Consider the following 67,079-nt stretch of genomic DNA (forward strand, 5'->3'; position numbering starts at 1 on the left):
TCGTTTACAACACCGTGATCAACGGCCTTTGCAAGAACGGAGAGGCTGATAAGGCTTTGGAGGTTTTAAGACTGATTGAGAAGAAAGGAATGAGAGGGGATTCTGTTCACTCTCGTTAATGCTCTTTGTAGCTCCGGTAGATGGAGCGAGGCGGCTCGGCTAGTGAGAGATATGATCAAGAGGAGGAAGATTGATCCTAATGTGATCTTTTACAGCGGGATGATCCATGTGTTTGTGAAAGAAGGGAATCTCTTTGAGGCTGTAAACTTGTACAAGGAGATGATCTTGAGATCTGTGGATCCTAACGTCTTCACTTACAATTCACTCATCAACGGGCTTTGCGTTGATGGTCGGTTAGGTGAGGCCAAGCGAATGTTTGATTCGATGCGCTGTTCTCCGGATTTGGTGACGTATAATACTCTCATAAAGGGGTTTTGCAAGTCTAAGAGAGTAGAGGATGGGATGAGACTCTTGTGTGAGATGGCTCGTGAAGGAATCGTTGGCGATGCTTTCACTTACAACACTCTTATCCACGGTTATTGCCAAGCGGGGAAACTCAGTGTTGCGCTGAAGGTTTTCGGTCGGATGGTTGATTGTGGTGTGGCTCCTGATGTTGTTACCTACAACGTTTTGTTGGATTGTCTGTGTAGTAAGGGGAAGGTAGAGAACGCGATGGTGATGGTGGAGGAGATGGAAAAGAGAGATATGTATGTTGATATTGTCACGTATAGTATCATCATACGAGGGATGTGTAGAAGTGGTAAGGTGAAAGAGGCTTGGTGTTTGTTTTGTAGCCTCGCTCTTAAAGGAGTGAAGCCTGATGCTATAGCGTATAGAACAATGATATCAGGATTGTCTAGGGAAGGCCGGCGGCGTGAAGCTGATAAGCTGTGTAGGAAAATGAAAGAAGATGGGATTATTATGCCAATTAAATGCATACATAATGATGAGACACTTAGAGATCACCACTACACAAGCTCATCATTGGCTGAACTCATTAAAGTTATCCATGAGTAAAAGTTAGAAACAAAATTAAGAATGCAACATCTGTTTTGTGTTGTACTTTTTTGTATGCAATTTTCTTATGTGGTAACGTTTGCCATCAAATTGTTTGTGTGCCAAGGCGTTGGCCAACTCTTGATTGTTGTAAAACTGAAACCAAATAAAGCAGAGTGTAAGTAAGTTGTCAAAAAATTTGAATAACTCACTTCTTTGCTCTCAGCTCAATGAAACACCGCTTGATGTATTATTTTGACACTTGAATCTATGATAAACTCTTTTTGGTGAATCTATGATGAACTTTAATTTGGTTTGTTAGTATTTGATTTCTTCTATGGATATGGAACTTGATGTTCTATTTTTTTTTTTTTTAGAACTTGATGTTCTAATAATCGTAATTTTATAACACCAACTAATAATGGAATCTTCCCATTAAGAAATGGTTTGATACATGTTGATATCGATATTGCAAGCGTCTTTGGCGAGATGCAATAAGCTTAAAATGCCCTCAGAAATAAGGGTTATCATCTCTGAAATCTCATAATCTAGGGAGGGGGGAGCCTTGGTACTTGCAATACGGCTACCCAGATAGAGGTGTCAACTGGGCGGGCTGACCATGGGCTAGCCCAGTCCAATTCATTTTGGGCGGGCTATGGACATGTCCAATTAATAAATGGTCCAACTGGACAAAAGACCAATTGGTATACGGTCCAATTGGGCGAAGACCAAATGGACAATGGGTGTCCATGGGCTTCTTAAAATATAATTTCATGAGTTTAATAAAAGAAAACATAACTTTACAATTTAACCAAAAAAAAAAAAAACAGTTTTATCGTTAAAATAAAAAATTAATGATTTTGACGGAAAACGTAATTCACAGTTTTGACGGAAAAATGTATTTCATAAATTTGGCGAGAAAATTTAATTTTTCGGTTTGGCGGAAAACACACACAATTTCTCGGTTTTGGCGGGAAAACGCAATTTCTCAGATTTTGGCGGAAAAACATAATTTCTCGGTTTTAGCGGGAAAATGCAAATTTGCGGTTTTAGCGAGAAACACACAATTTTTCGATTTTGGCGGAAAACGCAATTTCTTGGATTTTGACGGGAAAATACAATTTTTCGGTTTTGGCGGAAAAATGTAATTTCTCAGATTTTGGCGGGAAAATACAATTTCTCGGTTTTGGCGGGAAAACACAATTTCTCGGTTTTGGCGGGAAAACGCAATTTCTCGGTTTTGGCGAGAAAACGCAATTTTCCGGTTTTGGCGGAAAAAACACAATTTCTCGGTTTTGGCGAGAAAATGTAATTTCTCGGGTTTGGCAGGAAAACGTAATTTTTTTGATTTTGGCAGAAAAACGTAATTTCTCGGTTTTGACGGAAAAATAAAAAAATATTGGTTTTGGCAGAAAAACGCGATTTTTCGGTTTTTGCGGAAAAATGAAACTTTTTCGATTTTGAGAGGAAAACATAGTTTTACAGTTTTGATAAGAAAAAAATTACTTTTATAATTTTGGAAAGTAAACATAATTTCAAAATTTTAAAAATAAAATCTAAACTAATAATTAAAAAATAATTATAAATATTATTGGGTGTCCATGGGCATGCCCATTTGGACATGGTCTCTATTGGTCTTAGACATTTGTTGGACCATTGTCCAATATGGACCACCCATTACTGCCCAAAACTGAAATGGTCCAAATGGTCATGCCCAATTGGGCCATGGACGGACCATTTGACAGCTCTATACCCAGATCTATTCTGAAATTCAGGTTCCTAGACGATAACGGACCACCAGGGTAGAGAGAAGATGCATCACTGTAGAAAAGAATCAACCGAGTTCAAAAAATCTTTCATATCAAAACCAGAGAAGTTTGTGTCTGATTCACACAGATGGTGACAAACCTGAAACTGATGATAGTCAGCAGTTGGGAATTCAATATTTATGACGATTTCTTCTCGGTTAGACTCTCGAGGGTGGATCTTTATAGCTGTACAATAAAAGAGAAGAGGTTAATGTGTCAAAGATTGGAGCTGAGAGCAGGCGTAGAATGATACTGTAGCAATTTTATCCAATACCAGAGACTATAGCATCATTCAATACATCTATAAGAGGGATTCACTTTCTCAGGATCCTTAATAACTTGCTCCACATGAGTACCACTGCTGGCAGGCTTGGAATCTCAAGATGGTTCTGCCAATACAGAGGAAAGGAATCTCAGAAATTTGAAATTTAAGCTGAAAACAGATTTTGCTAACTGGAGAAGCTCATAAAGCAAACACACCGTAGGTTCATCAAGCAACAACAAATTCACATCCTCCGTCCTCTGTTTATAGATTTCTTCTGTGTTTCTGGAGTGAAACTGAGCCCCTGAAAATATCATAAAGACAACGTTTGCAAGTTAGATGTTGAAAGCAACAAAAGCACATGCAAAGATTTTAACAGAAGATAACATCCAAATCTAGCTTTTTATTGGCATTTTGTCATGATGGGTCACGACTTGTATCCAGATATGCACATCTTTCTTTATATCTATGCTATCATGAGAAACAAATATCCTAAGAGAGTAGCAGAATATGTTTAATGGTAAGGAGCTTCTTACAGCAAGGATGGATACTAACTGCCCGATCCTCAGCAGTATAAGCATCAATCGCATCAAGCCTTTTGTATATTTCTTCAAGCCTTTGTGACATCAGATCTCCTTCAGCTGTATCTTGGGTAGGCGTTTCATCCTAAGTTGTGGATTCTATCTCTCTTCAGATAACAAAAACAATAGTCAACATTACCACCAAAGTTTGATGAAACCGAAAAAAGAGGCACAAAACTAAAACGAGACAACGCTAATATCGGCACGCAATGACTCCAATTATTAGTAAGATCAGCTTGTAGTTAACCTGCTTGGCCGGTATTTGAGTTTCTTCTTCCAACAGCATGGCTGTTTCAATATCAGTGTTAAAAACACAATGTAAGGCTGTCGTGTTGCCATCAACTACTTCTTGCTTGACATGCAATACACTTGGACTTGTTTCTGCCTCTCCGACACACTTCCTTGGTTTCTTCACTGAAGGGAGGGCGAAAGAGGACCCAGTCTCAACCGAGCAACACCTACGTCTTCCTTGGATTCTGCATCTCTGCTCTTTATTGGTGTCCTCTTTCTGCGTGATCTACTAGAACCAAATTGTGTCATGTTCGTTTTATCTGCTGGTTCTGTCTTCCCTGTGTCCCTAACCTTACTACATGAGGGACGGCTACTGGGATCCAGACTTAACCAAGGACTGCTTGGAGAATCTCTGCCTAGTTCTTTGCCAGAACCGACATCTGTTGAAGCCACTTCTACTGCAGAGCTTCTGTTATCCTGCAGACGGAAAAGTTCATGCATCACCAAAACTATCCACAAGCCACATAACTACGCAACAAAAAGAACATCTACAAAACTACTGAAAATTAGGATCAATACATGCTTTAATCCTTTAGCTGACAAGGCCCTAAGTTATGGGAAACTAAATTACCAAACAAGAATGCTGCTCCCTGAGGCACACCGTAGATAACTGAATAAATAACTACAACTTACCTTATCTTGCATTTCAATGATTTCTTCGCACTCAGAGCCCTCTTCCCCTTCTGAGTCAGCCATCTCTTCACACTCAAACTCGACATGTTCTTCTTCCATCGTCTCTTCGTCAGAATCACTTAATTCCTCCTGTTCCATCACTATACCTAGATTAGATTGATCACCCATCTCGTCAATGCATCTATCACTAGTAGCAGTTGATCCAGGCATTTCAGAGCCATCTTCACGTTGAATCATAGAATTGTCTGGAAATTCTGAAATATTTGCTGCTGAGACACTACCACGATCTTTTACTTTAGAAGATCTCGGACTTAGATTGATATCTGAGTTCACATTTTTAGCATGCTTGTTAGAACTGACAGATTTCAGGCTGGCATCATTACGAGCAGCACCAGGGATACAAGTCTCCTCGACAGCACTAGAAGTATCCTGACATAATTTGCGTTTCTTGCCAATATTTGTGTCTAAGTTCCCACGCCCACTAGTAAGATAACTCGTTTCACACTCAGTTCTTTGAAGAAGAGGATGAAAACAGCTGTCCCCCAGTGCTCCCTCGTGATCATTTGATGATGCTTTTTTCTGAAACTGATCAGCTGAGTGATTGGTTTGCCTCGGACTGTTGAAAAGACTCAGCAGCTGAGGTCGATTGTCAGAAAAGAAACTAAAGGCACTAGAACCTCCTTTGTCTCTGTTTGAAGGGTAACATGAAATTTGTCCATGCTCAGGGGTCCGGAACAATAAAGGATGCATTTGAAGATCTGAGTCATTGTCCGTCTCGCCCATCCCAGAGGAGCTCTCTGCAGGCAAATCTTTCTCGCAAGGGGGGCCATTGCTATCTCCGTCAGCTGAGAGGCACGGAGGCTCCGTACCCAAAACTCCCTTCCCAGAATCACTAGACATGCCATCTTTAGTGGTACATATTTTGGAGGATGTTACAGACTGATTCTTCGCAAAAGCAGACTGTGAGATAACACGGACCGAAGATGGAAGGTTAAGTGGAGGTAAATCAGGGGCTAGTCTCACTACACTTCTGTTGCGTAGTTTACGAGCACGATGATATGAATGCATAATTATCGGTGCTCTTGAGGTACCGGGTGCCAGCATCCGCGTATCTGTGAGAATTTGCGCAGTTTTAGACCCTTCACCAGTACATATTTGTACTGGCTGATTGCGGGGAACATTCTTTGCATTGCCAAAGGAGTGCATAGATGTAGAACAAAAGAGAGTTGGCATGCCAGGCCTCCAGTCTGCTAAAAATCCTTCATGAAGGTATGTGTCACCTGAATTTTCCACCAATTCATGTCCAACATGATTTTCATTGGCCTTAGAAGCACCATGACGGTCCTGCCACATGTAGGCGAGAAAAGTGAGTTAAGGTAAACTACATTTTTTATGAGGGGTAGCCAAGAAATACATACCTCTTTTGTAGATGCCGGCTGCTCTCTGGACATTCTTTTCTTTGAATCAGATAATCGCCGCTTCTCCTTTTTGACATCGTCGAGCTTATACGACTTCTGGATTCCAAGGGCAGTGCGCCATTGCCTTGGCAGTGTGGATGGGTCTCGATAAGGCACAATGAATTTCCACACCGAGATCCAATCAAATTTGAAATACCTAAGTCCCTGAGCATTCAAATTTATACTCAGCATTGAAATTTTACGATTTCTAAAAGGGTGAGCTTGTCAAATTACCTCTTCTATACGTTCTATCTCTTGCGGGGTCAGGGGAGAGCTTTTCATCCTCAAAACTGCCTGTCAGTGGCAAAACAAACACACACACACCAGTAAGGACAAAATCCAGTATAACCTTGAAACTGAGGTTGGAACATAATCAACTACATATCATTATTAGGCATCCGTCTGGATCTGTCTTAAGCATGTAATGTTGATTTGCATAATGTATTTATATGTTATATGGTTTCACAGTGCTTACTTGTCGACAAACAAGTTCAGGCCACTGACTTTAGGGAACCGACATGCAGACAGATAAGAATACAAATAGAAAGGTGATAACCATATCAAGAGTATAACAGACCTTAATTGGATTATCTGGCGCTTTAGATGATCTCCGGTTTTTTTGCCTAATATGAATCTGAATCAAATAAAAGTGGAATGTATTAGAAGAGACAAGTCTTTCATTCCTTGATCACGTGCCTGGCTGATGAACACCCTATCAAACCACATGGACATGCAGATCATGAAGTACATCAAATTCAATACAGTTACGTTTAGACCCCCAAATTTTTTTTCCGAAATCTACAGAAACTCAGTGATGATTACCTGATGCTCGCCTTTACATGGAAGAAAGCGCTGCTTTATTGCCTTCCAGTCTGAGTTATATTCCATAATTCCAAGAGCCAACAATCTTCATACAAGCAGCAGCACAACGGATCAATTTTCAAACTAGATTAGAGCAAAGAGGAAAGGAAAAAGAACTCACTCATCCTCAGCGTCAGTGAAAAGGAAACGATTGCTAACAGCTGCAGCAGGTGGCTTGTGGGGATATAGTGATACTTTGAACAAAGGCAGAAACGTTTTAGCTAACTTGGCGATATCCTTATGGACCAAGGCAACAGATTCCTTTTTGGCCGATTCAACGATTGTAGCAGCTAACGTCTTCTTAGTCTGCTGCTGATGTGATAACGACATAGAAGGAGGACTGCTGATATGCTGGAGAGGGAGTGGAAATAATGGCACTCTTTGAGACAAAGCATCAAAACCGGATTCCACTTGACACCTTCGATAGTCTTGAACAGCTACAATGGTTCAATAACAAAGACAATTATATAGCAAAAAAAAAACATATAGAGATATAGCAGACCATCTTTCACCATACCGCTAGAAACATCAGTTAGATATCTGCCAGCTAGATTCACAGTATTCAGCACAGATGATGCGGAACCAGAGACAACAAGATGACTTCGACGTGAAACATATCCTTGGTGTTGTTGGATCATCTCAGAGATAAGTCCTTGAACCTGGGCACCAATCTGTTGGCGTGAATAATCAAGTGCACAAAGAGAGTAAACCTGGATGAGAAGCTGAAGGTGATCTTGGATCAAACAATGCAACTCTCCAATCTGGGACTGAGTGAAGCCAATTCCTTTGCTGTTAACAGCAAGCGATTCAGGAGCAGCAGGAAGCAACATCCTCACAGGCTGTACAACGGGCAAGATAGGGCGTAACAATCTCGCAGCCTGCTGCTCAGGAGAATCATCGATTCTAGAGATGGTTTGTTTTCTCTTCTGCCTAGTCACACGCCTTTGCTTGGTGACGTCATCAGTTGTGGCCTTTTCAGGTATAGGTTCGTCGTCGTCAGTCTCCAGCGCTTCCTCGAGCTCAATCTCGAAGTCTAGATCGTTATCCTCGTCATCATCGTGCACGGAGTGAACCTCGGGGGCGTCGCCGCCGTGTAAAACGGCGGCGAGAAACTTGCGGTACTCCTCCTGATCATCAACGTTTGGAATGTCGTCCTCGTCGTCAGTCTCCTGAAGGAAAGCCTCGAGATCGTCGAGAGTGAAACTCTCGAGGGAGTACCGAGCTCTAGTTCGCTTGCAGATTGCGTCATCTTCTTCTTCCTTCGATCCTTGCGGTGGAGAGACCTTGGGGGTTGTTGATTCGGCTTGCACCACCGCGATTTCCTCCTTAGCTTCTTCTTCCCTGACGCCGTTGCTTAAGCTTTGAGTAATGATGCTATTGACAGGCTCAGCGTCGAGAGTTTCGACGTCAGAGCTCAAACTGGAAGAAGCTTCACGGGAAGGGGTTTCTTTTAGAAGAGGATTGAAATCGACATCTTCTTCTTCCTCCTCCTCCTCTTCTGAAATTAGGGTTTCTTCTAATCGATCCATGAATTAGGGTTGGTTCCGCTATCGAAAGAACAAGTTTCGATTCGAGGCTTTATCAATTTAATTTACTTTGACACCAAACCAATCGAAACGAAGAATCCGAAAAGAAAGGGAGGAAAGAGAGATAGAGAGAAAGAAAAGCATAAAATTAAAATGTTTGTTGTTCAATCGTTTCTATCAAAACGTTTTATTGTGAAACGTTTTGATAGAAACGCTTAGACGCCAACTGGCGGTTGCACACAAAAGGAAAAAAAAAACACTAACTAACGAAATAAGCCTGAAACAGGCCCATTGGCCCATCTTCGTAATCCCGTTCAATTGAATGATTTCAATAGAAAATGCATTGTGTCCAATTTATATTTGTTTTCTTTAATTGACATATTTTTTTAATCCCGTTTAAGTGTTTAACCACTGTTTTAAAATTACGTTAAAATTCAATTTGCCAGTCATTTACAATAAAGAAAATAATAATTTTAATAATTTGTTAGTAGACAAAATATAACTAGAAAACATTACTATAAATTTACCTAAAGGTATATTTTGATTATGCATTTCAATTGCTCTGTATTATAGTTTTGTATTCCACAATATGAATTCAGAAAGTAAACAATAAGTCTAAGAATTCTATACGAGAACTGGAGAATTGAAGACAGCATAAACACACATTATTATTAGGTTTTTGGATACTATTAATAATTTCCTTTTAAAGTATAAACTGATTTCAAAATTCAATTTTTTGATTTTCAACAAAATCCACACGAGAAAAAGGCCAGCAAGGAATGAAACTGAGGTTTAGAGAGAAAAAACTTAAGAAGAAGATTGGAGAAGTTTCTTGTAGTCATGGAAGGTTCCATGGAATGGTGCAATCCTGCCGTCTGACACAACCCACAGCTCATCCACGCTTCCCGAAATCAGATGCTCGTCGTGACTCACCTATGCACCACAACCACACACACACACACACATTAGTTTTTTAATCTTGCCCCTAATAAGAAGACAAGGGACTTGATACACGAGTTATTGTTGTTGTTACCATGCAAATACCGCCTTGGAATAGGACAAGTCCTTGAATCAAAGCTTCCACAGCATCCAGATCCTGACACATTATTATTACATTAGTTTATAGCAAATCCTTTGCTTCTTATTTATTAACAAGAAGAATATGGCTTACAAGATGATTGGAGGGCTCATCAAGCAATAGCAAGTGCGGTTTCTTGAATGTGATCTTGGCAAATGCCACTCTGCTTTTCTGACCACCTGATAAAGTGTACATTGGCTGAAGTGCCAGATTTCCAGTGACCCCAAGAGAACCCAGATGACTTCTCAGCTTTTGTTCCGGTACTCCCTGCCCCCATTCAATCCACAAACCAGTTACTGACATATTCATAACCCAAGGTGTGTCTATATTTTGATTCAAACTAGATTTGTCCCCGTAAGAAGAAGACAAACAGTAACTATTGCTTATATATATATATATGAGTCCTTTGTAACTTGAATATGATGTCCTGCTAACTGAAACAAGTAAAGAAGAGGGATCTAACGGGTTTGTGAACTTACAGGGTAGCAGCGCATCATATATAGAAGAGGATTCGAAGAAAGGTCTAGCCCATCCACATGGTGCTGACTAAAGACTGCAACTCTAACCTGTCAAAAGGACATATCAATACATCATATTAGAGCCACCGACATGTTTAGCATTAACAGAGCAGAGAAACCAATCCAAATCCTTAAACATAGAAGAGGTCACCATAACTGGAGAATAAGAAAGGGTCATCCCAAATTTGTTGTTCAGATAAGAGAAAGAGAAGCCTTCTGCCATACCTTAGCAGAACGGAAAACTGTTCCAGAGCTTGGCTGCAGTTCCCCAGAAATAAGTTTGAGAATAGTTGATTTACCGATACCATTCGCTCCCACCACTGCAAAACGATGAGAAGAAAACCACATATAGAGCTTTAAATGCTAGTAAGAGCCTCGAAAATTAAGTTCAGAAGTTCTACACGTTCTTTAATGCTCAAAATAATGATATCCACACAACGACAGATGAAAGATTAATAATTATAAACATGTATCATCTGTGAGATCTCATAATTGAGGGAGGGGGGAGCTTTCTTACTTGCAATACGGCTATCCAGATCTATTCCGAAATTCAGGTTCCTAAACAACAACGGACCACCAGGGTAGCCAAATGATGCATCACTGTAAAAGAGAATAAACGAGTAAGAAAATCTATCATCTGGATCCTCCCCATACCACAATTAAAGAAGTTTGTGACAGATTCAAACCTGAAACTGATAATAGGGGGTCCAGGCTTATCGTCAGGAGTTGGGAATTCAAATTTGTAGCTGCACAAGGAAAACAAGAGGTTAATGTATATAAGATTGGAGCTGAGAGCAAGCATCGAATGCTACTGCAGCAATTTTATTCAATACGAGAGTATAGCATCATTCCAAATTTCAATATATCTATAAGAGGCGTTTCACTTACTCAGGATCATTAATAACTTGATCCACATGGGCCAGCCGGTCAATTGCCTGGGTAATAGAAACAATAATATTAGTGCACCACTGACAGGCCAACAACATATATAATCAAATAAATAGTTGTAGCTGTTGAGACCTTGATTCTTGACTGAACAAGTGACGCCCTCTTCGCATTAAAACGAAATTTATCAATGAACGCCTGCACAGAAAAAATAAATATTAAATTGATATCCCTACGCAGGAAGACTACTAAACATAGACGAGTTGAAAGCAGAATATATGATATCAATATCATTGAGAAGAAAAAGAAAAGAAACCTGCATATGTGCCCGTGAACGTTCACTTGATTCAAAAGCTTTTTGCTGATTCTTCACATTTTCGTCCCGTGTTCTTTCGAAAGTATCATAGTTTCCCTTATAGGTACTAAGTTTTTGGTTTTGCAAATGGATGATGTCCGTGACCACCTGCAGCCAAAAACAAGCATTACACGTATGTCCATTGTCCAGAGATATTGACTGCATGAAGATCAAGGGAGAGAGAGGAAAGTACCGTGTTCAAGAATTCCCTAGCATGTGAAACGACGATAAATGTTTTAGGCCACTTCGTTAGATATGTTTCCAACCACAAGACAGCATGGAGATCAAGATGGTTCTACCAAAACAGAGGATAGGAAATTCAGAAACTTGAATTAAAAAGAAATAGATTATGTTAATATGAGAAGCTCATAAAGAAAACACACCGTAGGTTCATCAAGCAACAACAAATCAGGCTCTATGAATAGAGCACGAGCAAGCGCAATTCGCATCCTCCAACCTCCTGAAAAGGTATTTGTAGATTTCTTCTGCATTTCTGGAGTGAAACTGAGCCCCTGAAAATATCATAGAGACAACGACTGCAAGTTAGATGTTGAGAGCAACAAAAGCACATGCAAAAACTGTTTAATGGTAATGGGAAACTTACAGCAAGGATACTAGCTGCCCGAGCCTCAGCAGTATAAGCATCAATTGCATCGAGCCGTTTGTATATTTCTTCAAGCCTTTGAGACATAAGATCTCCTTCAGCTGTATCTTTGGTAGGGACTCCATCCTTAGCTGTGGGTTCTTCCACCTCCAGGTCCCTCTTCAGATAACCAAAAGCATAGACAACATTACAACCAAAGACAGATGAAACCGGGGAAAAAGGACACAAACGAGTCAAAATGATAAAACCAAGAGGCAATGACTCCTCTACTAGTATAAGAAGCTTGTAGCTAACCTGCTTAGCGAGTATTTGAGTTTCTTCTTCCAACAGCTTGGCTCTTTCAATATCAGTGTTAAGAACACATTGCAAGGCTGTGGTGTTGTCACCAACAACTTCTTGCTCGACATGCAAAATCTGGCAGTTAGCAGGAATACCCGCGATGGCATGCATAGCCATATACCTCAAAAAGGTTGTTTTTCCGGTACCATTACGTCCAACAAGGCCTGTAAAGTAATAATCCAAAGAAAACAAGTACTCATTTGTAAGCACCCAGTACTTGGATTAAAACAGAACGTTAAAAGAAATAAAGAAGAAACCGACCATAGTGGCGTCCAAAAGAGAGGGTGATAGATCCGTCGACAATGAGATCACGGCCACCAACAGAGACATTGAAGTTATCCATATGAATATCTCTGACAGTAGAGCCACCACCAGTGTCATGATTAACACTAACAGTAGGCATCCCTGCTTTGACAGCTTCCATTTCAGCAACATGCTGCTGATATTGAACCTGTATAAACAAGAAACCAGTCGGTCAATCATCAAAGGAACATAACACACTAAAAGAAGCAAAAAGAAAAAAAAATAGAATCAAATAGTACTTCTCTTTGACGATCATCCTTCTTCTTCCTCCTCTCGATCTTAGCTTTGTCACGCTCAGAGAGCAAAGGACCATCAGTGGGCTCAGGCTTCTTCTTCTTAACAGGACCGTCGTCCATGCCATCGTTCATCCGCACAGGCATGGCGAGACTCCTAACAGTTGGAGTAGGCTTCACCAATCCATGCTTCCCAAACTTATCCGCAAGTTTGCTACAAACCTAAACAATCCCAATTCCCCCCACAGCATTTCAGATATGATTCAAAAGCAACGACCTACTAACTAATTCTGAAAACATTTCAACGAAGATCCTAAGGACACAAGCAAGGAAGATAAAAACGAATCTAGAATACGATAAGAGCAAAAATGAAGTATAGGCAGCACTGATTGCTTACCAATCGGCATTCGTCGAAGTCGGAAACGCATTCAGCAGCGACGAGGAGGTCACCGACGGCATCAACGGCACCCTCACCTTCCTCGCCGAAGTCGAAATCCTCGTCGGCCAGGACATTGATGATGTACTCCATGATTGGCTCGTCCACATCCTTCGCTCTGCTTCCCAGCACTTCATACACCACCGAGCTCGCAACTTCCGTCATCGCCGCACACTGTTTTCTTCTGATTTTGATTCTCGCTCTCAGATGAGAAATGAAGGGAAGGGCGAACCATCTTAGGGCTTGATGGGCCTATCTGGAACCTTAATGGGCCCTTCTAAACCAACTGGCTTAATCAGAGAGTTTATTATGGAACTTGGTTGTGTCCTTTATTTTCTTAAACCCAGTGCTGTAAATTTTATGGTCCAACCATAGCTATATATCAATAACTCGTTTTGTTGCCTAATATCCATTCTCTTCTTTTTAATTGATAAGATCGAATAAATTTTTAAGAATAAAATCACGGAGTATTTGCTCTAAGAAAATTGTAGCATATGCGATGAGTGCTGGGTGCCAGAAAAACGAATATTTATGGCTTTATGGGTTTGGTAAAGGTCTTGAAAGAGATATGAATCACTCAACTTTTATTTGGAATAATATATATGGTGCTCTTCTTCATTATTACATTATATATGACTGCCACCAGCATATATTTATACAAAAAGGTAAATACACTATACATTAATATTAGTCCATCTATATACATTACACAATTATATGTATAAAATATAGGGCAATTGTCAATAATAGCACCTTTGAAGTTTATGTCTCAAAAATAGCACTAGAAGGAGAAAGTCACAAAAATGACATTCATTAAAGGGTAAAATATCCCTAATACCCTTGGTTTAAAATTAAATAAACAAACAAAAATAAATAAAAATAAATAAAATAAAAATAAATAAAATGAAAAAAGAATTTTTTTTATAGTTTCAGATTATATGTTTTCAGATTCGAAATTTTTATAATTTTTTTTTATTTTTTTTTTATTTTTTTTTTCAAATTTTCTTTTTATAATTTAAAAATACTTTTTGAAACTGTTTTTAAAATTTTTATTTTTTATTTTAGTATTTTTTTTTATAAAATTTTAAACCATAATTCCAAAACCCCACCCTTTAACTCTAAACCCTAAGGTTTGGATTAATTAACCCAAGGGGTATAAGTGTATATTTACCTCTTTAATGAAACATATTTTGTGACTTTAAGCCTTGAGTGCTACTTTGGGAACATAAACTTGGTTTAGTGCTATTCTAGTCTTTTTCTCTAAAATATATGATCTATGTGGTGATATCATGGTTTTCAATATATACTAGAGTTTAAATCAAAGATTTTGTTTTGATAAAAATGTTAAGATATTATTACTAATTTTAAGTTTTTGACAGAAGTACAATGGCAACAAGAAGCAGATCAAATAAAAATAAAATCTAAACAACATCTCAATCTAAGCGAGCAGGGATAGACACAACCAACCGGACCACTTGCGAGAGACTTCAACCAATCCGCATTTACCGCTTGCCGCAAAAAGCTGAGCCACAGTTAAACCGAAAAACAGAACCCGGTAATTTTGGCCCTCCCCGATGATCTGCTCTTTAAGATTGGCCCAACCAAGAACAGTCTGAAGAAGACTTCCTGAGTATCCGCCATCACGAAGACAGCCAAGCCAGAGGCCTAGCACACCCACCAACACAAGATCAAGTTTTTTATTGGGACGGACAGCCACGACGCTGCTACACGCCAAAAACCTATACAAAATGGCTGAAAAGCAGCAGCAAACTCCACACACGCACACCCCATCCTCAGACAAGCCGGAAGAGCCGAACCACTAGGAGGCAGAACGAAGACGACTGACTCTAGTGCTGGGAAGTCGAGCTCAACCAAGGTAACCCGAGACTCCGCCTGAGCCGCAGACCCCACGGCAAGGAAAAGCTAGTCGGACTTAGACAGACCATGAGAACCAGGGTACTGACCGGCTTGCAAACCGGAACCAAAGTATAAGACAAAGAAGCGCAGCCGAGAGAGGGACTGAGGTGATACCGGAAGAAGCGCCGAGGCTAGAGGTGGACAAGGAGGAAGCACCACGATCACGGGTAGAGTTGAAGCCATTGACGACTCCGTCTTGAAACCTATGCCGCAGGCGCACACATCAAGCGAGAAGCGACCGGAGACGCCACACGACGAACCCGGCCAAGTCTCAGACGCGCCATTGAAGAAGACCTCGCCGTACCTACTGCAGTTTGAGCCGCGAGAAACCCTAACGTCAAGACGCTTCGCGCGCAGGAGAATCACGCGCCGCCGTGCCATTCCGCCGGGGAAACGTAGACAAGAAAACCCGGTAAAGAACAGATCCGAGACGGAGGAGCCACCAGTCGAAACCACGCGCCGCCAATCTAGGAGTTTCGTCGTAGATCTACAAAAGGAGAAAATCGAGACCAGACGAAACCCTACCCAAAAACCGACTCCAACCTCCCACCGTCGCCACATCCTCCTTGCAGTGTCACCAGAGGGACGAAGCACCCACCAGATTCGGCCTAGGCTCCTCCGCCAGCGAACGTTCATGCTTCAGAAACGACCACATATCGGAGGCGGGTGAGAGAGGAAAGTTAGAGCAAAATAAAAGGAGAAAAGAGATGAGAGGCCCTCCGACGGCGAATAGGGAAAGCGGCCGCCGGAGGCAAGATCGAAAAGAGATTCTGAGAGGGTGTTAGAGAGAGAGAGGGTTAGAGAGAGAGACTTTTTTTTAGAGCAACCACGTGAAACTCTATACTTTGTTTTCATACTTGGGATATTAAGTGGTTTCGGTTATATGATCTTTGATTTAAACTGATTTAAACATTAGTTTAAATCAAAGATCATATAACCGAAACCACTTAATACCCCAAGTATGAAAACAAAGTATAGAGTTTCACGTGGTTGCTCTCAAAAAAAAAGTTTCGCGTGTGACAAGAGTTTAGATAAACAAGAATTATATTTTTGAATTGATTGAACTATTAGTCATGAGATTTGGAGACAGATGTGAAGCAACGCTATGTCAATATGGATATCATGTATACACGCAAAATGAATAACATATGTTATGTGTACATCTATATACTTTCATATGTATTTTGTTAAGTTAGGAGAAAAGTAAACCAAACTGAGATATGATGAAGAGAGGTGACAAAAGAGGGTCCCTAGTGCATGTAGTTGACTTTGATAATATGTCTCATTCATTTTTGATAAAAGGGAATTTTAACATTTATATAATAAGATTAATAAATAATATTTATATATATTAAAGGTATACATAGCTTTTGATTATGTTTCCAAATTGAAAAACAACTTTCATCACTATGTCTCCACTCCCTTCTATATAACTCATCTCATTTGTCTCTATATGATCCCACACTTTGTCTTCAAAATCTCAAGTAGTTTAAGATCGAACAAAGACATCAATATGAGCTCTCATGCAAAGAGGTTAGCAGTTTTCATTGTTCTTATTTTGGCTATCACCTCCACTGATGTTTCAGACGCTACCCTTCGTCATATCATGAATCTCAGATCAAATACGGTAAAATTTATTTGGTTTTCCATTTTAAATTATACAATAATATGTCTCAAAATATTATATTATAGTATTATACTATGATTCGTGTATGCGGTTTATAAGTTGCTATTTGATTCATTTTAATATTTGATACAATAGGGTATTAAGGAGGGTAATGAAATAAAGGAGAGGGAACTTGTGGAGTTACACCTTGACTACGCAAGAACTGGAGCCAATCAAGATCACGAGCCAGGGAAAGGAAGACCTTAATCCAACTTAGTTATTCATAGCTAAAATAAGGAGCTTCATTAACTCTACTCTTCTTTCACAAAGTATCTATATATACATAATATGATGGAATATAATAGCCCAAGCTTTTGGGCAAGGTTCAAGTTGCATGTAAGAAAACATGTGTATCAGTGTATGCATGCATGCATATGAATCTAAGTTTTACTGTATGTGATATTATTTTTAAGTGCGAATGAAAGTACTATAAATTTGGGATGAAATTGTTTACTTTGACTTATTAGACAACTTATTTGTATTCATGCATTAAACTAGATAAGATTAAATCAACTCCATAAGACTTAAACTAGACAAGATTTTTTTTTTTATTCAGTTACAATTAAAGATACATGATTTATCTACACTAGAGATTTTGCCCGGGCTACGCCCGGGTTTATACAAATAGCATTGTATTTAATATTTATATTACAATATTATATCTATTTATAAAAATATAAATAGTAATTTAAATTAGAAATGAATAAAACTTGCAATTTATTGTTTTTATCATCTAAAATATGTATGGGATGATGAACACATGTGAAATGAATTAAAAATTGTTAAACTTTAGTTATCATCCAAAATATATATTTTTTACATATTTTGGTTAGTTTGAAAATATATTATTAATCTTAACATCACATTTTTTATACTTATTATTCAAATCATGTTTAATATTTTATTTCTGTATTATTTAATTTTTATAATATACTTTATTACTATATAATTTATTTTTACATTGTTTTCTATGTAAATAGGCAATAATTATTGTTATAGGCCAATGTAAAAAAACTTTTCTTATTTTAAAACAGAGTTTATTCGGATCTAAATTTACGTCTTCAATCACCAATGACAAATATTATGTTTTCTTCTTTTGTTACTTTGAATACATTATCCTTATTAATTTATTATATATCGAGCGATATTATATTATATTTAGGAAATTCTTAATAAAAACATGTTTCCTTCTTATATATTTGGAGATGATATTAAGATGGAGATGATACTAAGATTTTTTTTTGTTGGTCGATTCGAAGCAAAAAGCGGAGGTAAAAAGTTATGGTTGAACAAAATAAAATATAATTATACAAAACTAATCTTGGTCATCAAAAAAATTACACAAACTAATATGTACAGTCTCAAAATAAGTATACATGCATTTTGTCTCTAATATCTTACACACCAATCATAATTCATCAATCATAATTCATAGCATATTATGATGGTTCATATATTTCAGTTTACATCAGTTATAATACAAAATAGTCTATAAATGTTTTACAAAGCTAGTAATTATTATGAATTCCAATGATGCCAACAACTCAAGTCATTATCAAACTGAATGCAAATATCTAACAAAAGCAAAATTTTAAACAAAGAAAAAACAAAGTCTTCACTCAAACATGAAATAAAGAATACGACCACTCAGCATGCATGAAGTGAGTGGAGTAGTCTCTAATGAACCAAAGTCTGATATTTGAAACGAAAGAAAGCATAGTCTTTAGGTAAACGTAAAAACAGAAATTAAACGCAGCAATAACAATCACTGCATGAGAGAATAGTCTGAAGCTGATTTAGCCACTCTTGGGGCGCTTGGCTTCTCCTGACTCAAGACGCTCAGATGCTTTCCTAACCATATCACCCGCAGCATCTTCGAAGCCTTTTGAAGGATTAGCCTTTTCTTCCAAGTGTTCTATGGGCTGTGGAGCTTCTGGCGGGAGTATCTTGGTGACAGTCAGGGTTTGAGTCTTGCCTGTCAAGTTATGGTCGGAAACCTTCACAATGAATCTGCGCTTCTGCCCTATTGCATCAAGTAGAGCTTGCGGCACCGGCACACAATGGTCAGCATCCACACCAGCATTGGACTAACGTTAAAAAAAATCAAAATCAAATAGGTATTACTTCAAATATCACGCTATGAATAGTCAGGTATGAAATTACCTCAAAGTAACTGGCAACTAATTCTGACGCATGCTTCCCGGTCAACTCTTTGCCAGCATCACCAAGTACAACAAAAACTGCTTGCTCACTCTCATCATAAACAGAGATCTTTGTGAGGTACCTGCAATGAAAGAAGATTAACTATTAGTACTGACAAAACGAAAAAGAAAATTTGTATACAACACTTACTGAGGAACGCCTGTAACTTCCCTTTTCCCACATTTCTTGCTGTTACAAATCAGAGAGGTAGGCCCTTTTACTGCCTTACTATTACATCCTCCGCAAGAAACGTAATACCAGGCAGAACCCTGGACAACATCATCGATAGTTGCTGTGCATTCAAACCAAGCAACCTTCATGGTATAAAAAAAAACAATCTTCATCAATAATCAGGAGCATGGAAATGAATGTTTAAAAAAAAACAGAACAACTCTTATATACCTTAGAACCTTCCTGCTTGATGTAAGAGAATATCTCCCCTAGAGTCACTGTCTCAGGCTTGGTAACGACCTCAGCAGCAACCCTATTAGCAATGTCCGAGTTAGAGCTCAACCTGAGGAAAAAAGGAAGCCAAAATTATGTTAGAAATGAAATCGTGTAAAATGACAAAGCAAAATTTGCATGAAAATAACCGAGCTCTCAAATGAATACCATTCAAGATAATCTTTGCTAGGCTGGACATCAGCATCCATGAACACTCGAGATGATGACATTGTAGTGAGAGCGAGTGTTCCTGTTAAAAAGTATGAATAAAGATGACTATCCATAATATAATCTCTGTCTCAGCTAATAAAAATAAAAAGACCTAATACAGTTAAATTTGTGATACGACAGCTAAGTTATGGATATGAACATGATGTTTTATAAGTGATATTCTAACCTCCAAGGTGTTTGGGGTTCACAGTGGTGACTAACAGAACGCTTGGGGTGCCTCCATAAGATTTGAATTTCTGGCAGAAGTCGGATGCAGCCTTGTCCCATATGTAGAGCTTCATCACTGGTCCACTACATAAAATGAAACAATCCCGTATATATTAAGGACAACTCACAATGAAAACGTCTAACAAATGGACAAACTTACTCATGTGTCTGAACATGAACACATATATGCCGCTTCTCTGAGATGTCAACCTCGTCAAGAACAATATGGTCAGAGATAGTCTGCCCATTCACCAGCTTCATATGGCCAACATAATCTGTTATAAAATCAAAGAAATCCGCATACATCAAACTTCTAAATCAAACGTAACTATAAAGTGCTCATCAGTTGTTCAAATATTTCAATTAATGTACAACACTAATACTCGTTTGAGGTGATCAAATATATCTAAAGATTTAAGCAAAAAAACATCAGTAATCCAATAGACTTACCATAAAGGTCACCCTTAGAGTCGCAGTTGGCCCTAAACTCCTCATAGCCGTGGAACCTGAACCTATCCTCTGGAAATGGGACCGGAGGGTTATCAAGAACCGCTAAATCAGAATTCCAGGTGAATGAGACGGTGGCGATATGATCAGCAACTCGATATTGAACTTTGCTTCTGGACCCGAAGAAGTTTTTCAGCTTATACACGACCCCATCTGTCAGATCAAAGGTCCCGACCCGTCCGGCTGGAACAAAACCTTGAATAGCAGTCCCCTGTAGATAATATCAAAGCATCGATTAATATAGATACCATCTCAATCGAGCAATACTAAACCTATAGAAAAAATAAAAAAAATTTGAGACTGACCTCTTCATCGATAAGAAGCATTTCTTGTCCGATGAGTGTTTTCGTGAGTGGATTTCGAGCCTCCCAGAAGTGAATCAGACGAAACCTCAATTCCGCTTCGCGTGGGCCGAATGAGACATCTCGGAATAACATGACTTGGTCTGCATGCACGGAGGAGAGATCGGTAGCAACGTTTGGTTTCACCGGAACAGGAGATGAAACATCAGTCGTCGCAATCGCGGAGGAAGCGATGGACTTCCCATTTGGTTTCACAGTAGCAGAGGAGGCGACGATCTTCTTGCCGGTCTTGCGGTCACTGGAGTCGGAGGAGTTACCGGTGGGTTCCATCGGTTGAGTGTCTTGAGTTTTTTTTTCTGAGAGAATAATTTCAATGGAGACATAAGTTAAGAAAAGAGATATATAAATAGGAAAATTGAAAGGAAGGTGAAAAGAAGCCATTGAAAGAGTTGAAACAAAGTCTTGATTAGATCAATTAGTGATGAAGTAATTGTCTAAACGGATTTGCAGAGGAGGGGAAAGGAAGAGGTGGAAGTCGAAAGGTAGGGGAAGAAGGATTTGGGTTACGCCGTCTCTGCGTCTCCGTAACAACACAACACAGGTGGGCCAAAATAAACAAAAGCCCGAACTTAGTGGGTTGCAAAATACACCCGAAGCCCAACTTGAACCAAGTCGTTGCTGACATGGCTGAACGCTAATTTCTTACTGGATGAATTTCTAGTCCTACGTGGACCATCTCAGAAGGCTTAGTATTTGCCTTTTAGTATAGTTAGATGTTTAAAATCATTATCAATTTATTTATAAAAACAACATGATATCATTTGATTTTTATAATAGAATTGAACTCCATTTTAAGTGGATTCTAAATTGACATTTAATTTCATAGTTTAAAAACGAAATTTTATATCAACTGTAACTAAAATACCTTAAACACATAAACATATATATTATCATAAATAAATAGACAGTAAAATAGTATTTTATATAATTATTATGACAGTAAAAATGGAAATGATGTTATACCATGTGAATCAACAAGTCAGAAATTAAGGAGCACGTATGAATAATCAAAAGAAGAGATTACATTTGGAAAAAAAATTGAATTTGATACCAGAAAGTCTGGATTTGGTCCAAGAATGAAAATTATTTTCCTGTTTAAAAACAGGTTAGATGAAAGAAAAGTGAGAGTAGACGTTGCTTTTATTTTATACTAGGGATTAACCCGGGCTACGCCCGGGATTTTTATTTTTTTCTAATTTAAGTTGTTAAATTATTTATATTTAGGCTATGATTTATATTTATATAAATGTTAAAATGCATGTCATAATTAAAATTTATTTTTAAATTTTAACACGTTAAATTAACATATTTTTTACTATTTAAATATTTTTTTATAATTTTATTGGCTATTTAGTTATCATATTTAGCAAAACTATCTTTTGAGTGTTGGAATAAATGTTTTAGAGATTTTATTAAGCTGCAGAGTATTTTTGGATCGACCACATGCTCAACATTCGATTGATCCGTAAAAAGATGGTCGATCTCCTTGGCCAGGTAAGTACAATTTTAGCAAAAATATCTTTTATTTTCAAATATTAAGTATATAACTATTCTTTTTAATATTTTTTTAATTGTATTTTTGATTAAATTATTGTATTATAATGGTTATGTAAATATTTTTTGTGATGTTTGAATTTTTGTTGTTCGTATACTTAACCTAGATGATATTGATGTTTAACAATTTATTGTTTTCTGGGAATAGAAAATAATGATATATCAAAACGTATCTAATACTTGTTAAATGATAGTATAATGTAAATTACATCCATTATTTGAAAATAAACATTTGTTGTTTTTATTTTTATTTTAAATCAGAAATTATTTTTATTTAAAAACATTATTCATATATAATATAATAGTTTAAGTTTGGAAGATTAATCTATATATATAAATTATGTATATTTTTTAAAACATAATTTAAGATATTATATATTGAGTATCTGAATAAAAGCTGAATTTCTTATCTTGAAAATCAGATAGTTATATTTTTGTCTTCATGTTATACTCACCAATCCATCATTGATATTTATAACTCAGTATGTTTTTTAAAAAACTTAGTTTTAAGTAATAAACGAATTTAATAAATTAAATTCATCACCTATAATGTTTTGTAAACTATATTTGAAAACTCTCTAAAATTATATTTGAAGCATAATATTATTATTATTTAATTTAAGTTATTTTAAACATAATATATGCTAAACCAACTTAAATTATATTTACAATAAGACCATCCTAAACCGGTTAGTAAACCAAAAACAATACTAAACCAACATGAACCAATACCTGATTCGGCGAGGAAGGAAGTGTTTCGAGATAAACGCTTGAATGGTTATCAACTGAAATGGTTTGATCATGAAAGAGTTAGTATGAATATTAACAATAAAATTATAGATTAGATTAATTTAAATTTGTAAGAATACCTTTGAGTCTATGAAAATCAATTCAATTCCCATGAATAAGTTTGGCTTTTGGAAGTTGCGGGTTTCCCAACAATGAATCCACCTAACAAAAAGTTTGTTGTTATAAAAAAATATCATTCAATGTCATTAAAGGTTTCTGGGACGGCAAGAGTTGATAGTGAAACTATTTTTTTTCTCGAGTGCTTTGAAATTTTGCTTAATAGTGTGAGGTTGATGTGGATGGAATAATGAGTTTTATAGGGACTTTCTTAATGTAAAACTATACATTTTTTTTTGTTTAATGTGGTATTTCCATTTTTATATAATTTACTACCATTTAAAGATAGAAGTACATTTTAAGATAGATGCTTAAATCTTAATGTACTTTTTCCATTTTTTAATATGTTTATTTCCATTTCTTATATTTTTATTTACGTAATATCTAAATTTTATATTTTTAAATAGATATTTAAATATTAATGCACTTTTTCCATTTTTAAATTGTGTATTTACTTATATTATATATTTTACATTTTAAGATAGATGTTTAATGCTTGATGAACTTTTTCCATTTTTAAAAAAAAAAGTGTATTTACTTATTATTACATATATAATTCATATATTATATATTTACTTATTATTTATTTTCATGTATATGTATTTCCATTTCTTGTACTTTTAATTTACTTAATATCTATATTTTACATTTTTAGATAGATGTTTAAATCTTAATGTATGTTTTCCATTTTTAAAATTGTATATTTCTATTTGTTATACTTTCTATTTACGTAATATCTATATTTTAAATTTTAATATATATTTTTAAATCTTAATGTAATTTCCCATTTTTTAAATTTGGTATTCACTTATATTATATATTACTTATTATTTATTTTTCTTTATATTGTGTATTTCTATTTCTTATACTTTCTATTTACTAATAATTTTATATTTTAAGATTGATTTACATTTTAAGATAGATGTTTAAATACTAATGTATTTTTTCCATTTTTTTAAATTGTGTATTTTCTTTTCTAATACTTTCTATTTACTTAATATCTATATTTTACATTTTAAGATAGATGTTTAATATTTAATATACTCTTTTCATTTTTTAATAATTGTGCATTTACTTATTATTGTATATATAATTCGTATATTTATATATTTATAATATTTACTTATTATTTATTTTTCTATATATTGAGTATTTCTTTTTCTTATACTTTATATTTAGTTAATGTATATATTTTATATTTTAAGATAGATGTTTAAATCTTTACGTATTTTTCTATTTTTAATGTAAAACGGCAATGTTTAATAGAAGAACTTGGACATCATCCATGTACCTGGAAGCTACCTGGAAGATATCAAGCTTTTACGAAGAAGTTTCCTCAACTCAGACATCATCCATGTACCCCGAACAGAGAACCAAAGGGCGGATAGCTTGGCACGTAGTGCTAGGAAACAACCGTCTTTCGTCGTTCATATGGATGCGGAGTTACCGATTTGGTTTACAGAGTCAACATGAGTCTGTGAATGTCTTGCTGTAAAAAAAAAAAAAAAAAAACTTGGACAAATAGTCAAATAGTTATATTTATGTTTTTTTTTTTTTAATAAAATTCTAATGTTACATTATGAAGATAACCCGTTTTTTTAGTGAACAATGGTAATCTTACACATGTTTAATGTAGTTTTTCCATTTTTTTATGTTGTATGTTTACATATTATTGTTATTTTTAAATGTAAAATGGTAATTTTACATATGTTTAATGTAGTATTTCCATTTTTTATGTTGTATGTTTACATATTATTTATTATTTTCGAAATTATATATAATTTTTTTTTTTACAAAATAGTAATGTTACATTATGGAGATAAGCCGTCTTTTTTTTAGTGAAAAATGGTAATCTTACATATGTTTAATGTAGTTTTTTCATTTTTTATGTTGTATGTTTACATATTATTTTCTTAAAATAAAAATGTAAAATGGTAATCTTACATATGTTTAATGTAGTATTTCCATTTTTATGTTGTATGTTTTACATATATTTATTATTTTCAAAATTATATATAATGTTTTTTGTTTTCTTTATAAAACGGTAATGTTACATTATGGAGATAAGCCGTCTTTTTTTAAGTGAAAAATAGTAATCTTACATATGTTTAATGTAGTTTTTACATTTTTTTTATGCTGTATGTTTACATATTTTTTATAATTTTCGAAAATAAGTAATATTAAAATGTAAAACTATATTTTAATGCCATGTGTCATCTTTCGAGATTATATTATATATTTACTTATTATTTATTTTTCTTTATATTGTGTATTTTTATTTCTTATACTTTCTATTTACTAATAATTTTATATTTTAAGATTGATTTACATTTTAAGATAGATGTTTAAATACTAATGTACTTTTTCTATTTTTTTAAATTGTGTATTTCCTTTTCTTATACTTTCTATTTGCGTAATATCTATATTTTACATTTTAAGATAGATGTTTAAATCTTAATATACTTTTTCCATTGTTTTTAAGTTGTGTATTTCTTTTTCTTATATTTTCTATTTACTTAATATCTATATTTTACATTTTAAGATAGATGTTTAATATTTAATATACTCTTTCCATTTTTAAAAAATTGTGCATTTACTTATTATTGTATATATAATTCATATATTTATATATTTATAATATTTACTTATTATTTATTTTTTTATATATTGAGTATTTCTCTTTTTTATACTTTATATTTAGTTAATGTCTATATTTTATATTTTAAGATAGATGTTTAAATCTTTACGTATTTTTCTATTTTTAATGTAAAACGGCAATGTTTAATAGAAGAACTTGGACAAATAGTCAAACATATTTATGTTTAATATAGTATTTCCATTTTTATGTTGTATGTTTTACTTATATTTATTATTTTCGAAATTATATATAATGTTTTTTGTTTTTTTTATAAAACGGTAATGTTACATTATTGAGATAAGCCGTCTTTTTTTTAAGTGAAAAATAGTAATCTTACATATGTTTAATGTAGTTTTTCCATTTTTTAATGCTGTATGTTTACATATTTTTTACAATTTTTGAAAATAATTAATATTAAAATGTAAAACTATATTTTATGCCACGTGTCATCTTTCGGGATAAATTTTTTCCGCTGATGTGGACGCCCTATGGAGCCTCAAAAGCTCCCTTTTATTAGTAGAGATGAGTATTTCTCTTTTTTATACTTTATATTTAGTTAATGTCTATATTTTATATTTTAAGATAGATGTTTAAATCTTTACGTATTTTTCTATTTTTAATGTAAAACGGCAATGTCTAATAGAAGAACTTGGACAAATAGTTTCGGGATAAATTTTTTCCGCTGACTTGGACGCCCTATGGAGCCTCAAAAGCTCTCTTTTATTAGTAGAGATGAGTATTTCTCTTTTTTATACTTTATATTTAGTTAATGTCTATATTTTATATTTTAAGATAGATGTTTAAATCTTTACGTATTTTTCTATTTTTAATGTAAAACGGCAATGTCTAATAGAAGAACTTGGACAAATAGTCAAACATATTTATGTTTAATGTAGTATTTCCATTTTTATGTTGTATGTTTTACTTATATTTATTATTTTCGAAATTATATATAATGTTTTTTGTTTTTTTTTATAAAACGGTAATGTTACATTATGGAGATAAGCCGTCTTTTTTTTAAGTGAAAAATAGTAATCTTACATATGTTTAATGTAGTTTTTCCATTTTTTAATGCTGTATGTTTACATATTTTTTACAATTTTTGAAAATAATTAATATTAAAATGTAAAACTATATTTTATGCCACGTGTCATCTTTCGGGATAAATTTTTTCCGCTGATGTGGACGCCCTTGTAAAACTATATTTTATGCCACGTGTCATCTTTCGGGATAAATTTTTTTCGCTGATGTGGACGCCCTATGGAGCCTCAAAAGCTCCCTTTTATTAGTAGAGATTTTGTTTTCTTTTGTTATTTAGTTAGCCTGACGTTAAAATTTTATGTTAGATAAATTTTGGTTTTATAAAATCTGAAGGTAAAATGGAAGATTTGGATTGAGAGATTTTAAACATAAAAAGTAAAGTCCAAATTCATTCAAAATATTTCAAGTCATGTGAATTGTATAAATCTATAAAACATTAATAACACAAGATTTGAAATGTTGTATTCAAATATTTAGTTCAATAACAATGGAATTAAAATCCTATTGAAAAGATTTTGAATACAAGAACTAATAACACCAAACTTTAAAATCATTTAGTAGAGATATCGTAAATACAATAACCAATAACACTAAATTTGAAAACAAAAATTAAAATCAGTCATTGAATAACACTAGATTATAATATATATAGATTTAGTTTCAAATCCACTATCCAATAACACCCTTAGAGATTTTGATTTCTAGTTTGTAAATCACTTTGTTTAGGTTTTATTATTTACTTAATAGTTGTGTGGTTGGCGATTAATTCGGAAACACTTAGTTATATACAAACTATATAGTTGGAAAATGAGGATAATACAAAAATTTTACTATGAGAAAATCTGTTGACAAGTAACCTACATTGTTATTACAAACTATAAAAATGATATGTAGTGTAATATTCTCTTATTTTGATATCAGTTTCACTTACCTTCTCTCGGAGAGATTCACCCTTTGAGTCAATTATGCTAGATCAATTCTTTTGACCGTTGCCACCAGAGCCAAAAAATCAATCTTTCTCATGTGAGATCCCATGCGGCTTTCCTAGCATCTAAATAATAAAAAAATTATTTAAATTTTGAATAATTAAAGAAACAATTATCAAATTATGATTCAATAACAACGAAAACCCATATACGAGTTACCTAAAACAAACTTCGGAAACATCTGAAGAGGAGATAGAACCTATACATTCATATTATTATTTGTTAATTGGATAAAACGAAATCACGAATCATCTGAAAAACATTTGGAACCTACACACTAAAACATTATGCGTTAATGGATAAGATCAATGTATTGTAATCTTAAAAGGATATTATTCACTTACTTGATTATATATCTTTGCTTTTTCCACTATTTATATATCTACATATACAAATCCAAACTCAATCTACCATCAAAACAATGTTTTTAACAACTATGATTATCAACAAGTACATTATCTATATTTCCGCTAAAATCAGTTGTAAATATATCTTAATAACTACAAAATTAGGACAGTTTTTTGAATAAAACTATTGGTTGTATAAATTGAAATCAACTGCATTAGATTTAACACATATCAGATTTTTTTGTTGATTTCAAACTGATTCATTATTCATTTAAATCCAATTCTTAAATCTGCATCATTGTATTTACAAATTCAATATGCTTCTATTTGATTTCTACACTAGAGAATTAACTCAAAAGAAAATAATTAACAATTCTACCAGTTTTTTTCAAACTTCTATAGTATATTTGTAATATATTTATATTTAATTTTTTGGGCCAAATAAACAATTGTACACAATATAATCCCGTAAGATCTCATCATATTATATTTGATAATTTTTGTAACGATGACTTTTTCTGGAAGAAATTGACGATAACTTTACAATAGTATTGTTGATTTTATCATTAATAAGAAATTATTTTAAAATCTTAGGGAGCAAGGTTAGATTGTCAAGTAGTATAATTTAATCATCAAATTAGATTCAAATCCATTCTAACAATTTTCAAATCAAATAATTGTAAGAATCTATTATACACAAATAACACCAAATTTCAAATGTTGTAACAAGAGATTTTAAATTATTTTAATGAATAAATTGTAAATCTAAGAACTAATAACACTAGATTTCAAAATCTTTTAATTGAGACATTCTAAAATGTAATAACTCTAGATTTTTACTATAGAAGTTACAATCAACCATCTAATAAGAATAGATTATAAAATCTATGGAGTTTATTTTAAATCCACTATTGATTAACACCACCTTAGTTTTTTTTCTTTTCTTTTTAGAAAATAATAAGAGGAATAAAGTTTAATTATTTTATTCCAATCAACATCTATTGATGCGGAGAAGTGTTCTTTATACATTTTGAAAATTTGACACTAAAACTCCTGGAAAAACAAAAAAGCAAAACAAAACTCTCAGATCAAATCCATACAAGAAAGTTGGTGTACAAGTGAAGAGCATTGGTCACAAGCACATCATAGTTTCCTCTGAGCTTTCGCATGAGCTCCCAAAGTTCGGAGTGACATCATGAACTGATAGCCTCAGTGTGTTGGCCTTCGCTGCGGTAACAACAGATGACGTGTCGAGACACTCGCTGAGATCAGCATCGCAAGAGACCGAGACCCATTCTTTGTCGTCATCTAGATACTTGAGCTCAAACGCCCCAGTTTCGAGTTTCAGCCTCTTAGCCACTTGCTCCTTAAGTTCCGCGATGCTTATTGACTCTGGTGAGATCTTGAACCTGATGATGTCTTCCCTGTACGTTGCCTTTATACTCACCAACTTATTGTTGTGGAGTAGTGTTGTTGTGTCTTGAGAGGTCCAAAAATTAGCTATGTTTTTAGAGGTACTGTCTGACTCGTCGAAGGCCGTTTGTTTGAATGCTTCTTGGTTTTGTGTTAGAAGCCGGAAACGCGTTTCGCTAATAGGACTCACTGTGAAACAAGAGACAATGTTAATGGATCTTGAGATTCTACAAAGAAATGAATGATTATTTATACCTTTGCAAGAAGCACGCGAGGTTGAGGAACCTGCACTGTCTTCTGCATCTCGGTTTTCAAGTTTGATATAATTTGTTGGCGATCCAGTGGTTGGCGGTGGTGGTGGTTGAGAGACTTGCCATGGGCGAGGGGAGAGGGATGTTAAGTTGATAGATCCATCAGCGCCTTGAACAGAGTCTATAACATGTTTAAGCCTCGTGAGAGATCGATTCACCTTGTTGATTTTACGAGATGGCCACCTTGAGATCCCGTGTTGCCGGCAAATCCGTTTCATTGTTGTTGGACAAACTGATAAACAACAATCACAAGTTTTAGCTTGGCTTTGTCTTCAATTAATAGACAAAAGTTAAAAAGAACATAAAAAGTCAGTTGTACTCTAGAAGTTCGAGTGACAGAAACTAATATTACATGTTGTGGTCTTAAAAAAAAAGAAAAGAAAAGAAAAGAAAAGAAGAACATACCACCGAGGCTCTTGGCTGCATCTTTTAGACTACCAGCAAAATATTGTTGAAGTACTTCTAGACTGATCGTTTTCTCTGTTTTCCCTCGCTTTCTTTCTGTTTTCTTCTCAGTTTTAGCCTCCTCCGGTGAAGGATTAGCCGTTTGGAACCGCTCAAACCCATTAGCAACTTCGTTGTTCCCCACATGATCAGGGTTTAAGCTCAGCTTCTCTTCAGGTGCATTGAGCTCGAGATAATCCTTAGAGATCGATATTTGGATTGGTTCACGTTTTGAGTAAACCATTCCGTCCTCTGAAGCTTCCACCACTTCAATAGACATTTCATTTTCAAAGAGTTCAGTTCCGGAGACAACCTTGAGACTCGAGTAGTGCTGCTTCATTGTCTGAAACAGAGAACCCAACAGAGAATCTTGCTCGCCCTCGTCAGTGACGCCTGGTGGAAGAAAGAACTCAAGAACGTACTCGTCGTCTCCGGTATACGTGCTCTTCAAGCAAACCGCGAAGCAGCTAGTGAGCTTGAACATGCGTGCATAGTGAACTAACGGGTAGTCAGTTTTGCAGAAGCGAGTAACGTCTCTAGAGAAACAGAGGTTTCCAGAGAGAAAAGCCCTTCCAGCAACACCTTGTCCCTTCTGGAGATGGTGCTCAGCGCAAGCGTCTCTGAAACCCCAAACATGAGCGTCCACAACATAAACCGCTAAATCACTAGTGGACATGCATACTTTCCCCATACAGCTTCCATCGAAGCTGGAACAGCTTTTCTTGAAACCACCACCAAAGGCTAGGACACTACGGTGCCTGCAAGGGACCCATGTCTGAGCTAAAGGCAGTTTGTAAGTCTCGCACACCACAGTCAGTATCTCCAATATCTCAGCCAATGCATTTTGACGACCCTCGTTGCAAATCTGGTAAGGAAATTGAGATTAAAAAAGAGAAGAAACAGCTCTAAAACAAACTCATCAAGACAGTAATTAAGAATGTTGGAGATTTTGACATTGAAGTAACCACTAAGACCATTTCAAATAGATCACGCTAATTTTTCAAAAAAAAATAGAGTAACTCCATAATTGAATTGGGTTCTATTCCAGTAATACTTTACTCTATTTTGTGAAAAATAAAGTGATGAACAAAAAATAAATAAATTATTCTATTTATAGAGTAATCGGACTTTTAACTCTACTATATAATAAAAAAAAAAGGTTAGAGCACTTGTACTCCAAACTCTAAAGTGAAAAATGGAATGGTATTGATGATGCTCTAACCTGAGTAGACTCGGGGTTGAGTATTTCGGAAGTCTTCAAATTCACGGCCTGTAACATAACAGAGAAGATTAACCTCACAAAGATCAAAACCCAAAAAAAAAGAGAGAGATAAACAAAAAAAAGAAGCAAACCTCAAGGGCTTTACAAACTTTTTCAACCTCAGGTGCATAGTTAATCTTTGGAGAAGTCATAATAAGCTCAACAACCCCAACACAAAGCTGCCTAGAAGGCTCAAAAACAGGCAAAGCCAAAGTACCCTGAACATTATAGTTCAGAGCGTGACCAAGGCGGGAGAACTCTTTGCTGGAGTAATACTGAACATTAGGGGTCCATTCAGGTAACTTTTTCCTGAAAACGCGGCCGGGGAGCCCAAGCTCCCCGTCGCGTTCACTATCAAGAGAAAACATGTATGTGAGGGAGACCATCCTGTACTGGTTAAGGCCGTTACTATTGGGACCAAGAAAGAAAGGCTGTCCTGAAGTGGTGAGAAGGTATCGCCCGTTTCGGTTTTTCACAGGCGCCCAAACTTGGGCGAGAAGGTGTTGTTGGCCGGTTGATTCTTTGAAGAATCGAAGCGCTTGAGTCATCTTGGCTTTGATGGCACAGTAAGTGTCTGGATTCTCCAACGGCATTTGAACACCCCATGAGGGAGAAGGAAGGAGATGATTGTCCTTGGTGGCTGTCTCAGATTCCGAACCTGTGAATGGATGCAAACTTGGTGAAGAGATCAACAAAAAAAAAAAGAAGAAAAACAAATCCGATCTGTTTGATTCCTTCCTAGGAGAATATCCACTGGCATTATTCGAATCTAAAGAGAGAGAGGATGGAGAGTTTACTTGCAAGTAAGAGGGAATAATCAGTCAAGAGAGTGGGAGCAGAGCAAAGTTCAGCGCCACCATCTGCGGAGGAGAAAGACCAGAGAGGGGAGAAAGGCTGGTCGGAGGAAGGGAACCTGAAATTAGAAGAAGCAAAAGAGATCTGATCCAACGGCCATGAACTGCCGAGATCCAAATCGTCCAGTTCCATAAACAGCAGTTTTGCTACGGTTAGACGAGATTGAGATAAAAACAAATCTCGTCTAAGTGAAGTATTTATGAATGTTTCGCCGTGCTTCTTCCTTGTAGTCTCCGATGGAAGAACAAAGCAATAAGGTCCCCTTTTTCTTCAGCTTCAAGCTCTTAACACAGAAAGATGAAGCACATAATAAGAGGAGGAGGACAAGTTGTGAATATTTTAAATTTTCTAAAAAATTATTATTATACCATACGACATTTGATTCCACGCTGTACCATTTTACCCCAACCACTAGAATATCTTCCCCATTCATGCTATTTCTATATAGCCATTTCTGAATATATTTTTGTCACATTTGTAGTATTTTTACTCAAAAGAACTTAAAATGGAGCATTGTCCAAACCAATTATCTTATTCTCTACAAAGGTTTATTTTATTACTCTTCTAGTTCTAAATACTATTTATTGACTATTGTGCAAGTTTCTAAAACTATAATGATTGACCATCTCTCGAATTGGGCTTTGACAAAATTCTATACACACAAGGTCAGGATTATTACTATTAATAATCCAGGATTATTATATTACTATTAATAATCCATTCATTTTAGATGCTAACACACGCAACTAAAAAAAAACACAACATGCAATTGTTCATAATTCGAACCTTTGCATCACATTTTCAGAAAGTAATTTATTGGTAATATGGTTTAAAAGTTTCTTACATGTCCACCACCCATAAGTTGTCATATCATAGCATTTTTTAAGAGTCTTAAAAAGATTACAAAACAATATTAAACTAAGACGACGCAATTAGGCACTAAGTGCTTGTTGCTGGTGAGTAGAATAACAACGACTCACATAATAATGATGTTCTTAGCAATTAATTATAATAAACAAACCAATAATTGACCAATAAAAATCAAGGAAATCAATGACACTTGAAACTTGGATGGACAAACAACATTTAAATGGAATCATCGATAGTAAAAAGATAGAAACCACTCAGCCACTTTCAACTGCTTACCCAAAGTGTTTCATTACTTTAAGCCTCTTTTTGCAGTACACGATTAGTCAATAAAAAATATTCTAATTATTACTAGTATTTTATTTCCCCTGTGTAGTGGGGAGGAGGGTTTACTAAATCTCATATTATTTTAAAGAGGAAGATATGGAATCGCGAGTTTTTCTTTCCTCTTCTAATTATAAAATTATTAACTTGTTAATCAATTGTTAACCCCAAAACAGAAGAAATGCTTGCAACGTAACCTCCACTTGTTTCCAGTTGTGTCACCAAGTTGGTCACCAAGTTGACGAGTGTTTGGCAATGGACAATCCTTTGACCTTGTACTGGGCAACTCTCTCCCCTCCCTACTCTCTTATATGCGCAATCTTAGGCTTAAACCAAATAAGAGCATCAGAGAGAGGTGGAGCCGTCGAGAAAGAACCAAAAATGATAAGGAGTGAACATTGAACAACCGAATAACGTAAAGAGCCAATCTCATTTGCCAAATCCAATTATCCGAAAAATCACTTTTTTGAGAAATACTGAGTCATTACATGATAACAAAGTTTTATGACCTGAAGATTGTCTTTCCAGAAACAAAAGGGAAGTGACGAGGATCTTACACGATACGCTCGAGCTCTCTGGCGTAGCTTAGAGTCTGGTTGATGAGCTGAAGAGACGGAATCTCTTTGCAGGGTGCGGTTTCTTTGGCTTTCTGGAACACAACAAACCCGTCCTTCACTTCCCACTCAGGGTGCTCCTATAACATACCAAATCACATCAAGGGTTCATGAAAGAAATTAAAAAAGAGATTCCAAAATGTTTGTTATGATTACCTCATTGACATAGGTCAAGAGTTCTTGATCAGAAGAGAAGAGCAACATCTGCCGGGCATCGCTGATAGAGACATAATCATAAGCTTTCTCGCTGCATCCAGCTATCTCATCTCTGATAACGATGAAAAAGGATGAGTATAACACGCTAGATGAGACTGAACTAATAACTCAGAGAAGGACGGACTATACCTAATGGTCTTTGCCAAGAGGTCCATGAAATAAACGTAGGTCGCATCAGGTGCGGTCTGTCTAGCACTGAGGACACGGTTATAGGCACCTTCCATGAAGGACTGCTCAAGCTCAACGGCATGCTTGATGCAAGGATTCTCCAGAGTAGCAGAGGAGAGCAACTCGAGTTCGGTGTGGAATTCAGCAATTCTGTTTTGCACAAGCAGCCTGAGGAGGTTGAGACCAAGGATAAGATTCTCCTGTGGAGATGGTGGAAGACGGTTCCTAGCATCGACATAGTAGGGTTTGAGCTGGAAGAAATCTCTCTCAAAAGCATCTTGATCCTCAGTTTTAACGCTCAGAACAACAGCGTGCTCATAAATGTCCCCTAAAGTTTTACAATCATCAATTTTTCTTTAGAAGCTAATAATCCGCTAGTTACTCAATCCAAACTATTTCAGAAAGGAAAAAAAAAACATGCATAACTCCACTTGAAGTTGTCTTAGAGACGTATCTAGATGGACAGTCAGAGAAACTAAAGAAAAGAAAGAAAAAAACTAACACAATCCCTCAGGTTTTGTGACACCTTGAGAGGTATAATAAACCAGCAAAACTAACTAAATAAGGCCGTGTGGTGTGGTCATGAAAAGAGACGAATTCAAAACAATAGAAAATGATATACTTGACTTGCAATAGATATCGGAGGAGCTAATAAGGGAAAAGAGAGAAGAAACATACTAGCAATAGTGAGCTCCTGAGCTGCATTAGGTGTGTTCTCGAACAACGGAGGAAGACTTGTGAATTTCGTCAGAAGAACCTGAATCATAACATAACAAAGATTCAAAGAGCCATCACCAGAAAAAAATTCGATCTAAACTGGGCAGCAATTTGGTCGTCTAAAAGATCCTGATAACATAAATTATCTCTTCAATAAGACGAAACTCTCATAGATCGCGACATTATCCATCAAACAATAAATGCAAAGTGAAATCAAATCGAATCGAATTAGGGTTGAAAGAGTAGTACATACCTTAAGTCGAGACAGTAGGTCACTGCAGGTATTGTAATCTTTCCTCACAAACGCCGCTTTGAATCTCTCCAACTGCTGCGATACTTCCGTTAGCTGCGGATCCATTAGAGAGCTTTCTTCTTTTCTTTTCCGGCGACGATTCTTTTCTCGCGAACTGGCTTGTCTGCAAAGAAAGAGAGAGATGGGACACAGTAATATTAATCGGCTTTACAAACTATGGGCCTTTAACGGGCCGAATTGATCTGAAAAAGGCCCACGGTTTACGTTAGCAACTCCGACTAGCGTGTACTGAATCAGCATCATCTCTTATCCAATTAACCCCCTCATCGACTCCGCTTTGCTTTCTCTGACAAGCTCTCATCTCATATTAACAACAACAATGGTGTCGTCTTCGCTGTGTCTATTGAACTCTCCTGTTTGCCCTCACTCTCTTCCTAACGTCTCGTCGCAGCCACTCCTCTCTTTCTCCCGTTCCCTCAGGCCATTCCTTTCCAAGTCCAAACCTTTGGCCTCGCAGAAGAAGAAGAGAGACAACTCTGGCCTACTCGTGGTGAAATCACAAGCTCTTGATTTCTCAGGCACTTTCTTTGAAGGCGGATTCGGCTCCGACGATGACCCCACTTCTCCTTCCGTCTCTACTGCCCTTGAGGACAAACCTGAACCTCAATGCCCTCCTGGTCTCCGACAGTACGAGACTATGGCCGTCTTGAGACCCGACATGTCTGAAGATGAGCGCCTTGGTCTCACCCAGAAGTACGAAGAGGTAAGAATTCACCAAATCTTTATCGTAGGGAAAGTAGAAAGAGGATGAGGAGCTGGGATTCAGTGACTGTTTGATCGTATATGCAGTTTTCCAGAATCAAATGTGGAAACTTTGTTTAACAGTATCCTCTGTGTGTTCTAGCACATTCATTACAATACACACTTCTCGTTCGTGTAGGCTATTACATCACATTATAAATCAGATCACGGTTCCTAAATGTATGTGTAGCCTTGGAGATATTAGTTTGATATATAGCTGGTTTTGTTATGGCAGTTGCTTGTAGCTGGAGGTGGAATGTATGTGGAAGTTTTTAACAGAGGAGTGATTCCATTGGCTTACAGCATCCGAAAGAAGAACAAAGCTGGAGAGACCAACACTTACTTGGATGGCATCTACCTTCTTTTCACTTACTTCACCAAACCTGAATCCATCACTCCCCTCGAGTCCGTTCTCATTGCCGATGATGACGTTATCCGATCTTCTTCCTTCAAGATCAAGAAGAGGAAGTACAACTAAAACGAGACCATCAACATTGTGTGTTTGTATGTGGCCAAGTTAGATTATTTTCTACCCTCTATGTTTCTTTTGACCAAAACTAAATCTACCCATCTTTATATGGTTGAGTGTTATATTTTTTTTTTGTGAAATGCTCTGTGTTCTTTGTGTTATAGAGTGAGAAACTCTGATGCAAACATTGAGAAACATGCATAATATATATATGCTTTTGCAGAAACAAATTATAAACTCTATAACACCATATAACTTAATTATAGTATAATCCAAAGCATTTTGATGGGAGCTGCGAAAAATAATTGTGTGTTTCTTTTTTTTGTTGGGTTAAGAGATCAATTTGATGACTAGACTTGGATAGTTGTCGATAAGGAGTGGCACCTTGATGTAGTGATGATGTTAACCACAAACATAAGCATATATATAAACAAATGTGAGACCTTGCAAGCTACCACTCGAATGGTTCTCATCTCATGCGTGCATCGTATAGCATAGGTTCACTATAAGAAATCATCAAGCGTGACACATTACAAAATAGGACTGTATTTTATTAATCGTGTTGTTGTGTGTTCGTCCATCTTCTTAATTAAATTCCCTCCTTAATTAACAAAACAAACAGGACAACGTATCAATCCATTCTCATTACACTTGACACACCTCCCCCATCCTTCTCCCTTCGCCGCCACGCCCACCGCCGCAACCTTACAGCTCCCCCCGCACTCCAAACAAGGAACCCACCTTGCTCCTCCACACCCTTCGCACGTGTGCCTCCCTTCCTCCCCTACTCTCTCCACACGTGCCCACCTCAACACTCTCCCCAACTTCCCGTTCTCGTTCATCGCCGTCACCTCCGCCGCTCCTCCCAAATACCTCCCTTTCACGAACACCCTCGGCGGCGCCACCGTCGCTTCGTCTTGGAGAAGCTCCTTGAGCTCACTCAGCACTCCGGCGTCTAGAGACACGTCCCTCTCGTCCACCACCACTCCTTGCTGCTCCATGATGGCTCTCACGCGCATGCAGTCCTCGTAAGTCCGACGCACTCCCTGCAGCGACGTCGTGTACACCACCAACCCGTCGCCTCCTCCGGGCGGACACTTCTCCGGAAACTCCCTGAGTGGGTCCCAGTTCATCACCGGTTTCTTGTTCCCTTCTTTCTCCCTCCGCTCCCTGTCTCTCAGCACGAATATGTTCTCCTTCACCGACCGGGGCCCCGAGTTGTACTGAGTCGACTCGTTCCGATTGAACTCCGGTCTTAGCTCCGACATCGACTCTGTTTTTTTAAGCTTGACAGTCGTCGCCGGGTTCTGCGCGGCGATTTGCTTCCTCGCCTTCGTTTCTAGCTCGTCCAGCGTGTGGAACGATGCGCTCTTACGAGGAAGCCGTCGCGGAGGAGTCGCCGGAGGCTCGACGGAGACCACTTCAGCCGGTTTAGCAGCGGCTGGTTTATTAAGGTGGGTCTCTAGAGACTTGCTGACCTCGTCCCATGTTTTGGGAGCGTCGTCATCACCTTCCTCCACGGCGATTGGCACGGCGGCGCTTGCGGGTTTTTCGTCATCATCGTGGTCGAATTTTAGCCACGGCTCCTCGATGGAGTTGATGTTAAACACGGCGAAGCTAGACGGCGGTGGTTTGTAAACGTCGGAGACGACGTTGGCTTTCACCTGCTTAGACGATGCACAACCCATTTCAGTAGATTTTGTATTTTCTTTGAATGAGTGTGTGTGTTTGTTGATTATATGGAGAAAACAAGAAACATGATGGGGGTAGAATTTTATGTGGTGTGAGACCTTTCTCCCTTATCCAATTAGTTAGTTATGCATAGATTTATAACAACTCATATTAAGTAATTTGTAGATTTATTTGGGTCCATGAATGAATAATGAGACTCTCTACTAGTGACCACAAAGCGTTTATGTGGTTCCAGTGTAATCAACGTGGTGAGTCCATCACATTCTTCACATCTTCCAGTTGTCTCTCATACATGCAAAAATGCAAAAATGTCTTAATCATTTGAAGCATATACTGTCATAAAAACCTAACACTGGAAAATAGACGAATAATAATATAATTAATAAGCTTTTAAAAAGGCTCGACTTGAGTTACAATGAACAGCCTTCATCGTTGGAATCAAACAAAAGACACAAATTAAAAACACTAAAAAAAACCATATGAAAGTGTCGGAATCTAAGCAGCCGAGTCTTCCTTCTTGGTCTTGTTCTTCTTCTTCTTCTTCTTAGTCGATTTCTCGCTTCCTCCTTCGACGTCTTGCACAATCTGAGCATGGTGCTTTCCCACCTCACTCTCGATCGTCATCACCGCCTTCTCGACGAACCTCTCCACGGCCTCTCTCACGATGAGTTTGTACGGATCTTTGGAAAGATCGAGATCCAGCTCAGAGGAAGCTTCTTCTCGCGCCTTGACCTCTGTTATCTGATACAAACTCGATCGTTTCAAGATCTTATTCACCGTGTCCTTTATCTTCTTCTTCAGATCTTTGTCGATCACCACCACTTCTCTCGCTTCTTCCTCCATTGATTTGGTGGCGGAGCTAGCTTCCAGACGGCTCTCGTTAGGGTTTTGGTGTCTCTCAACTCTCAAGCCTTCTCAATTTCATAAACCCTCTCTAACGAATCTTTTAAATGTGCCAATTAATTTATAGGATGGGCCGCAAATGTTCAAGCCCAAATGTTTTCTCTCTTAAATTATGCGGATAACATCACTTTTTTTTTTTTTCCATCTGATGAAATTCATTCCAAATAAAGTTCACATTTTAATACAACAACTGGCGGATAAAAGGTAGTCCCCAGACACTAGAGCCCACATGATGGCGGCGACTTAAACCCACTCCGGGGTACCTTACTGCAATACAACAACTGAGTAAAACCAGAAGAAAAACTAGATACTCAACTTTCAACTACCTAAAGGACGTAACAAGTTGACTTAGCAAAATTTAGAACTAAGAATAGGTCAGTGAACGAGAATTGTTTATCGCTGCTGCCAATAGCCCGCCACACGAGAAACTCCACTTCCTACACCCCAACACCACGACTTACCGCTGCTGCTCATGCCTGCCATACGATAACGTCCAAGATACCAAGACTCTACGACTTCATAATCCGACAGAACGAACCTCTACCCGGTTCACACAATCTTCGGATACGGATGTGACGCTTTAAGCGGATAACATCACTTACGTAATTGAAATATATATAAAAAAAATTGTCTTAAATTCCACATCTAACATGCATCTAACATTTCATATTACTTACACTTACACTATATCAATTTATATCTTTCAAACATAAACTTTTAAAGAGAAATTCTCCATGATAGCTCTTTTTAGTTTATTTTCACAAAAATAATCCTTAAATAAGAAAATGATCAAAAGAAACTTTATTAAAAGGTAAATATACATTTATATTCTAGAGTTAACTAAACTATACTTAGAATTTAGAGTTAACGGTGGGATATTGTTTCTTTTACTTTTCTTCTCTTTTCCACTTTTTTTATTTACTCTCATCTTCATTTTTTATATTTCACCATTTTACTCCAAATATTACCAATCACACTCTAGGTTATAACTATAGCTGACTATGTCTCCACACAATGTTAGCCTATATGACTATTTCTACGCAAGGATACATGACTACCCCCACACCAAATTGGCCATTATGATTTAAGACTATATCTCATGCACGCAATGTTAGCCTATAGTGGTATTATTTGGTAAGATATTAATATTTATACCATTTTTTTATTTTTTTGCAATGTTGCAAGTAACTTATTATACAGAGCAGAAATAAGAACAACACAGCTCAAGACAACAAAAGAACCCGCTCAAGGCCGTCGATACGAATCAAAGTAGAGCTGGAGCGGCCACTTATTTCAGCCTATATTTCCACAAAAAGTTAGCATATATGATTTTTGAGACAAGCTATTTGATAACTTATTCAAAATAGCATATCTGACTTCTTTTTAGAAATTTGTGTAAGTAGTTTATGTGAATAAAGATTAAGCTGCTTGAGAGTTTCCTTTTTAACGGTCGACAAATAAAAGAAAACTAAGTAGGATTTATATGCATGATGATGCATGAACTGGACATCGGATTTATTTGGAAAGAAATGACAAATCTTTAGTGTTTCGTGTTATCGCCCCATGACACACTTTCCTTCGGACCTTCCTTCGCGATACACGGTACAACACCTCGGGCCCTCAGAAGAAACGTTCACATGATTGTAGTTTATAAATTTTAACCCAAAAAAAGAAATTGTAGTTTATATATAAATATTAGTCGGAAAGTAAGTCTAAACTCGAAAGAAGCATTGCGTTTTTGTCAAAACCAGCCAGATCAGCCATTAAAACATAGTATAATGTAGCAATATAAAAATTGTAGTCTAATTGTGTTTTGATAAAGCAATTTTCACTAAGAAACTGATCCAAAATTAGAAAATTGTCATACTGATTGTTATGTTAATATATATAGTTAAATTTGTATAAGATTGCACTTATTTCATTACATATTAGCTAATTGGGTTGCCTGATTTTTATTTTCTTGTAACTTATGGGTTGCCTGATTTGGTGGCAACGCAACCATGGAAAATTGGATTAAAGTGGTGAGAGCTGCGGCCAATTTGGATCATAACCACAACTTCAAGGTTCAATATCTAATGCTCATAAGTTTTACCTATAAAATGTTTATCTAAATGCTCATTTCTCTTTACCGTTTTTAGTCGTCCGTCAAAATATAATTTTTTGATCCACTATATAACTTTATAAAAACATATTATTAAAATATTTATATTTTGAATATAGTTAAAAAAAGTTAAAACCAGCTTATTTCCGTAAATAATTTGAGTGAGTAGTGTTAAGTTCTATGAAGGTTTTTTAAACACCAAATTCTATGAAGGTTGCTAATGTGTGTGTAACACTTTTTAACACACGAAGCTCACAGTCACACTACACTATTCTGACGTAAACACCCATTCAGTTAATCAAACCAATGCTACGTATATAACCTATACTCCCTCTGTTCCTAAAAATAGGATTTTCTAGAGTTATTTTTTGTTCCAAAATAATAGATTTTCTAGAATTTTAAGATATTTTTAGTAGTTAATGTTGATAAATTGTATGCTTTTAAGAAAAACTAATTGAAAATATTTGAATTGATTAAATACTATTTGTTAATGGTTATTGGAAAATGTATAATGAAATAAATAATTAATTTAATTATAAATATTGATTATATTTTTAATATGCGTGAATACTCTATAATACACAAGGGAAGGGGGTGTAACACTTAACCTCACATTTGAGATATATATATACATTGTTAATTGGTTAGTAGTGTATTATTATTATTAAATAAGTCAAACGGAATTAAAAGAACCTTGTCATAAGCTACATTAACATAGGGAGATGATTCTACGAACCTGCATAATTCATCATTATTCATCATGTATTTTATATATACTTCGTATACGCTTTATTTTAAAATATAGTACAATGATGGTTGAGGCTTTTGAGATATGTTTTTTTGGGTTAAGTGGAAAGAGGACCCCCCAATCCATGTGCAACGGCAATATTCTCGGTTTAATAAGACTTGTTCAAGTTTCAGAAAAAGTTAAATGCTCCAGTCATTAGGTTCGTGTAACCTCCTCATCTCTAAATAAAATAATTATCACTTCAATTAAAGTTTACTGTATTTCTTAGAAGAGAATCACACGTGGCGAGATATCATTGTACGTATGACTCAGAATACCGTGGTTGGCCGGCAAGACAAAAGCCACGTTATTGTTTCCGTTAGTCGGATGACGGTAAGATGATTAACACGTTAATACACCGCAAGGGCTAATTTTTAAATGAGAAAATAAAATCAAATGAATGTCCTATTAGAAAGGTTATCAACTCCACGTAAGAAACTTGGAAGGTAAATTAAATGCTATTAATAAATCTTTTGTTTAATAGGGGAACAAACGGTCGTGGGGATGTAAGACTAACGGCGTTAAATTAGAAAAGGAAGCCAATCCGGAAAAGGCTAAGGAGCGGGCGTCTATTAAAAGAAACAACGGCTTCCATCTTCCCCTTCTTTGGTAGACACAAAAAAAGTTAACAATCTCCGAAGATCACTTCTTTAAATTCATGGTTTACAACTCCATCGATTCTCCATTTTTTTATATTCGTTGGCTTTTCAAGAAAGCGATCCATCATGAATCTGTAGGCTTTTGTCCTTGTTTAAGTCTCTGTTAGTTTCTTTTTTTTGGTTAGTTGGGGGTTTGGATCGTACGATTGATTCACATGGAGGGGTGTCTCTCATCGATGCCCGTTCGAGAAAGATCCTTACGTTTAGATTAGAGAGCTAGCTTTTTCTTTTAGGAAATGTCTGTTGCTGATGTTGCATTAACCCCAATTCAAAGAGGATTAGGGTTTTCGTTTGCTCACTACTCAGTCAAATCGATTTTGGTGTTCCTTCGCGTTGTTTCCGATTCTACTACCACCATGCCTATGCTCATCCTCGACTCCGATTCAATCGCCGATCTTAAACTCAAGATCCAGACCGTGTGCAATGAGTTTCGCGTAACAAGGCAGAGACTCGTCTTCTGCGGTAGAGAGCTCGCTAGAAACGCGTCTCGCGCCAGGGACTACGGCGTCACGGATAATAGCGTCGTGCATTTGGTGCTTAAGAAGCTCTGTGATCCTCTCCTCGTCACTGTCGTCACTGCCTGCGGGAAAGTCTTTGACTTTCATGTGGATCGGCGTAGAGACGTTGGGTATCTCAAGAAACGGATCTCTAAAGAAGGTAGTAAAGGGTTTCTTGATGTTGATGAACAAGAGATTTTTTTTAGAGGGGAGAGGCTTGATGATAACAGAGTCTTAGGTGGGATTTGTGGAGATGGAAACTCTGTTATCCACTTGCTGCTTAAGAAGACGGTGAAAGACTTCTTGTTAGAACCTCTGCTTCTCAATCCGGTTGTGAGATTATTACCTCAGGTTATTGAGGATATGATTGGCCGCACGGTTGATGGGTTAAAGAAAGGTAATCCACCTGTGAGATCAGCTGAAGGAACGGGAGGGACATACTTGATGCAAGATTCTTCAGGGCTCAAGTACGTGTCTGTCTTCAAGCCTATGGACGAGGAACCCATGGCTGTGAACAATCCTCAGCAGCTTCCTTTGTCATCTGACGGTCAGGGACTGAAGAGAGGTACTAGAGTGGGAGAAGGGGCTATTAGAGAAGTTGCAGCTTACTTGTTAGATCATCCTAAAAGCGGATCTAAATCACAAGTTATGGGGTTTGCTGGTGTGCCACCAACAGCTATGGTCAGAAGCTTTCACAAAGTGTATAATAACCCAAAGGGAGTCGACAGTTGTTGTACAAAAGATGCCAAAGTTGGTTCTTTGCAAATGTTCATGAAGAACAATGGGAGCTGCGAAGACATTGGCCCTGGAGCTTTTCCTGTGGAACAAGTGCACAAGTTAAGCGTCTTTGACATCAGAATGGCAAACGCTGACCGACATGCCGGAAACATATTGACCGGAAAAGACGATGACGGCAGAACCGTTCTAATCCCAATTGATCATGGCTACTGCTTGCCAGAGAATGTAAGTAATCTTTTCATCACTGACCTTCCAAGTATTTTAGAAGTGAAACTAAAGTTATATTGAAATGGGTCTCTGCAGTTTGAAGATTGCACATTCGAGTGGCTTTACTGGCCGCAAGCAAAAGTCCCCTTTTCTGAAGACACTATTGACTACATAGACTCGCTAGACGCTGAAAAAGACATTGCGCTTTTGCAACTCAACGGTTGGGACGTCCCTGAAGCTGTCGCACGCACGCTGCGTATCTCCACGATGCTTCTTAAGAAAGGCGTTGGGAGAAACCTAACGCCGTATCAAATTGGAAGCATGATGTGCAGAGAAACGGTGAGCAAAGACTCTGCCATTGAAGAGATAGTGAGAGAAGCTCATAAAAACTTGGTGTTACCTGCTTCAAGCGACGCTACGTTCCTTGAAGCGGTTTCAATGGCCATGGAACGTCGTCTGGACGAGTTGACTAAGTAAACTTTGTAAAGTACTACTACATAGTAGTAAAGTATGGTGTTCTTGTATGTAATCTGTGTATGTTATGGTTGAGAAAAACGTTGATAGGCTCGTCATGGACAATTTTTTTCTTCCATGAAAGAAGCCTTTAAGCTTTTTATGATAGCCAACACAAAAGCTTAATAAATAAAACCGTTGAATGTATTATTATTGTTCTGTAAAGGATACCAAATAAGTGAAATGAAAATGGAATCAAATCATATTCAAAAGACTCCAAACCGTATTGAAAATGTAGATGCAAACAATGGGCTATTTTGTTCTATGGGCCTGGACAAGATTAGGGACCCAGTAACTAGTATTAGGGGCTTTTCTATCATTTCTTTTTAAAGGTAATTATTTTTGCTAGCTGGATGCAACTGAACTACTAAAGTAACGTAATTTCACCGAGTGTGCTTTATTGATGACAAAGGAAAAACACAAAATTACACAAGTGGTGAACCAGAAAATCAAATCTCACTGAAAATTTAATTTTAGAGCGTCTCTCACCCACTCCAACGTGGAAAAAAAATACAAACAAGAAAAGATCATGTGACTTCGGAATCTTTGTATATCATAAAATTTAAAACATTCTTGATTAGTGTAATAAGCGAAATGAAAATATGTAAATGAAGTCTTAAATGTGTGTTGTTTGTTGTCTTAAATGCATATGATGATAATAAAAAGTCCATAGCTTTTAGTTCGCACTGCATTAATAATAACAAACCCTCCTCACTCTCACTCTCTATCTTCATCTCCAAACACTCTCCAATCTCGAGCAATGGCCAAGCCTCACGGTGGTCATCGTCGTCCTTCAAACCGCACAAATCTAGCTTCTTGCGCCGTCGCCACCGTCTTCCTGCTATTCCTACTCGCCGTCTTCCTCATCGTTTACTTCACCGTCTTCAAGCCAAAAGACCCCAAGATCTCCGTCAACGCCGTCCAGCTCCCGTCATTCGCTGTCTCTAACAACACAGCTAACTTCACATTCACTCAGTACGTCGCCATTAGAAACCCAAACCGCGCGGCTTTCTCTCACTACGACAGCTCCATTCAGCTCCTTTACTCGGGTAACCGAGTCGGGTTTATGTTTATCCCCGCCGGTAAAATTGAGTCTGGGAGGACTCAGTACATGGCCGCCACTTTCACCGTTCAGTCTTTCCCCATTTCTCCTTCTTCCTCCTCCTCCTCCTCCGCCATAGCCACCGTCTCCGCTGCCGTGGTTCCGGATTCTCCCGCAATGCCCGGTCCTCCGGATTTCACTGTATCTCCGGGTTCTCCGAGGATACCAGATTCGCCGGACTTTCCCGGAGATCCAGAAACGCCGGAGTTTCCGGGGAATCCGGGTCCTCCGAGGAAGCCTAGTTCTCCGGATTTCCCCAGAGACCCAGGATCTCCGATTACGCCGAGAAATCCAGGCTCGCCGGAGTTTCCAGGGAATCCTCCGATAGATCCAGGCTCTCCGGTGGTTCCAGGGAATCCCGGGTCGGGTTTTCCGAGGAATATGGGTCCACCGGGTTTTCCAGGAGTCGGAGCTCCTCCGGGATTTCCAGGGATCGGAGCTCCTCCGGGATTTCCGGGAACCGGAGCTCCGCCAGGTACGCCGGTGGGATTCGGGGGAGTGACGGGGCCAACAGTGGGGGATGGATATGCGAATCCAGGTTACGGGTATGCGAGTCGGGTCGGACCAACGATGGAGATAGAGTCGAGGATGGAGTTAGCGGGTCGGGTCAAAGTACTGAACGTGCTTACACATCACGTGGTTGCTAAATCAGATTGTCGGGTTACCGTCTCTATAGTCGATGGTTCCGTCTTGGGCTTCCATTGCTGATTAATTTCCTTATTATTATTTTTCTTTATTTTGTTTTCTCTTTTTTAGTTTTTTTTGTCCCTAATTTGGTTTCTGCTACGTTTGAGAAAATTAATTAGAAATTGTAAAAAACGTAATTTTCCTATTAAACGAGTAAGTTCATAGTGTATTAGTATTGTTCATGCAAAGATGGTAAGATTTTAATCTCCTTGTAATGAGCCCAAAAAGCTGGGCATTCTGGGAGCAAGGCTGGATTTCTTTTTAATTTGATGTATGTTCGAGGGTGAGTGGGTGCAGTGGGTTCTGCACATAACTTTGAATATTTGAAAAAGTGAAATTTCATTTTGCATATCTTCTCATCTAAGAATGTTTAGTGTTCATAAAGCAGGAGAATATACCAAAAATTAAGTAACCAACTTTTGAATTTGTATTGTTCTTTATAGTGTTGTCTTTTTTTTTATTTGAATAGATCTTTTGATTTTGAATTTGTAATATCAAGAAGTCAAAGAAAGGATAAAGAAATAAAGAGAAAAGTCATTTGAACAGTGAAGTCACATCATTGTAGAGCTCCCACTATCCTTGAGATTTGTGTAATTTTTTCAATATATCTTTTTGTACTGTTTTCATAAATTTTCTTCATTTTAATAGAGCTTCCACAATTCATTCAAAATAAAAAGACAATTTGTGGGCCTCATTTGGTCACTGTCCTCTCTTTATAGCATTTATTGTATGAAGGAAGAAAATGACAAAGTCAAGAGATTCTGTATACATAATACAAAACAAACGAAACCCATAATCGAATAAAAATACTTAATCCAGTTCCTGTTTAATACAAATAATAATCCCACAAATAACACGAAAACAAATAATTTCCTAAGGAAGATGATACAAATCCAATAAAAAAAAAAAGAATCCACTTAAGTTAAGCCTAAGCGTGCGAATGTAAATATATAAAAATTACAAGAGGAGAAAGCAAAGCATACATAAATAGACAAGTAAGCAGCTTACTCACTGTGTTTTTGCCTATAAAAGCTTAATAAACCTGAGCATTGAATATGGATCCGAGCGGTGTGTAACATAAATACCCAAGAAAAAGAATGGAGTGTGTGTTGGATTTAGCATTTTCAGTTAACTTGTGTCTTAAGAACCGTAACCGAGAGGATTATTGCTTGCCCAGTTCCATTGGTCCCTACACATTTCGTCTATTCCATACTTTGGCCTGTCCAAACAAACATTTTTAGTTTCTTCCCGTAACAAGAGGTCTTTTCCAAAAAGAAATTAAAAAACATATTCTCAGGTCTTTTACTTACTTCCAGTTTAGTTCACGTTCAGCTTTTTCGGTTGATGCGTACACCGTCTCTGCATCACCTGGTCTTCTTCCAACCTTCACCACTGGGATTTTCTGTACCACATGATTTCAGACTATTAAGTCCAAGCGATGTAATAGATCAAATCACTCCTAAACTTCTGTGTGTGTAGACAGAGAGAAGGGGACAAAGTAATGTTACCATTCCCGAAGCTTTTTCAAATGCATCAACCATCTCCAACACCGTTGTTCCTTTTCCGGTTCCTAGGTTGTATACCTCGCAACCTACCACAAGATTCAAGTCAAACAGCCGAACTTATATATATATATATAAGCAGAGATATGTATTGGTGGTCGAGACATTGAGCTACTTTGAAAAAACTTTACCTATATCAGAATCTTCTAGCTTTTGAAGCGCAGATATATGGCCATCTGCTAGATCAACAACATGAATATAGTCTCGTACCTGAAGTTGGAAACAAAGATTATTACATCACAAAGATATTAGTCAAAGTGAAGTGTACGGTCAATTCTCATATTATGTACTGAAGCAAAGACAATGATGAAGCTTAATAGTCTAGTGACGACCCAACTCATCTAGTGCCACCATTATATACTACCAATATGTCTTGGATTCTCAATCAGTGGATAAAAAATTCAAAATTACATGATCCATGTGAGAGAGCCATAAGGTCTAATATATAATAAGAGTGATGCACGGATTTAAAAGAAATGTTAATTGTAAAAGGGTGTAAAAGCCTTACACCGGTGCCATCTTTAGTGGTATAGTCGGTTCCATAAATCTTGAGGTTAGGAAGCCTGCCAACAACGACTTGCTGGACATAAGGCATGAGGTTATTAGGAGTGCCACAAGGATCCTCACCAATGCGACCGCTAGGGTGAGCACCGACAGGGTTAAAGTATCTGAGCATAATGATTCTCCATTCAGGATCACCACGTTGTACATCACGGCATATGTCCTCAATGAAGAGCTTAGAGAAAAGTGAAAGAAACATTTCAGATATTAAACACCAACAAAATAAAATCAATTCATAAGAAAAGTACCTTAGTTCTAGCGTAAGGACTCATTCCGGAGAGGGGGGACTCTTCAGTACAAGGAACCTCCTTTGGCCAGCCATACACAGTAGCCGACGATGAAAATACAAGCTGATACAAAGTAAGATGTTATAGAGTTGTTACATCCAATGTTTCACATCACAGGATTAACACAAGTCCACAAAAAAAGGGGCATACTTTTTTACAACCGTGTGCGGCCATGACTTCCAAGAGAGTAATAGTGCCAATCAAGTTGTTGTTATAATAGAGAAGCGGTTTGGCTACGCTCTCCCCGACTGCTTTCAATCCAGCAAAATGCATCACTGCATCAAACCTACATTACACGCACAATGAGCCATGAATCATCATTCGATGTAGATCAGATCTGTGATCTGGCAATGAAAGTCTTTCTTTCTCAACTTTTCCGATCAAACTTAAGGATCCATAAGATTTCAAGATTTGATTGCGTGGAAATGGTATAAGAACTCACTTGGATTGGGAGAAAAGTCTCTCAAGCGCGGGTTTATCGCAAAGGTCCACCTGCAGATGCCAAAATTTCTCAGATTACCGTTACCACATTTTCAATCAATCAATTCAAACCGGAATCTAAAGCAAATCGAGATACGAAGAAACTCTCTCGGTCATGATCACACCCAAATTCAATCATCAAGAGGGATAAATGGACAAACCTGGTGGAATGTGAGATTATCTCCACGATCTCCCGCGAGCTCCTTGACGCGTTGGATCGAAACGAGAGATGAATTGTCCAGGTTGTCGATTACGACAGCGGTGTATCCCCGGAGAAGAAGCTGAAGCACCGCGTGACTTCCGATGTAACCAGCACCGCCGGTAACCAGAATGTTCTTCACCATCGAGCTCCGAGAGGCGATGAAGAAAGAGAGAGAGAGAATAGAGAGAATCAAAAGAGAAGCTTCTCTACAAAACTCTTTTGTTTCTGTATAAAAAGACGACTTGAGAGAAGAGATGCCACGTGGCTTTTTCCTTTTCCCTTTTAATAGGAAACATATTTTAATGAAATGTCACAATTTCTTGAGAAAGTCGCGCTTTGCGTGCTTGGCAACTAATTAGTTACCCAGAAAGCTTTGCATAAACATAAACATAAAAAAAAGAGCACAAGGGAAAAAAAATAATTCGGTGATTATTAAACTATACAGTATATTTATTACATAACACATCTATAATTAGCAAAGAGAAATTAACTTGTAGCGACCGACACAAGAAACTTTTTAACTTTTAGCGATGCTCCAGAAGTTTTGACCTGTATCATCCATGTGATGCTCAAACATTAAATATTAAACATTTTTTATGGTGAAAATATTCCAATTATTAACATTTTGTAATTGAAAGTGTACATTGCCACAACATTCGTCCACATTTACATATCATTGACGAATCTACGACATTATTGGTGTCATATTGTCATACATATGCCGCCGAAAGATGATTACTTTCCATGAGGATGAGGTATGTTGTGATGATTGATGATTATCATATGAAGATGATCATGATGATTATAATGATTTACTCACCCGTTTTGCTTATTGATACATAGAGGTTTTAAGGTTGAGAGCTGAGAAGTCTTTCTGCTTCATCGTTTGCCTCCGCCTGTAATTTCCATTTCTGCATTTTAAAACATATATACACCAAAGTTAACACATTAAACAACCAAGTCAAGTATTCTCTGTTTTGTCCCGAATGAAACTGGAGCAGTTAACTTATATAAGTTGATTCCGATGTAAAGTGACTTTGGAACTATGTATCTACCTCTTCAAGGTTTTCGAGTTCCATGATCTGCTCTATCTGTTGAGCAATGTTTTCCTGTGCAAAATAATGGAGCCTTTACTTAAGCCTCCAGATTCTATCACAATCACCATATTCACAGTTAACTGAAAGATGTAACTCACAGTATTGTTCACCGCCTCCGCTGCAAGAACATCACTGTCCATTTCCACCTCAATCTCAATCATTGATGATATCTGAAGATGATCGAAAATGATAACAATTCTTTTAATCAACCAGAACATGAACATACATTTTAAAGACTACTGCTTCGTTTACTTACTCTAGCATAGCTATCGATCAGCTCAATCCTTCCCTTTATGGAGTTTTCCAGACTTTCTCGTACCTTCTTTACTCTTGCTCTTCGAGTTCTAAATTCCAGTATGATAACACATGTTATGCTACGTATGTTTCTTAGTTTCACAATTCTCAGATGATGAGCTTAGAATGATCTGAGATGGGCCTTACCGGTACGCTGGCTCTCCCACTGCTAATATTTTGTTTTCTAGCTGGCACATTCGAGCCAACATCCACACCTAAAATGGACACGCACAAGTTTCGTTATATATATATATATTTTTAGTTACATACTGTGTGGGTTTCAAAAGGTTGACAAGTCTGTCTCATGAACTAAATACCTCTTTCTTAGTTGCTTCTTTTAGATCTCCAATGCGACGCTGAAGCACATCATATTGAGATAAAAGTTGCTGCTTGATACCGACCACATCCACTGTCCTTTCAGGGAGCTGAAACCGTGAAACGGAGCATGAAAATTCATTCCCAAGTCGCCAACACACATGTTCTCTTAACGCAAGCCATGCAATTAGCGAACAAATACCTGATTTAGCTGAGGAAGGACAAAAGAATTAACGGTTGCTCCTACTGCCAGTGACGTAACAGCAGCAACTGAGAGTAACTGAGGCAAACTGGGATCAATCATCCCAGAAGCAGCATCTCCGGTAGCCAAAACAGCAAGAAGAGGAATAAGAAACGCAGGCTGCAAGGATTTATCTCCTTCTTTACTGGGAGGTCTTAGCAAAAGCGATTCTCGCCCGTCCTTGTGGTTTGTGAGGCTCATGGGTTCTCCAGGGTAAAGGTTTGGAGATTTGGGGGTAAACTTGAAAGGTCCCACTTGTCTGTAAACATCTGATGGAGCAGCAGATGCAATTGTCACTCTTTCTCCTTCTTGCGCAGGGAGTTCGGCTGTCTCAGTGGCAAACCTGTGCGTTCGTGCTGTACCTGAAGGAGTTTGTACCTGAAAATCCAATGCAACGGTTACATTATCTGCTGTATTACCAATTTTTTTTATTCTTTTGAAATACAAACTGATGGGGATTTTACCACGATAGAGTGCACAGAAGATGTGATTTTGTTCTTCCTTATCTGGATGAGTCTGAGCCCCTTTTCCCACAGAGGAATGTCTTTGCTGCGTTCGGCAGATTGAGCTCCTTAGAAAAAGTGAATATCTCAGCATCAACACCACACACATTTCAATCTTTTTTCCGGTCACAAGTCACAACCCGCTCTCTATAACCAAAACAAGCCCTAGAGCTATGTAACAGAAAACAGAAAACGTATTGAAAGAGAACTAACCCGAGCTCTTCTGATTCTATGCTGGTAATGTCACCAGAGAAAAGCTCGTATTGGTATCGGCATTTAGCACAGGAGACAATCTAGAAACATAATCAGAGAAAAACGCGTATTATTATTATTATTCTTAAAAAGATAGGTTAAACACTGAGGAATTGATCAGATAGAGATCAATGATCACCTGAACTCCATGCTGGGGTTGTGCAACAGCAATGGCAATCAAACAGCTTGGACATCTCACAACTTTACCAAAGGGAACCTATATCAATACCAATGTATATTCGATTATATCATGCTTAAAAACATAATCCATTAACCCCTACCTAATGGAATCATAACTATTGCAGAAACTAGAGTACGTTACCTCCTCAGCAGGGGAGATTCCAACGCGGCAAATATCTCTAATGATCTTTAGAGAATCAGAAACCCTCAAGGAAGCAGCAAGTCCATTGACCAACATCGTGTAGACCTCTACATCAGGCCTTGACCATCTCCATCGATCAACTTCACTCCCACCTGCCAAACACATACTATCACACTCCTAAACTTTCTTACTCAATCAATCACAGAAACTCCTTACCTAAATCGAAACTTGCTCGCATGGCGTAGAAAATCGACAACGCAAGCTCGACATTGCCGCGGCTCACAGCAGCCGAGATTATCGAGCGGCAATCTTCGATTTCAACTACTCCGCCGCGATTTGGTCCGAACCGATTGCTAATCACCTCGAGCGCTTCGTCCGCATCCCTAACGGCGGATACACTGCTCACTAGCTCGTCGTCGAGAAGAGACGACGAAGGCGTTTCCGAAACATCCGCCGCGGCGCCGACTCTGTATCTGTTCCGATATCCACAGGAAGAATGCAGAATCGGTCGTCGACGATCAATACAGGCCGGTTTGTTCCCGTGGATGAAGAGAATTGAGCGGAGGAGAGAATGAGTCTCGTGACGGTTAGGTATGCGATGTATTACGGAGAATACGGAAGAAACTAACTGACTGCTCATTGTTTTAATCGGGAATTAAAGGGAAGAGAAAGTCACCGGCGGAGGAGCATCGGCGGTGCTCTTCTACAGGTAGATGAGGAACGAGAGGCTGAGAAAGAGGGAAGGAGAGATACCAACGGTCTCATATGATTTTTTTTATTTTGTATCTCTATCTGTTTCTTCGTTTGATTCTACGCCGTTGATTTTTCGATAAAGGCAATAGAGAAGAATCCGACGGTTGAGCTTTTGTTAAATCAAAAATTAATTAACCAATTAAAAAGTTGGAGGTGCGGGGAATCGAACCCCGTACCTCTCGCATGCGAAGCGAGCGCTCTACCATATGAGCTACACCCCCAATGTTCGTTTAATATCCAAACGTAAGTTCTCTAACGAAGTACTGAAAGTAACCAAATTAATTTTATATTTCTTGATAGATTAAAGATCTTATTATATATGGTACGATATCGACCTCGAGTCTAGTCTAACAAAAAATATCTATCTAAAAGACATAGAGTGATGCAAAAATGTTAATTATATAATTTCCGATCACCGTGATTTAACACAATGCAATTTAGATCATCATAGCGTCCTCATCTATCCATCTCTTGAGCTTCGGGGCACTCGATGATGCTCTCTAAAGATGGTTCCCACGCCATCGATGATGGTGATGATGATAAAGATGGTGTTGGTTTTATGATCCTCTTCTCTAGCTCTACCATAACATCCTTTGTCATCATCAAGTTTCCTTCATGATTCCTATTCATCTGAAGCAAAAACATATCCAATTCATGTCTTGTAAGCACTATCTTCACCTTCGTTCCACCTTGACCTCCATCTTGGTCATCATCATCACCATCAAGTTTGAATGACTCTTTTGCCTTTGCTCTTGCCTCTATCTCTCCTTCTTCTCCTTCTCCTTGCATCCACCTCTCCATGCAGTTCCCCATTATTACCAAATAAAAAAAAGAGACAAATCTCAAGGTCATAAACAAACGGACTTATTTCTCTTTTTCTTTGACAATAAGTGATTGCCTTGAGTGTGAAAACACCTGTTATATATAGGGGGTCAAATAATTTAATACCATCAAATCTTCTTACTGATTTGTCTTTAAAAAGCCTTTAAAATTTTCCCAACAACTCTCATTATTACTCTTAGCGGCAATGACATATTAAAGAATTCAAAACTTAAAATATATAATCAAGAACACGTACATTTTAAAAACTCAGTTATTTATATCGTAAGGATACAACATATTTGTTTCTTTCAATTATAAGTCTATTAATGTTAGATATAAAAATCCAAATAAACACTGCATTTAACGTATCGACATGTTGATCAATCAACTGGGTCATAGAATGACAAATAAATATGAAACTTTAGACAATTTTATAACGCCCGACCCGCCCACGGCTAATGGGCCACCCACGTCCGCTCTCTCGGCCCGTGGGCCCCATCCCGTCTGACGGTCGGTCCGTTAATTTTCCAAAGGCTCGAAATCATTGTTTACTGACCCTGCAATTACCACCCGACCTTTCCCCGTGCTTTGGCCTCACTCGCACGCTATCGCGAATCACTTCCCGATAGGTCACCCATCCTTCCACTACTCCAGCTCAAGCACGCTTAACTCTGGAGTTCTTTCAGGATGTGCTCCGGAAAAGGTAAGTCAACTTTGGTGACATAGGTAGCCAAATCAATTCTCTTAAGCCTTTTCACATATCACAACTCGGGATGTTACAATTCACCCCCTCTCAAAGAACGCAACGTCCTCGTTGCGCCCCACGACAGGTCTCAAGACGCCTCTCGGGTCAGAACCGAGATGGCTAACCAGCTCTGATACCACTTATAACGCCCTGACCCGCCCACGGCTAATGGGCCACCCACGTCCGCTCTCTCGGCCCGTGGGCCCCATCCCGTCTGACGGTCGGTCCGTTAATTTTCCAAAGGCTCGAAATCATTGTTTACTGACCCTGCAATTACCACCCGACCTTTCCCCGTGCTTTGGCCTCACTCGCACGCTATCGCGAATCACTTCCCGATAGGTCACCCATCCTTCCACTACTCCAGCTCAAGCACGCTTAACTCTGGAGTTCTTTCAGGATGTGCTCCGGAAAAGGTAAGTCAACTTTGGTGACATAGGTAGCCAAATCAATTCTCTTAAGCCTTTTCACATATCACAACTCGGGATGTTACAAATTTTTTATTGAATAATTCACACAAACAAAGACAACCGTCACAAAAAGACAACCGTTAGGTTAACGTCGATATCAACCGTTCGGAACCTGTTGCCCGACAGTGTCACGGACACTATGCAAAGACTTTTGAGACGCAGCTTGTAATATAGGTTTAATTCTTTTGTTTTAATTTTAACCCAAAAGTGTTTAAAGAGCAAGAATGAATATAATTCAAACCCAAAGACTTTTTTATGACTTTTTCGCCAATGTGAAAATCCGATCACATGCTTGGACCAAATGTGAACACTAATATATCCTCCGAAATTTACATGCAGAATCACTGAACATTAAAAGAAAATAAAATTGAATTTTAAGTGTTTTACTATGTACAAGTTGAAATTTATGATGCCCATCTCCCTGATATATTGTTTCTAGTAAATTTAATATTTGGATGTTCTTTCAAGCTTTCACTAGATAACAAATATACTATTGTATATATCTCATAGACCACACCGAAAATTAATGAGATGTAGGGAGACAAGTTCAAGATTTTAGGTATGACTTTCAGGCCATGATCTAATAAATAAATAGCCTGATGTCATACGTGTAAACTGCATAGTAAACTCGAGAGAAATAAATTAACAAAAATGGGCTATAATGTAATTTATAGGCCTAAACTGAATCCTCTATTTTCATGTGAAATGAAAGTAGCATATACTATTGTCCAAGATTTAGTGATAGTAGTAGCCTACTTGTAGGAGTGGGCATGATTACTTGTAACTTGTCTCGAATTCCCTATTTGGTATGTAGCTGATCCATATAGTCGGGTATTTACTTTGACTGGTACTAATTAAGTAATATATTTAAATTATTTGCAAATATAAAACAACTATCAAATATTAAATAAAAATAAGTATTTGGTGTTTTTCGCTTGTTACTCGTTCCTGCTAATGAACACATATACATTTTTATGTTATAGTAAAATATTTTGTATATTTTTATATCTCCATAAGTCAATCAAACATAATTGATATACTTATATAAGAATTTTAGAGTTTTCTTTTTCTTATATATTATGTTTCCTGAACTGAAAAAAACAACATAGAAAAAATCAATGAGATATTCGTTAAAAAGCAAGGAAACTTCACGGACGTCTGCTTCCCGATTCGGAACCGAAATCAGAATCGAAACTTTGTGGAAGCTTGCAGAATCTCGCTTCCAAAATATCGTATTTAAAAACACGTTGGAAACTTACGATTCCGTTCAGAAAATGTCATAAATAAATAAATAAAATTAATCGTGTTTTTTTGTTTTTATATAAAATCTAAATTTTAATAGTAATGAAATAGAGAGAATACAAATTGAAATAATTTTGAGTTATCCTTGAAGAATTCAGTAGAGTAGCCAAAGACAAAAAAAAGTTATAATTTGTTCATGAGTCTTCTTAGTTCTTGTTGTTTTTTTCTCATAGTATCTTCAGATCACCACTATATTTACATTTATAATAATATTTAGGGCTTAAAACGGTTCCAGCCCTACTTTATTTATTCTTTTAAAATATAGATTGCTATATTTTTTTAGACTACTTACAATAGAAGATTTATCAACTCTTGATAAATATTAACAATTGTTGATAAATTTACAATAGTTTATTGTAAAAGTAAAATATATGATGTGGCAAATTTAGTGTTGAAACTTATCAACAGCGTTGATAAAATATATTTTCTTGTATGACGTGGCAAATGTTGATTAGAGCAAAATATTAAGTTTGTCTCTCAAATTTTAATTGCAACGTTAATAGGTGGATGGAAACAAATGTAAAAAACTGATTGGATACTCTTATTTTTTAATTTTTTCCATCTCCATTATTTAATATCAATTATTTAATATAATTATAATTATATATAAAAGTTTTATATCAACATTCATTATTTTCATACTTTATAAATAGAGATTTGTTTAATTTCATTTGGACACAGAAACAAACTCATCTTTTTTACTATATTTTTGCTATTAGCTCCTGCTATTTTTTTTTTAAAATATTAATATATAAAATAAAAACGAAAAAGATAAATTATGTTATAAATTTATTTAGTTCTTAATTATTTGATTTAATTTGAAATTATAATTTTTATAATCACAAAAAAGACATAAAATAATATAAAAATATAAATAAAATTAGTGGGGTACGGTGTTGTAATTTTTTTTTTAAACCAAATCATTCTTGAGAATAAAAATTGAGTGGGTGTTAAATTATGATGTGAAAAAAAGATGATGTGTAAGAGAGATCATGATGTGAAGTAAAAATAAAGTGTTAGAAACATGTAACCAATGTACATATTCTTGCATTAATAGAAAAAAAAATAGCATTTTCTATATTTTACTATATACTAGGCGGTGATATATGCCTTGTATGGAGTGAATAGATTAAAAAAAGTTAAAAATTAGTAAATATTTAAAAAATAAAAAGTCATAGTAACAAATAATACATGTTACAATAATGTAACGTTTGATATACAGATCAATGAAAAGCAATCAACACGGACTTTTAGATGAACTGGACTATCTGGGTTAAACAAATATAATTAAACTAACGACCAAGCTATTTAACTAAGAAATTTAACACATATTGTTCGTTGTGATGCCTAAGTTTTTAGCTTAGTATCATATATACAGTCACAAGATATGAGGTTTAGGCTCGTTTTATTTCAGTGAAATGAATATATTTTTGCTATAATTCAATCATAAAAATTCCTGATTGTTCCTTTCTAAATTTCAATTTTTGGAAAGTATTATATGCAAGTGAAACAAAAATAGGAAACAAGATATTAACCATGATATTTGACCATAAACTTAACTATTTCGAATTTTTCAAATTGACTCATAAATAGGGTGTGAGAAACATGTATTGCAAGTGTTAGAAACATGTATTGCATTTATAAAAATAAAAATAACAGTTCTCTATATTTTACTATATATTGGAGATTGCTATCTTAAAAAAATACATTGGAACATATATTTATTTCTATTATATAATTTTTTTATTAAATAAAAAAGCAAAATATATTGGAGTCTTACGGCAATTTTTTTTACTACACAATGGGGTTTTTCATTTTTATTTGTAGCTGGAGGGATTTGAGCTGATAAGAGGTGTTCACTTGGACGCAGTATCATTCGACATGGAAAGAGATCTCATCACACCTTCTTTTTTTCTTTCTTGTAAATGGCTTGTCACATCTTCTTATAAGAAGCAAAGGCCTCGGCATCTCAATTACTATCAGGTCAATTAATAGTCTCATTCAATTTTATTTTGTTTACATCAACAACAACACATTCAGGCTACATTATGAAAATTTTACAATTATCTTTAAGCATGATGAAGCTTCGGGGTTTTATATTGTAATAAAATTATCTGTATAAACTAAAATGTAAAATCTACCAAGATTCATCACATTGTGTAGAAAAATAAACAATCTGGGGAAGGTTTTATTTTTGGCTTTATCATTAATTAATATGGCTAAACTTCAGTTTGTCTATGGACGACAAGTACTTAACACAAGTTAATAACCATATCACATTCCATTAAGGACTGTTGTTGAGTTTTACAACTGACCACCAAGAAAGATAAACACACACAAAAGGACAAAGGCATGCACATGTTTTGAGCTACAAGGAATGAAAAAAACAATCCCTGCAAATTCTCACAAGACACTATCTTTTTTTTTTCTATCTTCCTCTCTCTCACTATATATATATATAAATTTAAAAAAGCATTGAACTTGAAGTAGAAAGAGGATGAGCACTTTCACTCTTCTTCTAAATTTTCTGAAGAGTCATTCACTCTCTTCACACCTTTCTTCCACCCTTCTTCAACCCTTTCATATTCGCCAGAGGAACACGAAAAATGCAAAATAAAAATAAAAAGACCAAACCTTTTAACTTTCTTGACGAACCAGACGAAAAAACCAACGCTTTCTTCTTCTTCTCACGACCTATACACACTGTGATTCCTTTTGAAGTTGTTGTTGTCTGGTCAAGCCAACGTGTAGCCTGAAACCGCGACATTGGCGGGAGTTGTAGAGTGAATGTAGACGAACTCTAGGGACTTTCCGGATTGCAATGAGTGCATCCAGGAAGGTAAACCGAATGAGTTTCCTGATCTAGAGAGTCCCCAGATTGGTCCGTAGAGATTCTTGATTGAAAGGTTAAGACTTTTCAGAGCTCTTGGTGATTTGTTGATCACAGTTGTTGAGTATCTGTAGTAAGTCCTTCCCTTTGAGACCCACGAACCTGTCATCTTCTGAACTATAGCCACTGGACCAGAAGCTGCACAAGTTATCAACACACAGTCAACTCTCTGTTCAACAGATATACAAAAGCACACAAGAGCATTACCTCGGACCGGGGAAGTCACTCTCGGTTTACGAATAGGCATTGGTCTTCGGACAACAACAGGAGCAGGAACCACTGCACAGAGACAACCAAAAAAAGAAAAATACATGAGTTCCAAATTCCATTCCTCTTCCCAGGTATATAGGAGGAATGTGTTGAATCTCAGAAACAAACCTGGAAGAAGCTGGCTGTAACCGGAATGACCACTGCTGAGACGAGCAAGAACACCAAGGAGCGGTGCATTGTTGTAAGTAGCAGGCTCAGTCTGCTCATAGTTATCTCTCCTGTCAGCGAAATTGTCGTAAGCATCAGGACCGCCGACGATAGCACCAGTGAGGAGGTTGGGATCACTTCCTTTACGGCTGAACCAGGTGGCGTAACCACCACGGCAGGTGACAAAAGAGCGGTCAACCTTGTAAGAGACGATGGAGGAGCCACGGTGGTGAACTCTCTGAGGGAAGTTGTTACCGTAACCAACCATGTAGCTAGTAGCTCTCGGGTTATCTCCAAGAATATAATCAACCTGTGATTTAGCGAATGAAAGAAGCTGGGAAGGAGCGACGTTGCCAGCAGAGCATCTCAAGTTGCTTCGAGAGGAAGTAAGGTAATCAGAGTAAACAGTGGTCAAGAAGGAAGCGCTGGTGACAAACTGCATGTTGTTCCAACGCTGTCGGAAAATCAAACCACCGGGAGTCTTCTGAATGTTTCGGGAGCCTTTACCCAACAAGGAGCACATAAAGAAATCAGCTTTCTGTTGAAACTTCTGAAACACAGCCGTGTGACGTCCTGCTTTCCCTTGCATCAAGAACTGTCCCAACCACAAAAGGAAAATAAACCGGTTTAAAATCAGACCAAGATTGTCAAACCGGTTAACAAAAATTGGTGTTGTACTATCAAGTATTAACTAACCTTAGCGACAAGGGTTTGAACACCAGCGTACTTAACGTCCCAACCAAACTCGGTCATGGACCAACCGGTACCACCCATGGAGTCACCGTTACGACCCAAGTAGTCCAAGTAGAACTGGTTGTTGGATGCTTGGTATAGCCACGCGGCAGCCCAGAGTAACTCGTCCTGATCATTGAAATTAACGGTCAATTTCAGACATAAGACAAAACTTCAAAGTTCTTAATCTCAGGTTCTCAATATCCGTAGGCTTACATTGTAACCACTGACGGATCCGTAGTATTTACGAGCGACGGTGATGCTGCTGTCGTATTTTCCTCTGTATTTGTCCGCGAAATCAAACAGCTGAAAATTAAATTAAATTAAATTGAGTTAGGATGGCAAAAATCCGTAATAAATAGATAAAACAGGGTTAGTTTAGAAGTTTCAGTTGGGAGTGGCAGGTTCGTTGGAGAGTAAATGTTTAAGTGTGAAAGGTTGTTACACAGCATGGGGCACCGACAACCCCATAACACGTGCGAACTATTTTTGTTCTTTTTAGAAGAAAAAAAAAAGGAGAAAATATAAACTTTTGATAAACGGCTGAGATCGTTTAGAGAATGGAAAGATTTGTAGTCAGTCAGTCACACAACAATGAAAAACCCGTGATGGACGGGGAACGGCGTCGTTTCCAACCTTCTAAAAGAGATCCATACGGGGTCCACTTACGGGATCACCGTACCTTTCCGCATGTAGTGTTTTTTTAGTTTAGTTTTTTTTTTTTTTTCCATCAAATTTTGATTTTATAAAAGATTACGGGCCAAGCCCAATGGCCGAAGCCCACAAACAGAGGCCCACATTACAACTCGGCCAACCAAACAAACCAGACAAAACCCGAAGCCCACATTGGCTTAGTTGTAGTAAGCTAGTTTGTTTAAATTAAATTCTAAACTCTTTTTTGAGTTTAGAATTTGCTAAACTCCTGGTGATTGGTAACTGATATAATTATAGCAAAATATTAGAGAATATTTCTTTTTTAAAGCACTTATGAATTTATTGCTATTACAATGACAACAAAATTAATTTCTCAGGTCATTTTCATTACTAAATGACACCTAACGTGCGCTGAACATGACTTGTAAGTGACTTTCTACTCTAGTATCTCTTGAGCAGTAAATAATGTGTCAGGAACTTCCCAATGTAACTGCCCGTTCATTACTCTATATGCTAAAGTGCTCATCCTTGAGAAAGGTTAAAATGCGCCGAAGAAGATAAAAAGTTGCATTACCTGATAAGCGTGAGTGAGTAGAAGCCTAGAGTAAGCAGGGTTAGATCGGCGGAAAACTATTGAAGCTGCCGCCATCGCAGCTGCTGTTTCTCCCGCTAGATCCGACCCGGGATTACTCGGATCTATCCGGTAAGCTTTCCTGTCCGTCGTCATTTCTTCCGGTCTCTGCCAACAGTAGTGGTCGGTGTTGCCGTCCCCAACCTAAAAATAATAATAATCATAATGAATTTAGAAATTAAAATCTTGATTATTTAGAAATCTTAGTAATATAAATAATAAACACCTCGCCGTAAAGGACGTTGGGCTCAGGATGGGCTTTGATGAAGTAATCAGTACCCCATTTAATGGCATCAATGGAGTGGCCTAGCTCGCCGTTGGCCGCTAACTGATTGCCGTATTCAATGACGCTCCACGCCATCATCGTCACCGTGAAAGCCATCGGAAGTCCAAATTTCACATTATCTCCGGCGTCGTAGTAGCCTCCGACCAGATTCACCTAAAGAAAAAAACAAACCAAACAACAAGATTTTAGTTCAAAAACGAATGAAACAGGAACAATGTCGGAAACACTGTTTAATCAAGAGAGAGATGAGACATACGCCGCTGGATTTGCCGTCGTTGAGACCGGAGTGAGAGCGCCAAGTGACTCTTTGGTTACGAGGGAGGACACCAGATCTCTGAGCTTCGAAGAAGAGGAGACTCTTAGACAGAGCTTGGCCGTAATCATGACCGGAGAAAGCTACTGGAAAACAGAGAAGCAGTAGCAGAGCAGCCACGGACGCAAAATTCGTCATAACTTCACCAAAGAGAGAAGAGAAATGCCGGCGAGATTATCAGCTAAAAAGCGCTGAGTAATAAGGCAGGCGAGAGACGCAGAAATGGAAGACGAAGAGGGAGTGTGAAGAGGAAGGGAGGAGCTCAAGTGTTGTATATATGGGAGGAGGATGGAGGAAGCAGGAAGGTACCAAGGGACAGAAAATATTGACAGTTAGCTTTCATTTAATGATTACATTATTTTCATTTATTTTACTTAATTACACAATGCTCTGATTTATTGAGTATGCTCATTATTACTACTTTTTTAAATTCTGTAAGCGTTGGTCGAAAATTTGAAATGCACATAACCTATGTATACGTTACGACAATGAATTTTAGAAATTTTATAAACTACTCCTCCTCTGCACATAATCTGGAGGAAAATTATGTCGTCCTCCTCTGCATTAATCATAAATAATTGCAAAACAATTTTTCTTTTTCTAATAACGTCAATTGCTGCTTTTAGGAACTCAGAGTAATTACAAAAAGTATTTCCGAAATTGCTACTATAAAAATAGAAAACATGAAAAGAAGAAAGTCATGTGAGTGTTCCCATGAATCTTAGGTCTCATTTCACATAGGGCGGTGAGGTGGTAACTGAATGTGTTTACATTTACATAAAGTAATACTACTAGCTAGTTTTGTTTTTTTTAGTGAAGATAGCATTTGGTTAGTTAAAGTTAATCTACAACCATTAATATTATTAATCTATTACTACTATTATCAAGGCGTTATATGGTAAGTGTGGGGATGTGGTGTTTGAGGCAAACCCATAAAACACTGAAAAAGGTGATATCTTCTTAAAATATTTTCAATGGCACACAAAAATTATCTTTCCCTATATTTTACTCTAAAATACAATGAATCTATTTATAAAGTTGAATTTACTTTAATAATTCACTTTACAATAGAATTACTCTATAATATAGTGAAATATAAAGTAATATTGTATTTTTGCTCCAAATATAAAATAAAAAAATAATATTACTCTATAGAATTATTCTATTTTAAAGTAAAATATAAAAAAGAATGTATACGAGAGATGATCTTAACAATATGCTCAAACGATCTAGTTCACTTTTGTGTCAATTCTCTTACAACCCCCAGTTATTGTTCACGTAGCACTTTTTTGCAAGGTTATACGGGAATCAACAAAAAGGTTGGGTCCTTCATTTAATAATTTAAAATACCACGAAATTTGGCATAATTTAACTTAAAATAAAATGCACGCTCCGTTTGTTTTTAGTATATTTTCACACATTAAAATGTTTTGCGTTTTTATTTTTTGGCTATTGAAATAGAAAAAAAAAACAATCAGTAAGATGCATTTCCCTTACAGCAACGTATTACAAATTACGGAAACAGTCGAGCAATTTGACAAATAGACTTTTTTTATCCAAAACAAATAAATATACAGCGGAAAGAAAAGGAATGACATAAAAGTAAAATTCAGAAAAACAAACAAGGAACACGTTGACGAGCGGCTTTGACATTTGGTTTTCTGCAAACCATCCCAGTGGTTAACCCGTACAACCGACAACTAAAGACACTTCTTCCACTTACTTCTCAAGTTAATAATTTTAATACATTTGATTGTTTACAAAAAGTCGCTCTTTCTAAATGAATAGTAATAAACATTACCACAATTTACTAATTTAGAATATCAAAATACTTGATAAATCAAAATAAATAAACAAATAAAATACACGTTATAATGACACCAATGCTACGAATTACAAACATCTGCCTAACTGAAAACGTCTACTTGTTTATGGTTGAAAAGAAACAACGTAGCATACTTCGCTGGCAAACGGTAAGAAAATTAGATGTGCTTTAACCATCAATGTAATGGAAAATGTAATCTTAAAAAATCCACCGACAATTTAGATTACTAATAGCGGTTTCGTTTTTCTTGATTGGGGCCATTGGGCTATGGCCTGCCTGTAATAAATGTATTTTTGGTGATATGTGAACTCACGCTCGGTATACAATAACTAGTTTGGAAACATATTACATCTCTGTTTTTGTTTCTACTTGTGATCAATATTTATAGAATTGTATAATCTAAACCAATTCCATCTGAACTAAACTATTTTATATTTTGATAGGTCCAATAGATTCCTTTCCAACCGGTATAAATGTTTAACATTCCTATATCTAGTTTAAAAAAAAAAAAAACATTCCTATATCTAAGAAAACAAAGTAAATAAGTATATATTCGTTAAAAATTGTAATCTAATATAAACCATATACCATCAGTTTATTTTTTTTGCTTCCAGTACCTTTGCTTCTTCTTTCTTTCTTTCTTTACAATAACTTATATCTTATATCAAGTTTTGTCCGAGACTATAGTTGTTTGGAGAGAAAGCCACCTAGTCGACCGAATTTGTAACCATAGTCATTAAGTTTTTGTGCAATCCGGTTTTAGTATTATTTGTCTAAACTGAACAACAACAAAATAAATCTAAAACTTAAACTAATCACCCCTATAACTTTATAACGTGGTCATTACTACTACAAGAAGAAAAAGAAAAAGTTGGAAATGGGGTCAAAAAGGACAAGCTTCCTTGTCAGATGGCTTTATTCCAACCGCAATCAACGGTCTCCCGCCGAATATTTATATTTATAACTTTTTCTCTGTTGCTCAAAAAAAAAAAACTCTTTTTTTCTTTCTTTCTACTAACTAATTCACTTTATCACAAATGTTATCTATCTCTCTTTTATTTTTTTTACTATTTTATATTGTGAATTTTTTATAAATCAAATTTCTGGAGGTTTGCTTTTTCTTTTGTCCGTATATCATCTTATCTTTTATTTAATCAACATTAACTTTTCTTATTTATAAATTAAAATGATTTGATATGGGCTAATAATACTTAAAATCATTTTCACCACGATTTGAAAAGTAAACTGGCACGTACGCAGAGGTCAAAGAGGCAAAAGCTAACTGTCGCAGGTTGAGTCACGGCCACGGCAACGCTCCATTCAGGCGATCGTTTCGGTTATGGGTCACACTTTTTAGTACTTAATCAACAGAAAGTAATGACTGGATAGTTAAAATAAAATCAATTAAAGGACCTCTTCAAGGAGTTCGTATATTGTGGAAAACTTAACATTCCCTTAAACGAAGAACCTTAAAATCATTAAAAAGAAAATGACAGAAACAATATTATTTTGAAATTATTCTTTTAATTCTCTACTTTTAGGTTTTGTTTTTTGAAATATATCAGTAAGTAAGAACTTATTCATGTACATCAAGCAGTGATAAGTGATAACCTCGTGATAAACATTGATTTAGAGGAAAACATAAATCCGTCGTGTTGCCTTAAAAAAAAAGAAACATAATCCCGTCTGTGTTGAATGCAATTCCTCTATTTACCTTAACACATAATTTCTCTAGATCTAAAATTATTATATATAATATTAATTTCGAACCATGGATTTTTTAACATAATAACCAGGATCATTTCCAATTGGGCTTACAAATTATAGTTGATGAAATTCTTCTAATGAGACAAGTTATTGTTGTTTGGTCATATGAAAATAAAATCATATTTAGATTTCATTACAAAAAACAAAGCTAGACTAATCGTTGGTCATATGAACTTAGTTTTTAATCTATACTAGATTTTGACCCGTGCAACCGCACGGGTGTTTGTTTTCAATTTTCTATACATAAATTATTGTTTTAGAAAATAAGTGATATATATTTTTAATGTTAATCATATACTTAAATATTTATATAACTATTTCAAATACAATAATTTTATAATTTACATGTTATAATTAATTAATTGTTTAAATCTTATGTATTTGCCTCTTCTTATTATATATTTATCTTATTGTATTTGCATTTAGTTATTAAGCAAATTAATATATTCATGAGAAAATATATTTAAAAAATATTTTGTATTTAATTTATGCTAAATTCTAACCCGTATTTCAAAACTGGATTTATTTTTACCAATATATTTATGCTTATTCATTTTAGATAATTTATTATTAGACATGTATTATA

General features: G+C 36.6%; 15 protein-coding genes and 1 non-coding gene across 16 annotated transcripts in view; 4 read left to right on the forward strand and 12 right to left on the reverse strand.

Annotated features, from left to right (window-relative positions):
- The window catches only part of LOC106366458 (pentatricopeptide repeat-containing protein At1g64580), a 2,206-nt gene extending 1,012 nt beyond the window's left edge, over positions 1–1,194 (forward strand). The window contains 2 exon segments of the mRNA XM_013806059.3: positions 1–106; positions 108–1,194. The exon segment at positions 1–106 is cut by the window's left edge and continues 33 nt beyond it. Coding sequence (XP_013661513.2) covers positions 1–106; positions 108–1,017 — 1,016 coding nt within the window. The 3' untranslated portion in view covers positions 1,018–1,194.
- A 1,880-nt stretch (positions 1,195–3,074) lies between these two features.
- LOC106366456 lies at positions 3,075–8,596 on the reverse strand. The gene is given in 12 exon segments (XM_048739735.1): positions 3,075–3,193; positions 3,285–3,370; positions 3,603–3,754; positions 3,895–4,074; positions 4,077–4,355; positions 4,572–5,915; positions 5,990–6,193; positions 6,263–6,322; positions 6,606–6,662; positions 6,851–6,935; positions 7,011–7,326; positions 7,407–8,596. Coding segments are annotated over 10 exon segments (3,564 nt in total). The 5' UTR covers positions 8,419–8,596; the 3' UTR covers positions 3,075–3,193; positions 3,285–3,370; positions 3,603–3,727.
- Positions 8,597–9,063: 467 nt separating this feature from the next.
- LOC106366457 (ABC transporter F family member 3) lies at positions 9,064–13,387 on the reverse strand. The gene is made up of 17 exons (XM_013806058.3): positions 13,128–13,387; positions 12,737–12,952; positions 12,456–12,645; positions 12,150–12,358; positions 11,856–12,014; positions 11,635–11,763; positions 11,445–11,546; positions 11,213–11,359; positions 11,032–11,094; positions 10,900–10,946; positions 10,698–10,757; positions 10,529–10,611; positions 10,237–10,331; positions 9,973–10,059; positions 9,587–9,760; positions 9,449–9,511; positions 9,064–9,348 (listed from the first exon to the last, which is right to left on the reverse strand). The coding sequence occupies exons 1-17, from the start codon at positions 13,329–13,331 to the stop codon at positions 9,223–9,225; spliced, it is 2,154 nt and encodes a 717-aa protein (XP_013661512.1). The 5' UTR covers positions 13,332–13,387; the 3' UTR covers positions 9,064–9,222.
- A 5,158-nt stretch (positions 13,388–18,545) lies between these two features.
- Positions 18,546–20,972, reverse strand: LOC111202989. The gene is made up of 9 exons (XM_048740298.1): positions 20,646–20,972; positions 20,284–20,551; positions 19,994–20,108; positions 19,793–19,917; positions 19,564–19,645; positions 19,354–19,465; positions 19,102–19,265; positions 18,913–19,033; positions 18,546–18,836 (listed from the first exon to the last, which is right to left on the reverse strand). Exons 1-9 carry the CDS (start codon positions 20,970–20,972, stop codon positions 18,546–18,548), a joined length of 1,605 nt encoding a protein of 534 aa, XP_048596255.1.
- Positions 20,973–29,141: 8,169 nt separating this feature from the next.
- On the reverse strand, positions 29,142–32,979 carry LOC106366461 (protein NLP6). The gene is made up of 6 exons (XM_013806061.3): positions 32,401–32,979; positions 31,696–32,261; positions 31,565–31,612; positions 30,304–31,207; positions 29,843–30,130; positions 29,142–29,776 (listed from the first exon to the last, which is right to left on the reverse strand). The coding sequence occupies exons 1-6, from the start codon at positions 32,588–32,590 to the stop codon at positions 29,307–29,309; spliced, it is 2,466 nt and encodes an 821-aa protein (XP_013661515.2). The 5' UTR covers positions 32,591–32,979; the 3' UTR covers positions 29,142–29,306.
- Positions 32,980–34,060: 1,081 nt separating this feature from the next.
- LOC106366462 (26S proteasome non-ATPase regulatory subunit 8 homolog A) lies at positions 34,061–35,805 on the reverse strand. The gene is made up of 5 exons (XM_013806062.3): positions 35,618–35,805; positions 35,326–35,404; positions 34,609–34,975; positions 34,420–34,531; positions 34,061–34,343 (listed from the first exon to the last, which is right to left on the reverse strand). Exons 1-5 carry the CDS (start codon positions 35,720–35,722, stop codon positions 34,203–34,205), a joined length of 804 nt encoding a protein of 267 aa, XP_013661516.1. The 5' UTR covers positions 35,723–35,805; the 3' UTR covers positions 34,061–34,202.
- Positions 35,806–35,895: 90 nt separating this feature from the next.
- LOC106366463 (30S ribosomal protein S6 alpha, chloroplastic) lies at positions 35,896–37,048 on the forward strand. The gene is made up of 2 exons (XM_013806063.3): positions 35,896–36,380; positions 36,654–37,048. Exons 1-2 carry the CDS (start codon positions 35,997–35,999, stop codon positions 36,894–36,896), a joined length of 627 nt encoding a protein of 208 aa, XP_013661517.2. The 5' UTR covers positions 35,896–35,996; the 3' UTR covers positions 36,897–37,048.
- A 369-nt stretch (positions 37,049–37,417) lies between these two features.
- LOC106366465 lies at positions 37,418–38,780 on the reverse strand. The gene has a single exon (XM_013806064.3). The coding sequence runs from the start codon at positions 38,573–38,575 to the stop codon at positions 37,490–37,492; it is 1,086 nt and encodes a 361-aa protein (XP_013661518.2). The 5' UTR covers positions 38,576–38,780; the 3' UTR covers positions 37,418–37,489.
- Positions 38,781–38,939: 159 nt separating this feature from the next.
- On the reverse strand, positions 38,940–39,584 carry LOC106364226 (mediator-associated protein 3). Its single transcript, XM_013803847.3, has one exon. It carries the CDS (start codon positions 39,420–39,422, stop codon positions 39,075–39,077), a length of 348 nt encoding a protein of 115 aa, XP_013659301.2. The 5' UTR covers positions 39,423–39,584; the 3' UTR covers positions 38,940–39,074.
- A 3,358-nt stretch (positions 39,585–42,942) lies between these two features.
- On the forward strand, positions 42,943–45,131 carry LOC125577825 (phosphatidylinositol 4-kinase gamma 2-like). Its single transcript, XM_048739737.1, has 2 exons — positions 42,943–44,489; positions 44,568–45,131. Exons 1-2 carry the CDS (start codon positions 43,266–43,268, stop codon positions 44,946–44,948), a joined length of 1,605 nt encoding a protein of 534 aa, XP_048595694.1. The 5' UTR covers positions 42,943–43,265; the 3' UTR covers positions 44,949–45,131.
- Positions 45,132–45,444: 313 nt separating this feature from the next.
- LOC106366467 (collagen alpha-5(IV) chain) lies at positions 45,445–46,942 on the forward strand. Its single transcript, XM_013806066.3, has one exon. The coding sequence runs from the start codon at positions 45,745–45,747 to the stop codon at positions 46,792–46,794; it is 1,050 nt and encodes a 349-aa protein (XP_013661520.2). The 5' UTR covers positions 45,445–45,744; the 3' UTR covers positions 46,795–46,942.
- A 624-nt stretch (positions 46,943–47,566) lies between these two features.
- LOC125577826 (UDP-glucose 4-epimerase 4) lies at positions 47,567–50,162 on the reverse strand. Its single transcript, XM_048739739.1, has 9 exons — positions 49,825–50,162; positions 49,626–49,675; positions 49,334–49,469; positions 49,145–49,246; positions 48,844–49,071; positions 48,467–48,545; positions 48,282–48,364; positions 48,084–48,175; positions 47,567–47,992 (listed from the first exon to the last, which is right to left on the reverse strand). The coding sequence occupies exons 1-9, from the start codon at positions 50,005–50,007 to the stop codon at positions 47,914–47,916; spliced, it is 1,032 nt and encodes a 343-aa protein (XP_048595696.1). The 5' UTR covers positions 50,008–50,162; the 3' UTR covers positions 47,567–47,913.
- A 111-nt stretch (positions 50,163–50,273) lies between these two features.
- LOC106366469 lies at positions 50,274–53,658 on the reverse strand. The gene is made up of 13 exons (XM_048739738.1): positions 53,106–53,658; positions 52,890–53,041; positions 52,707–52,784; positions 52,529–52,608; positions 52,277–52,361; positions 51,774–52,190; positions 51,574–51,681; positions 51,404–51,471; positions 51,219–51,306; positions 51,061–51,132; positions 50,921–50,974; positions 50,686–50,776; positions 50,274–50,414 (listed from the first exon to the last, which is right to left on the reverse strand). The coding sequence occupies exons 1-12, from the start codon at positions 53,527–53,529 to the stop codon at positions 50,714–50,716; spliced, it is 1,689 nt and encodes a 562-aa protein (XP_048595695.1). The 5' UTR covers positions 53,530–53,658; the 3' UTR covers positions 50,274–50,414; positions 50,686–50,713.
- Positions 53,659–53,790: 132 nt separating this feature from the next.
- On the reverse strand, positions 53,791–53,863 carry TRNAA-CGC. The gene has a single exon. It is a non-coding gene; the product is annotated as a tRNA-Ala (tRNA).
- A 45-nt stretch (positions 53,864–53,908) lies between these two features.
- Positions 53,909–54,872, reverse strand: LOC106366473. Its single transcript, XM_048739741.1, has one exon. It carries the CDS (start codon positions 54,492–54,494, stop codon positions 54,099–54,101), a length of 396 nt encoding a protein of 131 aa, XP_048595698.1. The 5' UTR covers positions 54,495–54,872; the 3' UTR covers positions 53,909–54,098.
- Positions 54,873–59,230: 4,358 nt separating this feature from the next.
- LOC106362808 (endoglucanase 6-like) lies at positions 59,231–63,204 on the reverse strand. Its single transcript, XM_048739742.1, has 8 exons — positions 62,845–63,204; positions 62,529–62,741; positions 62,246–62,446; positions 61,234–61,323; positions 60,982–61,146; positions 60,247–60,880; positions 60,076–60,147; positions 59,231–60,006 (listed from the first exon to the last, which is right to left on the reverse strand). The coding sequence occupies exons 1-8, from the start codon at positions 63,037–63,039 to the stop codon at positions 59,714–59,716; spliced, it is 1,863 nt and encodes a 620-aa protein (XP_048595699.1). The 5' UTR covers positions 63,040–63,204; the 3' UTR covers positions 59,231–59,713.
- Between the last annotated feature and the right edge of the window lie 3,875 nt (positions 63,205–67,079).

This window comes from Brassica napus, chromosome A9 (genome assembly GCF_020379485.1).
Source record: "Brassica napus cultivar Da-Ae chromosome A9, Da-Ae, whole genome shotgun sequence".
In the NCBI taxonomy this organism is placed as follows: domain Eukaryota; kingdom Viridiplantae; phylum Streptophyta; class Magnoliopsida; order Brassicales; family Brassicaceae; genus Brassica; species Brassica napus.

Bases quoted from the DNA above. Each gene is read 5' to 3' on its own strand.
- LOC106362808 (XM_048739742.1), bottom strand. From the start codon at position 63,039: ATGACGAATTTTGCGTCCGTGGCTGCTCTGCTACTGCTTCTCTGTTTT. The intron at 62,742-62,844 runs GTATGTCTCATC...TTTTTTCTTTAG, and splicing joins ACGACGGCAAATCCAGCGGC to GTGAATCTGGTCGGAGGCTA. The intron at 61,324-62,245 runs GTAATGCAACTT...TTTAATTTTCAG, and splicing joins TACTCACTCACGCTTATCAG to CTGTTTGATTTCGCGGACAA.
- LOC106366469 (XM_048739738.1), bottom strand. From the start codon at position 53,529: ATGAGCAGTCAGTTAGTTTCTTCCGTATTCTCCGTAATACATCGCATA. The intron at 52,609-52,706 runs GTGATCATTGAT...TTATGTTTCTAG, and splicing joins AACCCCAGCATGGAGTTCAG to ATTGTCTCCTGTGCTAAATG. The intron at 52,362-52,528 runs GTTAGTTCTCTT...TGCCGAACGCAG, and splicing joins ATAGAATCAGAAGAGCTCGG to CAAAGACATTCCTCTGTGGG.
- LOC106366463 (XM_013806063.3), top strand. From the start codon at position 35,997: ATGGTGTCGTCTTCGCTGTGTCTATTGAACTCTCCTGTTTGCCCTCAC. The intron at 36,381-36,653 runs GTAAGAATTCAC...TTGTTATGGCAG, and splicing joins TCACCCAGAAGTACGAAGAG to TTGCTTGTAGCTGGAGGTGG.
- LOC111202989 (XM_048740298.1), bottom strand. From the start codon at position 20,972: ATGGAACCCACCGGTAACTCCTCCGACTCCAGTGACCGCAAGACCGGC. The intron at 20,552-20,645 runs GTCAGTCTCAAA...TATTATCTACAG, and splicing joins TGCTTCTTATCGATGAAGAG to GGGACTGCTATTCAAGGTTT. The intron at 19,646-19,792 runs GTTAGAATATCA...ACTTTTTAACAG, and splicing joins GAACCCCAAACACCTTGGAG to GAACACTCGCTCTCACTACA.
- LOC106366457 (XM_013806058.3), bottom strand. From the start codon at position 13,331: ATGACGGAAGTTGCGAGCTCGGTGGTGTATGAAGTGCTGGGAAGCAGA. The intron at 12,015-12,149 runs GTTAGCTACAAG...GGTTATCTGAAG, and splicing joins CTCAAATACTCGCTAAGCAG to AGGGACCTGGAGGTGGAAGA. The intron at 11,095-11,212 runs GTTTCTTTTCTT...TTTTCTGTGCAG, and splicing joins GTTCACGGGCACATATGCAG to GCGTTCATTGATAAATTTCG.
- LOC106366462 (XM_013806062.3), bottom strand. From the start codon at position 35,722: ATGGATCCGCAGCTAACGGAAGTATCGCAGCAGTTGGAGAGATTCAAA. The intron at 34,976-35,325 runs GTATGTTTCTTC...GTAAAACTTTAG, and splicing joins TCAGGAGCTCACTATTGCTA to GGGACATTTATGAGCACGCT. The intron at 34,532-34,608 runs GTATAGTCCGTC...CATCGTTATCAG, and splicing joins CTCTTGGCAAAGACCATTAG to AGATGAGATAGCTGGATGCA.
- LOC106364226 (XM_013803847.3), bottom strand. From the start codon at position 39,422: ATGGAGGAAGAAGCGAGAGAAGTGGTGGTGATCGACAAAGATCTGAAG.
- LOC106366465 (XM_013806064.3), bottom strand. From the start codon at position 38,575: ATGGGTTGTGCATCGTCTAAGCAGGTGAAAGCCAACGTCGTCTCCGAC.
- LOC106366473 (XM_048739741.1), bottom strand. From the start codon at position 54,494: ATGACCTTGAGATTTGTCTCTTTTTTTTATTTGGTAATAATGGGGAAC.
- LOC106366461 (XM_013806061.3), bottom strand. From the start codon at position 32,590: ATGGAACTGGACGATTTGGATCTCGGCAGTTCATGGCCGTTGGATCAG. The intron at 31,208-31,564 runs GTTAGAGCATCA...TTTCCTTACCAG, and splicing joins TCAACCCCGAGTCTACTCAG to ATTTGCAACGAGGGTCGTCA. The intron at 29,777-29,842 runs GTATAAATAATC...CTTGTTTCACAG, and splicing joins CTCGCGTGCTTCTTGCAAAG to TGAGTCCTATTAGCGAAACG.
- LOC125577825 (XM_048739737.1), top strand. From the start codon at position 43,266: ATGTCTGTTGCTGATGTTGCATTAACCCCAATTCAAAGAGGATTAGGG. The intron at 44,490-44,567 runs GTAAGTAATCTT...GGGTCTCTGCAG, and splicing joins GCTACTGCTTGCCAGAGAAT to TTTGAAGATTGCACATTCGA.
- LOC106366467 (XM_013806066.3), top strand. From the start codon at position 45,745: ATGGCCAAGCCTCACGGTGGTCATCGTCGTCCTTCAAACCGCACAAAT.
- LOC125577826 (XM_048739739.1), bottom strand. From the start codon at position 50,007: ATGGTGAAGAACATTCTGGTTACCGGCGGTGCTGGTTACATCGGAAGT. The intron at 48,365-48,466 runs GTAAAGTTTTTT...ATCTTGTGGTAG, and splicing joins GCTAGAAGATTCTGATATAG to GTTGCGAGGTATACAACCTA. The intron at 47,993-48,083 runs GTAAGTAAAAGA...TTGTTTGGACAG, and splicing joins GAACGTGAACTAAACTGGAA to GCCAAAGTATGGAATAGACG.